Source organism: Cryptomeria japonica, chromosome 3 (assembly GCF_030272615.1).
Source record: "Cryptomeria japonica chromosome 3, Sugi_1.0, whole genome shotgun sequence".
In the NCBI taxonomy this organism is placed as follows: domain Eukaryota; kingdom Viridiplantae; phylum Streptophyta; class Pinopsida; order Cupressales; family Cupressaceae; genus Cryptomeria; species Cryptomeria japonica.
Genome location: NC_081407.1, coordinates 772,691,300 through 772,763,388, shown reverse-complemented (window position 1 = coordinate 772,763,388; position 72,089 = coordinate 772,691,300). Strand labels below are relative to the sequence as shown.

Here is a 72,089-nt window from a genome sequence, read left to right as displayed (position 1 = left end):
GGCAAAAATGGGTCTCTGACGAACACGTACAATGATATATAAAACTAATGCAAGTTGGAAATGCATAGTTGGGTTGATGTTGACAAATTGTAGCATCGTACCATATTAAATGTTATTTTTTTCTACCATATGTATTAAATATATAAATAATTGTTTTTTGTTTTGAGAAAATTGAATTTTATACTTACTTGAGCCAATGAAAATAGAGAAAAATGATAGTTTTATATTTATGTAAAATATGGACTATAATTTTTTAGCTAAAAATATTTAATTCTCAATGATGATTGGTTAAATTAATTAAGAATTGAAACTCAATGAATGCAATAGTAACATGTCTGTAGCAGGAACTAAAAATGTATGTAAAAAATTGCACATATTAATATTATATTTTTTTTTTCAATTTTTTCAAATTTTAATATCATTTTTTAATTATCATACATTAATAATATTGATTTGGTGCATACAATATATTTAAATAGAACATACATTAGTATCACTACACAAAGTATTTTAGGTTTGTTGTGGAGTCTGATTGTTCATAGACTTCATCCCATGCTTTATGTTTCTTGATTGTGAATGAAAGGCGATGTTTATGACAGTGTCTAGTTATGTGTGTGGCATCCACGACAAAAAAATATTATTCTTGAAACAAAACTTACCAGTCAAAATATAAATTAATATTAGCACTTACACCAAAAGAAAGTGCAATGGTTACATCAATAGTAAAATATATGTTATCTAATATACGAGAGAATGCAAATTTAAGAATGATATAATGGAGAGTACAAATTAAGAAATGTGAAAATGACTTTAATAGTGAATCAATATATGATCTTTAACTTGGAAAAAAATACACATGATTTACATTCAACTATTTAAAAATGTATGATCATTAACTTGCTAAAAAAAAAGTATGCTCATTAACTTCAAGAAAGCACACTTACGTATGTCAGCAATGTAAATGCATAAAAAACATATTAATATTGTATCTTATAACTATAAATATTTTTATAATAATTTCTTAAATATTTCTTTAAATATATGAAAATATTTATTAAGTAAATAAAATGTCTTCAACAAAATTAATTTTATTAATACATAATTTAACATTTTATTAATATTTATATCAATTGTTATTTATTATTTTATTAATATATTAATTTCATTAAAACAGTTTTTTGGAAAAAGGAAATCATAATAATAATTCTTTAGAAATAAATATTAATATGATAAAATATTTAGACAAATAAGAAATAATATATTTTTAACTATCACCTCATTTTATAATAAATTATGAAAAATAGATAATCTCTAGTATTTTATAGGAATTAGTTAATATTATGTCTTTTTCTAATGGCACGTAGTTTAAACTTCAAATAACTCATTACTAAAATCTTTTTTATATTTTTTACCAAATTTATATTTATGAGTAATTTCTAATCATCAATGATAAAAAATTTAGAGTTATAATACAATACTAAAATACATTTTTATTTATGAATGTATAGAACTATCTTTTTTTTGTCAAAATAATATATCTTTATATGATGAACTATATATTTTTTAAAAAATAATAACATCTATTAAACTTAAAATTAAAATTTCTTACATAATAACGAAAACTAAAAGAAAACAAAAAAATTAAAAAATATACTAAGAAAAAACTTTTATATTGCGAAGATGTGAAAAATCTCCCCAATTCTTTCATTCAATTTCCCTTCCACATCTTTCATATTTCATTGAATAGAAAAATTTCACCTATTTTTAACATACACCGATTTTTGAAAGATGAAATGGTAATAATTCTAATAGATTGGAACTCCCATGTGAATGATTTTTTTCACATTTATTTTTTTGAATGTTTATTTTTAAGTAACATTTGCCACACAATTTGAAAAAAATGATTTCAAGCTCAAACATGAATAAAGTTCAATAAAATTTATTAGAACTTCATCATAGAACAGGAGAAGCAAAGTGCCAAGTTCTTGCCATTAGTATGGTTAGTTTAGAGTGATGAAAGTAGAGACCAAGATAGATGGGGAGAGAAAGATGAGATAAATAGATAGAGAGATAGAGAGAGATAGAGGGAGAGATAAAATGAGAAAGACAAGAGCAATAGATATAGAGATAGAGAGAGATAGAGGGAGAGATAAAATAGAGAAATAGAGATAAGGAGATTGATAAATAGAGAGGAAGAGGGAGAGGGAAAGATAAAGGTAGTGAGAGATAGAAAGAAAGAGATAAAAAGATATATATATATATATATATATATATATATATAGAGAGAGAGAGAGAGAGAGAGAGAGAGAGAGAGAGAGAGAGAGAGAGAGAGAGAGAGAGAGAGAGAGAGAGAGAGAGAGAGAGAAGAGAGAGAGAGAGAGAGAGAGAGAGAGAGAGAGAGAGAGAGAGATGTGGCATTATGATAGAGGAATAAAGAAATAGAGATAAGTATATATATGTTTCTTTCTTTTATTTTAACAATAGTGTGTGGAGGAAGTACATTGGCAAACACATTTTTATACGAGTTACAATTTTTCAATAAGTAGAATTTATATTTTCTATTAAGTATATGAAAAGTGGTTAGATATGATGAGTTGTGCAATATGCATGAGAAATTATATTTATGTTTAACATTTTAAAAAATTAATTGTATATTTAAAAAAAATATTTTATGGCTCCTAAGATCATTAGCTAGTTTATTATAAGAAAAAAAGTTATTTCTATAAATCTAGATTAAACAAATTAAAAAAAAATTATCTAATAATTGAGCTAGGATAGATAATTGAAATTGAAGAATGTATTATAATTTTAAATAAAGGGATAGGTGTACGTAGTTTTAGAATCAATGATGGATAAATAATGTAGGTATTAATTGGAATATTTTTTCATTGTTGAAATATTAGCTATTTTAGTTTGAGAAATGTTTCAAACTCTAAATTGAAACGATGAACCAATTTTAACAAAAAATATACTTCTTATCCATATTAAAACCAATCCTAAATAGGAATTGGCATAAATAATCTTTAAACCAAACTTTCTATGAGTTGCATGTATCTCAAAATACATTCTTCAATAACTTACACATGCTTTATCTTTACCTAGAATTATACATGGATATAAAATTATGCACAAATTATCTATAAATAGACACTATTTATGACAGAAATTTAGAGAATTACATTCTCAATCTTTAAAAACTAAAAATAAATAATATTTCACAATACTTAATATAAACTAATATAATAGAATGTATGCACATTAACATAAATCAATTTAAATTAATCTAATAAAAATTAAATAATAATTATCAAATTAAAAAATTACATAAATAAAAACTAAGATACCTTAAAACTAATGTGAAATGAAACACTAATAAGAAACTAGAATTTAAATATCTCAACAATCTATAATTCTATTATATGTCTACTATATGTCAATTCTCAATGTGTAAGAATATGTCTACTATGTTAATTCTCCATGTGTGTAAGAAGTGATTTCAAACATAGTAGACATTTAAAACCTTCATCTCCAACCTCATAATTTATTAAATCTTCCATGTGAAATTATTTGCCCACACTAGGCTAGCAATTTTCACTTGGAAAAAGTGAAGCATATAATGGAGGCATGCTATGGTTTGTACATATGAAATGATAGGGAAGTAATATAGTGATGTTTTTGACAGTAGTATTTTTTATTTTTTTATTTTTTATTTTTTTTATTTTTTATTTTTATTTTTGACGGAGGTCTAGATCTGCGAGCATGACAACCTAGCAAGGGCATGAAGCCTGTGAGCTTCCAGTCCAACAAGGGCCTTCACAAAGTATTTTTTGCCACCCGATACGAGGGCACGAGCCAATAGGTTGAACCTCTTCGGCTAAGAACCAAGGACTGAGGGGTATCCATTCCACCAAATTCACTTGGGGCACGATCCGCACCTCATCCCTTATGATGTCGGAGCCTTGCACTTAGCAAGACTTGATCCCTGGTGGGCTCATTTGGAGCCATTCAACTTCACCACTAGACCAAGGGCCCATTGACGACAATAGTATTTTATTTAGTAAGTAACAATTAATATTTATTATTTTTGTAGTCGGTTTGTTACATCAGTACTCACTAATAATGTCATATTTGAATTAATGCATAAAGTTGTGAATTTTTTAAGGAAAAAAATGAATTTTCTACTTATTGCAACCAATAGGAACATAAATAATTAGAGTTTTTAAATCATTTTTAAAAAAAAAATAGACTATAATTTTTGTCCAAATTTTTTAATTCTTGTAATGATTGGTTAAATTAATTAATTGTTAAAATTGAATGAATGCAATGGTATCCTGCCTTGGAAAGAACTAACAAGTGAAAAAAATTCAGCAATCATCCTACATGAAGAAATTAAAGTTCTCGACAACACCATTTACTTAATTCAACATGAGAAAACATCATTTACTTAAAAAAAAAAAAGCATACAAAATCCTGACAACGCGAAAGAATTCTCAAAATGAGATATTTATTTGCAAACATTGGTATAATTGTGGGTTTGCAACTTAATCAATTTCTTTTATCGACATTTCCTTGGATTTCAAATGCTATTAAATACATATTTTCCGGTCAACAATTCAGGTGAGAGAACTCTTAATTTTGGTGGCAAAGCCCACCATATAATCTTTAACTTTCAAACAAAATAAAGAGCCTATTGACTTATTGAAACAATCCTTAACTTTCAAGCAAAATAAAGAACCTATCGGCTTATTAAAACAATCCTTAACTTTCCAGCAAAATAAGGAGCCTGACTATTTATTAAAACAATCCTTAACTTTCTGACAAAATAAAGAACATATTAGCTTATTAAAACAATCCTTAACTTCTGGACAAAACAAAGAGCCTATCGACTTACTAAAACAATTCTTTAACTTTCCCAAAAAATATCTTATCTCCGCAATCTATAGAGGCAACGTCTATGTCATAATGTAAACCACACACTCATATCAAGAAGGGACTTATAAAAAAAATTAACATCTTCTTTATGGAAAGTACGGTTTACATTGTTGCATAAACGTTGCCTTCTATAGATAGTACTGGCTATGCAGGGGAAAATTTGCACCCTTGCATCTATGTCATCTGTAGTCCTTTTTGAACATATTCCCATACCATAACCATCTTTAGTCCCTTCAATCCTACGAGAGCCATGCCGAAATTTGCTTCCCCACTCCTGTAGCATTTTTTCATTTTTTTGGCTAAGTCAGTGTGGGGTGCAGGAAAGTTTTTTTTTTAGTGTTTGATTATATTTTTAAACTGAAATAATTTATTTTAATGTTGGTTAATAATTTTTTATTTTTTTTATTGATAATAGAGAGTAAACTGATACAAAACAGTTAAAGCTTTATCAACAGATCATGGCAGCCTTCTATGTAAGTAGTCACATCAAAGAGTATGTAAAGGTTAGGATATTGACATATGGGTTTAAACAAAATACCCGTCAACATGTACACAAAGCCTATACAGTCCTAAACCAAGATATATGAAAAAACATGTACATGCCTATACAACTAAAGAGACATATACAAAAGTTGTCCAGCTATATACATCCATCATGAGATAATTTTGTGCTAGATCCAAGCAATCCATCCTAAGTGGCCTTCCATCCAGACCAACCTCTGATCATCCAACATTCTGGCAGAGTGTATCATTTGCTAGCAAACCAACTGTCCATTTCCTTTGATTTTCTTCCATGAGAGCATCTAGGGCATTGACAAAGGGTGTTGTTTCAACATTCATTCTCCCCCAGGTATAGCCATGAGAGAGTTCGAATATAAAAATTCTTGTATGCCCGTCGGTAAGGAATCTACAAAATTTTTCCTTATTGAACCTGATAACCATAGTAACCTGTGAGAAGATAAAATGAAAGGTGAGTCTACGAAAAGACTTAGTAAGGGCCCTTTCTTCCCCTTGAAATCTTTCTAAATTCCTAATTTTCCATAGATACCAAAGGATTTCACAAGATAACAGATTCTAGAAAAGATTAGTGTCTTTCTTAATACCTTTAATAAATCCAGTAACAACATCAAGTATGTTAATATGCACCGGTAAAATCAAACCAAACATAAGCCACACTTCCTTAGCAATAATACAGTCAAAGAAAATATGTCTAGTGGAGTCCTTAACTTTACACATAGTACAAAGTTCTTCTTTACTATAATCAAATCTGATAGGAAACTTATCAAGCATTAGCAACCATCTAAAATTTTTCTTTGTAGGAGCCAGAGGAGAGCTCCAAAGAGCCTTAAACATTTTACCCCATTGAGAATGTGATAGATCTGAGTACCAGTTAGTATTAACATGATTAAGAATATTATCATTATATGATAGAGTTTTATAGATAGAAATTGATTTCACATTACAAAGTGGGCTGCGATCAAACCATGAGAGGGATACAAACCTGTCTTCCTTCACATCGCATTCTTTAGGAAGATGCAAGAGATCATAAGAATTGCACATTATGTTATAAGTTCTTTTATTAGATATAGGAAGCTGATACTTGCTGGAAAGATCATCCCATGAGATGAGAGCACCATTAATAATAATATCTTTAAGACAACAAATACCTTTGTTGGCCCATTTCTTGGTCGAGCAACCTTGAGTGAGGGCAAGAGGTTTATCATTGTGGGTTAAGTTCCACAGGATTGATCTTTCCCCACAGATTTGGTTACCTCAGCTAATCCAATTATTTCCAATACTAAATCTAACACTTTCCCATGCTTTCCATATAGACTTAAAGATAGCAGAGCCTACGATAGAGATTGAGAAGGATCTAGCTAATAGGTCACTAATAGGAAGGGATTTCCAGGATTTAGTCTTCTTAGGAATACCCAGTCTGATGTTCTGAATGAGCACTTTCCAAGGCTCATTACCTTCCAATGCATGGAAGATCAATTTAGCAGCAAGTGTAATCCCTTGCACTTTAAGATCCTTAAGTCCTAGACCTCCAATAAACTTGTCCATACAACATCACTCCCATTTGACTAAGTGTTCTTTTCTATGACCTCTACTATCCGACCACAAAAAATCTCTGATGATCTTTTGCAACTCATTGATTTGGTAATTACTAAACATCCATATAGAGGCATAGTAGATACTGTACGATGACAAAATCTTCTGACAAACTTGCACTCTCCCTACCAATGAGAGGTAGTGTTTTTTCCATTTGGTAAGCTTGGTGTCAATCTTACCCTTAATTCATACCCACATATCTTTGAGGCAAGGAGAGATTGCAAAAGGAATCCCCAAGTATCTAACAATTGTGTTAGGTCCTCCCCATTGAAACCCATAGGTGGAAAGCCAATCTGGTGGCCGCTCAACCCAACTGAGCATAGTAGATTTAGTTTGATAAAACTTTGCCCCTAAAGTGCCACAGAACAGGGTGAGCTTGGCAAATAAAGCACTCATGTTCTCATTGGACAGTCCAAAGAAAAGTGCAGTGTCATCTGCAAACTAGATGTTAAGAAATTCAGATTTATCCAGTAGGGAGATTCCTCTAACCTTAGGGGAGAGAAAATTATCCCTAAGCGGGTAAAATAGAGCATCAGAGGCTATTACAAAGAGAGCAGGGGCTAGAGGGCACCCTTGCTGAATAGATATACTAAGCTTGAAGGGTTGCGAGATCAACCCATTAACTTCCACCTGGGCATGAACATCCCTAAGAAGAACTTGAACATAATGATAGAAGACCTCAACGAAACCAAAAGCTTTAAGCATTATGGAAATAAAGTTCCATTCAATCCTATCGTAGGCCTTTTCAAAGTCCAGCAGAAACATGACCACCTTTTGATTCGAAAGTCTAGCCCAATCCATAGCCTCCCAGCTGGTAATAAGGTTCTCCAAGATGTATCTGCCTTTACTAAATCCGGTCTAAGTGGTATAGATAAACTTGGGCAGGATATTCTCAAGTCTAATAGCAAGCATCTTCACAAGGATCTTATGGGATACATTAAGTAGTGTAATAGGATGCCAGCTTTTTGTAAGAGCCTTGTCCCCTTCTTTAGGAATAAGTTTGATAAGGCCTTTATTAATGTCAACACCCAGATACGTTGTCTTAGCCACTTCCTTATAGACCTCAAGTAAGTCATCTACAATCCACCTAATATTATCCCTATAGAATTCAATGGTAAGTCCATCTGGCCCAAGGGCTTTATCATTGTGCAAAGAGTTGATGGCTCCTTTAACCTCCTCAATCGAGAAGGGTCTACTAAGAGCCCTACCTTCTTCAAGAGATAGAATCTTGGGTACAAGAGCTCGACATTTGTCTCTAGAAAGCATGGATGTAGGAGAATCCTCTAAGGAGAACAACATCTTGTAAAAATTAAGGAATTCATCCATGATCTCTTCTTCTACAGATACTTCCCTTCCATCCACCCATAACTTGTCTATTGTTTCCTTGAATTGTTTCTGCTTTAGAAGGTTGAAGAAGAATTTTGACACTTTATCTCCTTGAGACAACCACAACATCCTAGCTCTAGTCCTGACTCCCATGGCTCTACCATGCTGAAATTTCTCGAGCTTATCTCTAGACACCACCACCAAGTGGGTAAGGTGTGAGTTGTTAGGGTCATTTTGAATGTCTGGCTCTGCCTTATGTAGGTTAGAGGATAGGATAAGCTCTACTTGTCTAGCATCCTTGGCCTTTTTCTTGCCAATGGTACAAAGAATCTTGTGCCAGCTAGACACTGAGGTATTCCACCTAGTAATATTAGAGATAACTTGAGAATCCCATTTATTGAACAACCTCACAATATGAATAGCAACCAAAACATCATGATCTTGCAATATTTTATTGTTAAGGATGAATTTGCCACCACTTTTGTTATCAGTCTTGTTAGAACTTCTAAAGACAATATGGGCAAAAATGGGATGATGGTCAGAAAGGGAAGAGGGCCTCACAATCACCGGGAACCCTTGTTGATCTGGAACAAAGGAGAAGGCATCCTTGTTGGTGTAGAATCTGTCCAATCTAGAGAAGATCTTGTTTCCATCTTTTTGATAATTGCACCAGGTAAACCATATGCCCTTATAGGCTTGTTTTAAATCATCCAAGGTGTCAAAGAGTCTCTTAATCCTTTTCAATCTTTCTCAATGTAGCTTCTCTCCCCCTTTCCATTCAAAAATGGGTCCCCTAGCTTATCTTCCTTATATTCAATCATGTTGAAATCTCCCCCCAGGATCCAGGGTATATCTGGAAGGGATGCAAGCCATTGTCAGGGGTCAGATCTATCCCTATAGTCATTGGAAGTGTATACAATGTAGAGCCCAAAGGAGGAGTCACCATGCTCAAAGGTGATCCATACAGCTCTATTGCAGGGGGATACTCTTGAGAAAAGGATAGAGTTTCTCCATTTAGGGTTAATAAGAATAGCAACCCCCCATTTGTCTTTCTCATGTTTAGTGCAAAATTTGAGGGCATCCCTCCACACAAAATTAAGATTGACTCCCTATGAAAAACTAATGGATTTAAATTCTTGTAGCAGGGCAAAATTCAAATCCTTATGTTGATTAAACATTCTTCTCACCACATATTTTCTATTGGGGGATTCCAACCCATGGATATCCAGGATAGGCACTTCATGGTAACCAGATAGTTAATTATCATTCTTGTCAACTTTAAAGCTACTAAAACACTTGGGGAAGCTATCCTTCTGGTTATATTTTTTGTGCAAGGGAGAGAGCTTATTTTTAGATCCTAGTGGCCTACCTCTTTTCCTCCTAGTGAGTGCTTCAGACTCAAAAATCTTCTCATTCGGATTATCATTGTCCTTAATCCCTTCACAACTAATAACTGAGAAGTTGGATCTCAACTCAGTCTCAAACTCAGACTCATGAATGTCTACCGAGGAGGCTTCCTTAGGGGTATCACCCTTAGATAGACCTACCTCAGAAGGGCAAATAGGTTTAGGATTGACAACCATTGGAGCAGCCGGGATAACCCCATAGAAGACTTTTTCATCATCAACCAGGGAGTTAGATTTCATAGGAGTGGAGCCCGAAGAGGCAATGACATGAGAGGGAGGGGGGAAATCTCCATCCCCTTGGGGATCCTCAGTGCCAGTTTGTATTATGGTCGAATTGGATAAGTCACCCAAGGTCTAGAATTGATTAGAGTTAGAAGTAGAATAAGGATCACAACGGGTAGGGGAGGTTGCGTCCCTTCTTCTATTATCACAGCTTCCTCGATCAATCCCTTCAAAAGTCTTAATAATAGATTTAACATGGGAGTCCTTTTTTGAATCATTCATTGATACAGTCTCAGGCAGGGGCCTACTAGCACCATCTTCCAATGGTTGCCTACATAAAGCATGGCTTATGTTGCCCTCTAGCCCTGATTTTTTCCAATGCCAATTATTGGGCATTTTTTTCTTTTTGTCATCTTATTCTTTCTAGAGACCACCTGGAAGCTAGAGCCCTTGACTCCTTCCATTTGGGAGATGGCAGTAGATACAGCCAATTGGGGGGGGGTCGACATTAAAGGAGCTAAAGGCGGTAACTTTTTCAATAACAGGGGGTTTAAATGTTATTCTTTTGGGACACTAGCCACAACATTATTAATGGCCTTTTTGAGAGAGTCCAATTTATCTAGGATAGGCGGGGATCCTTCAGTCTTAGTGGTTGAGTTGGGGGGAGCAACGACACCTGGCTTAGCGATAGCTCCAAGAGGGTTACCACCATTTTTTTCTTGGCCGAAAGGATAGGGCATGACCTTCTGATGTGTCCTTCCCGTTTACACAGAAAACAAGAATTCATCCCTAGGGTTTCGACAACACATGTGAATGTGTCGTCTTGGAGTTTAATTTCAATAAATCTAGGAATATCAATGCCAGGGTTAATGGAAACTAGGACTCTGGCATCCAGGTGGGGGACAAGATTCAAGGAGTGATCAACCCTAATCACTCTACCGATGGATTCTAGAATATGAGGGATGAAATTCCAAAAAATGGGAGGCAAATTCTTAATCAAAAGCTAGCGAGGGCAAGAGAGAGCCAAATTATCTTCATTAATCGCATCAAAGGACCATTTGAGGGATCTGAAGGTGGTTTGACCAACAACCCGGAATTATTTTTGGAGAACCTCTACGTGTGACTTATTATCTTTGAAGAAAATAACGAATAAACCTTTCTGAATCATTCTATAGAAAGAGAATTTAAACCCTAGCTTTTTAATCCATACATTTTTCATCCAGTCATCTAGAAATTTTCTAGTTGGACATCTATCTAAATCAATAACAACAAAGAATATGGTGATGTCTTGAAGCCTAAGATTTTCCAATTCAAGAGATTTGGTCATAGAATCATTAGGTGAAATAGAAAAGGTATAGAGAGGCGAGGAAGGGCCCTTACCTCGTCCTCCATCTCCACCATCACACCCAAACAATGAAGCACTTACCAGGTCAAACTTGGCTTCACGGGGGACCTACACAGTGTCTCTAACAATGACATCTCTAAAGGACTTGTCGATAAGTTCTTCTTCCACCGCTTTTGAGGATATCGGTTGGGTCGAGTTAATTCCCAACACACTTGATTCCTCTTCCATCGGGCATTGATTGTGGCCGCCTCCTTCACACACCTACAATAAATTCTACCAAACGAAGAGAGACAGGCAAAGAATGAAGCATAAAGAATGGGTCAGAAAGGAAAACAAGAGAGACTAATTTACCACCGTGGAGGAGGCCTTACCACATTCTCCACACATAGGAGCGAGAACCCCAACGTCGAGTGCAGCCATAAGGTCCAGGTGCAGAGCCCGCCTTCTTCCCCCTCTAAGAAAAATCAATAAATTTTTATTTATTAATTATTTTTTTGTTTTTAAAGTTATATTTGTAAAATATTAAATATAATAAATTAATAATTAATAATTTATTTAAATTTTTTAAATAATAAGTTATGTGTTTTCTTTTATGTTTGATTTTATTTTTTAAATAGAAATAAATTTATTTAAATATTTTTAATAATTTTTTATTTATTGTATTTTTTTCTATTTTTTAAGCTATATTTGTAAAATAATAAATATAATTAATTAATAATTAATTATATATTTATTTTTTAAAAATAATAAGTTATATGTTTAATTTTTTAATTATTTTTATTGCTAATAATAATAGGAAGTTTTTAATAATTATATTTATCTTTCAATTTATGTATTCAAAAAGTTTAAATTATATGTTTAATTTTTTAAATACCCTTATTTATTTTAATAATAATTAGACGTTATAGCCACAATAATAATTATTAAAATAAATAAGAATACAAGTAAAAATTAAACATATAACTATGGATGGTTTGACATAAAATATAAGTAAAAAAAAACACATAAAATCAAACATAAAAGAAAACACATAACTTATTATATATAAAAAATAAATTTATTATTAATTATAAATTTATTATATTTAATATTTTACAAATATAAGTTAAAAGAAACCAAAAAAATTAATAAATAAAAATTATAAAATATTAAAATAAATTATTTCAATTTAATAAATATAATCAAACATTAAAAAAACATCCAAATGAAACATATAACTTATTATTTAAAAAAATGAAAAATATAATTAATTATTAATTTATTATATTTATTATTTTACAAATATAGCTTAAAAAATAGGAAAAATATAATAAATAAAAAATATTAAAAATATATTAAATAAATTATTTCAATTTAAAAAATATAATCAAACATAAAAGAAAACACATAACATATTATTTAAAAAATTTAAATGCATTATTAATTATTAATTTATTATTTTACAAATATAACAAAAAGACAAAAAAAAATAAATAAATAAAAAATTATAAAAAATATGTCTATTTAAGTTAATAAAAAATGGCTCTAGGATATCCTTCGCAAAAACATCTACACATCGAACGACAGAAATGGTTTTTCGAGCGAACGAAATATGCGATTTCGGCCTGTAATTCGGGGAACTGGGCTCCCCTGCCTCGAGCAAAATCGGAATGGCAGATGGTGAAACCTAGGAGATATCAGAGGGCTTCTATGAAAGGTTTGTCATTCTTTAGAAATGGAGGTCATGGCAAATAGAATACCCTTCATCGGGAAGGCTCTATCAGGCCGACTATCTCCAACAGGTTTACCCATTTGCAGAATCTTGAGGAAGGTTTTTTAAAACTGGTTCCCAGGATCAAGCCAAATAAAAATAAATATAATGGGAATTTGGATAATTGGAGGTCGGGTGGTAATTATGCTAGACCTAAGATTTCTGTGGAGGAAGGCAAGAATCTCAAATCTTTGCCTCCTCCCAAACCCACGACGGTTAAGCTGAACATGAGGGCGAACCCTAAATCAGAAGAGAAAAATGTGTTGGAAATCAATGACAGTTTGGTTGAAAGGATTCAACAATCTTGCAAAACATTTGGGGTTTTTGCTAGATGGTGCGAACTTGGAGTCCCGTCAATGATTATTGTAGATTGGTTCAAGTCTTCCTTCAATTGGATAGTGAGTATTGCTATTTTGTCTGAGGGTTTTCTTTATATTGACTGTGGAAATGCCAAGCATAAGAATGAATCCTTAACAGGTAAATCTCCAATTTTTAAAGGCTTTGATTTTAAATTTTTAGAATGGCAACCCGCTTTCAATCCAAAAAAAATAGTCTTTTAAAGTAGAATTAATGGATAATAGACCGGTTTTGATCCCCAACTTACTAGTAGAATTAATGGATAAAGAAATTATTAGGAAAATAGGAAATCATTTAGGAAAATTCGTAGAGATTAGTGACAAAGATAGGAAGTATTCAGACTGTGTATTGATAATTAATATGGATATCAGTGTGAATTCACTCAGCCCTATTGAAATTAGAACTAGGGAATTGTCTTTCCTGATTTACCCTGAATTTAATAAAGGGATTCTAGATCTAGACTCAACACCCAAATCGATTTTAGAAGTTTGTCCTTCTCAATAAAACCCTAGTGCAATCCTTAAGCTAGATATTTGTTTCAATTTGGATAAGGGAGGGTTTATGATTAAGGATAACCCTCTGGCGACAAGGCAGGATGATGGGGTAGAAGAAGGGGAAATTATAGGAGACCAGAGTATGGATGAGGGGACGAATGCCTCTCCCTTGCTATCCCATGAGGATATTTTGAAGAATTTGCAGGGGAGGGTTTCAGACTCTAAGAAAGTGAAGAATTGTTGTGCCCTTGAAGTGGTCGTAAGGGAGGAATTTAAAAACTTATCTTAGGATAGTAAGGGTGAAATCAATCTTGATACTGATTATCGGGCAGCTGGGGAGGAGGAAGATATGACTCTTATCCCTAAATATGATGATGGTTCAAAAGTCAGGAGCAATTTGGGAGTTAATGGTTCCTCCCAATCATTGGAAGCTCCCAATAGTCTGGATAAGGCTGAACAAGAGGTGGATGTGGCTCATAAAGAGGAAGAGGTAAACTACATTATGAATTATTTATGCGATTCAGTCACCGAGGACATCCTGGAGAATTTATTGGATGAATTAGTAGACAAAGATGAGCTAAAACTACAGAAAAGGTTGTTGAGGAAAGGCATTATGAATTTTACCCATCCCCCTAAGGTCACGGATATGGAAGCCCTCATAATAGAGTTAGATGACAAAGAAAATGATGCAACTTTTGAAGCATTAGGAATTGAACAATGGAATGGGGTAAAGGCCACTCCAGATTGTGCCAAACTTTGTAAAAAGAGAGGCAGAAAATCTCTATCGGAGCTGAGAACTAATGATGGCATAGCTGAAGGCCAGGTTAAACTCACGGATATATTTCCTGCAGGGAAGGGGAAGGACCTTCCAACAAAACCATGAAAGTATTATCATGGAATGTTAGAGGTTTAAATGCTCCTAATAAGCAGTGGATATTTAAATGCTGCCTATATAACTATAGTCCTTATCTAGTTATGTTACAAGAAACCAAATTAGAGAAAATTGACTTAACCTCCTTTGGTAAACAACTAGGCTTTAGACATATTATAGGTGTTCCAGCTACTAGTGCCTCTAGAGGTCTAGCCATTATTTGGGACCCACGTAGTATTGAGTTATCATTACTAGAGTCTCATGACAATTGGTTCAGTGGCAGAGTTACCAGTTTTAAACACAAACTAGAATTTATCATTATTAATGTGTATGGGCCAACCCTAAATGAGGACAAAAAGAAGAGTTTGGAAGGAAATCGAGGAATTTACAAACTCCCAGGATCAGTTTTGCATTTTAGGAGGTGACTTCAATGCTATCATGAATCAATGTGAGAAACGAGGAGGCATAGGCAAAATCTCTAGAGCTACTTTAGACTTTGTAGATTGGGTCCATCGTAGTGGCTTGATAGAGATTAACATGGTTAAGGATGCCTTTACCTGGAACAATAGAAGGTTAGGTTTTAGTAATATAGCAGAAAAACTAGATAGGTTCTTTGTATCGGGTAGTCTCACCAACTTTTTGTATACCTTAGAAGCCTCAATTTTACCTTTCTCGAGCTCGGATCATTTTTCGATCCAGCTTAGCATTCTGGGTGACTCAGGACCAAGAAGGTGTCCTTTTAAATTCGAACAAATGTGACTAAGAGATGATAATATTCTTAGGCTTTTAGAGGAATGGTGGAAAGAGGCAGAGGTCTTTGGGTTTAGGATCTATAAGGTAGTTAATAAGCTTAAGATAATTAAGCAGAAGCTCATTATGTGGAATAAGGAGAATTTTGGTAATATTTTTAATAAGAAGGCTCAGGTGGAAGCAGAGTTAGTGGAAGTAAATGAAGCGGTGATGAGGAAAGGGATGGATGAAGCTCTGTTTCTCGGAGAAAAGAAACTCCTTCTTGAACAAGAAGATATTCTTGCAAAAGAGGAGGTCTTTTGGAAACAAAAATCCAGTGAGACGTGGTTGGATGAAGGAGATAAGAACACTAAATTCTTTCACAATAGTGTGAAACTTAGAAGAGTCATTAACCGAATTTCTAAGGTAAAGATAGGTAATGGCTCTGAGGTGGAAGATCCTAAGATCATCTCGAGGGAGGCAATAGACATTTTTTCCAATATTCTCAACTCTAATTTGAGTCCTCTATGCACAAACCAAGACAAGTTTCTAAAATGTATTCCAAAACTACTCAGTAAGGATCAAACTCATAATCTGATTGCAAAATTCTCTTTAGCGGAAGTAGAAGCAGCTCTAATGTAGATGAACCCGGATAAATCCCCCAGTCCGGATGGCTTCCTGACAATTTTTTTTCAGAAATGTTGGTCCTTCATAGGGGCGGAGGTGACGGGTTCTCTTGAGGGCATGAGGAACTCCGGTAATATCCTCAAAGAAATTAATAATACTTTTTTGGCCCTCATCCCGAAGAAGGAAAATCCTGAGTATTTTGATGAGTTTAGACCCATTGCTTTGTGTAACACCATTTATAAGCTTTTTCCTAAAACTTTAGCTAATGGGCTTCAGAAACTCCTTCCTTTTTACTTAGTGAAGAACAAACGGGTTTTGTTCTCAAGAGGTCTATTTATGATGGGGTTATTATAGCTTAGGAGGCCATTTACTCTGTTCAGAAGAATGGAACCCTTAGCATGCTCTTAAAACTAGACATTAGGAAAGCCTACGACAAGGTGGACTGGAGATTCTTGTGCAAATGCCTAGAAGCCTTTGGATTCCCCTCTTCATGGGTTAAATTGATATTTGAATGCATCTCAACTCCAAAATTCTCAGTGCTAGTCAATGGAACTCCTGAAGGATTTTTTAGCTCTTCTAGGGGTCTAAGACAAGGAGATCCATTATCCCCTTTTCTCTTCATCATTATGGCAAAATCATTGGGTAGAGCAATCTCTAGAGCAAGGGAAAGTAGTCAAATTTTAGGTATTCAAATTACTACCAACCTAGATCCTACTACGCATCAACAATTTGTGCATGATACTATGGTATATGGGTTCAACAATTTAGGAGAAGCGAAGGTGTTTAAGCAGATCCTAGACTCTTACTCTAAGGCTTCTGGACAAGAAATTAATCCATCTAAATCTGAAGTCTTCTTTTTTAATACTAAGGTCTTCTTACAAAATGACATCTGCAAAGTTTTAAATTTTAATATGGGTAGGCTTCCCTGCAAGTATCTAGGTCTGCCCCTAGATAAGGGCAATGGTTCGTCAAATTTGTGGGATTCTGTAATAGATAGGATTAGGAATAAGGTAGAAACCTAGAAAGGCAAGTGGCTATCCTCTGCTGGGAGAGTTACCATGGTCAAATCGGTTTTGGCAGTGATGCCAATCTATCAGCTATCATGTATTAACCTCCCTTAGTCCAAAAAGAAAGTATTGAATAGACATCTTAGGTCTTTTTTCTGGCAGCGTGCTGAGGAGGAGAAGTAGAAGATCTCTCTTATGGCTTGGGATAAGATTTGTAGACTAAAGTCAGAAGGGGGTATTGGGATTAAGAATATTAAGGTCCAGAGTAGAGAGCTAGGAGCTAAATTAGTTTGGAGAATGTTCAAATCTCCCCACCTCAAGTGGGCTCAAATCATTTACCACAAATATCTTAGAGGAGAGATAATTCTAGGCTCTTTAGGGAATTTTCTCCCCTGAAAGGCTCTCAGATTTGGAATTTTATGGTGGATTGCAAGAAAATAATTTTAGACAAATTATCTTGGAATTTGGGAAATGGCGAAGAAGCCCTTTTTTGGACAGATTCTTGGGGAGGCTTCAAGGCCCTTCATAAGAGTGCAAATTTGGAAGCGTCTAGAGCAGTGCTGGAATCCACATGGGGCAGGTATGTCAAGGATTACATTTCGCCAATTGACAAGGACCTAGTTAAGGGTTGGAAATGGAAATCTCTAGATCATACGGATATCCCAGTATTGGAAAAACAGATGCTCCAAGACATCCTTAAAAAGAGAATGGTCACCTTCAACATGGGGTCTGATGCTCTTGTCTGGGATGGATCGAAATAGGGAGAGTACACCTCAAAAGATGGTTTATAATCTTCTCCTTAGTTAGCAGCTTTCCTCAAGCACTTTTGTCCCCTCAGTCCTATGTTGGGATAAGATGTGTTTGCCAAAGGTAGGGCTATTTTCATGGTTTTCTTTGCATAATAAGATTCTAACGGCAGACAGATTTAGGAAAATGGGCTTTGAGGGACCCAGTGGATACCCTTTATGTGAAAAGGCAGAAGAGGATAAGGATCATATCCTCCTCAATTGCAATTATGCCTCCAATTGTTGGCTCTGGTTATGTAACAAGTTAGGATGGAGCCCAACTCTCCCTAACTCCATTCTGGGAATGTTTCACGCATGGCCTATTCTTCATCAATGCTCCCTCTTTGGAGGACTATAGAAATTGGCCCCATCTTTGGTTATTTGGGAACTTTGGAAGGAAAACAATAGGAGACTCTTTAAGGATAATAAAATGGATTGGCTCCAACTTGTGAATAAAATTGAAGCCTAAGTAGTAGAGACCCTTAATAGTAGGACTTCTATATTTCCTAGCAAACTCTCTGAGATGACTTACTGGGATGAGAAAATGAGAGGCAGATGGTTAGGTTTGAAGATCCCTCCCTTTGTAGGAGTAAGTAGTTATAATAAAAAGGAGTTAAGAGAAGCCTGCAAATGGAAGGTCCCAAAAAAAGGGTGGGCTAAGCTTAACTTCGATGGTGCTTCTCGTGGGAACCTAGGTCCTGCAGGGATCGGATGTTGTTTGCATGATGATGTTGGAAGGGAATTAGCTATGATGGCCAAACCTATAGGGATTGAAACCAATAATAAAGCAGAAATTTTAGCCTTAGTTGAAGGGCTCCTCTTATGTCAAAATAGGGGCATTAGAAAGCTCGCCATTGAAGGAGAATCGACTATTATTATCAATGGCCTTAGAAAAGGTTTTCTTCCAAACTGGAAGCTTAATGTGATCCTGTCAAGAGCTCTAAGCCTCCTCGAGGATTTCAAGAAAACAACCTTCAATCGCATTTATAGAGAAGGTAACTCCAGGGTGGATGAATTAGCCAATGCAGGGGTTGATGATCAATTCATTAGTTAAGATAGAGCCCTTCCTCTTGTCCTAAGAATTTGCTACAAGGTTTAGACTCTTAGGCTTTTGTTCTCTATAAGTTAGGCTATGGTATCCCCCAGCCTCCCCTTTAAGTGGGAGAAGGTTTCGTCAGTGACAGATGGTTAAGGCTAGGTAAAAGGATGTAAAGTAATTTTATCTTGCATTTCCTAAATCCTGAATATACTAAGACATGCTGAATATCAGAGCACGATCCTCTTCTTTATCTCACTGATTATGAATATTAGAGGTATTCGGGATAAACACTCAGTGAAACATTTGTATATGTGCTTATATACATTTATATACATATATATACACTCTTATATATTGAAATATTTATATATATACACATATATTTACATATTCAATTTTTAATATACTCGGAGCCATCTATTGCAAGAATTTATGTATATAGGTATATATATGTATATCCATATATATATGCATGGATGTATATATATTAATATACATATATAAATATTATATACAAATATGCATAAATGATATTGTTGATGTTAGATCCGTATATATATTAATAGGTGTATATGTAAATATATGGATGTATTTATATAGTATTTCATATATAGGGTTATACATATGGTATCAATCATCTATAGACATATTAACGAGTTTAAAAGGGCAGTTAAATGCCTTTAGACATATTATTATGTCATCATCTTGTTAGCACATTATCTCGAGTATTGCCTTCTCTGGAGGCACACTTAGAATTGATGAAGTGACTTCCCTTGCCGTATGAGCCAGCTAATACTAAGGAGCTCGCTCAACTAACGGTGGTGGTATTTATTACCTTGATCTTGGAGATTGTCTAACTTGCATCGTGGCCCTTCATCCTTGCTCCTCTGACACTCTTTAGCGATCAAATCGGTCTTTTACCGAGATAGATAAGTTGTATTTTTTGGTGCCTGTTAAAACTCAATTAATATAAGTAAAGGCTTTGTTTTGAGCAGAAGGTTATTTGAGAAACTTGAAGCTCATTATGGATACTCCACTAAGGCTTATAGGGCTCAAGCGTCAAATGGCTTTTACAAGCGAAATTACAGAAGAAAGACTCAAAGACATACTAGTCTTACCAAAGGTCCTGGTTATCAGGGCGGTCATGAAAATTCTTGGGGAGGAATATATCAAGAATGAAGATCGCACTAGGGCTAATTCTAATATTGTTGCTATGTTCTTAGCACTGGCTAGGCATTATGACAAGGACATGGATGTGGTGATAAAATTTTGCAGAAGTGTCTTCAAGAAAGACTTGATGGGCGGACTTGAGAGGGTGGTTGTCAGTATTGATGAGGCATTAACTGTACCAAAGCCTCGCAATTATGATATACTCATACAGATGAATAACTCAGTGCCTAGATTTCCAATCCTAGAAATTGAAGATATGGCTGCCTTTGTGGCCTATAATCCGACTAGGAAAAGGAATTTTTTCTTTCTTATGTGGCTTTTGCATGTTAGAAAATCGTCATGTAACAGGTGGTTGGTCAACTATCTTGAAGCTAAAAACATTGAAGTTGTCACGGATGACACGAACATCCTTTCTGTCCCTGCCATTAGCCCAGATTAATCTCTTGCTAGCTCAGGGTAGAAGGAAAGAGAGGTACGAGCGAGAAGGTGTCGGGCAGGATAGTCGGTTTGTTGTCCTGGGTTTATCTTAACATTACTTTTTTTATTCTTAAGGGTTTACAGTAATAGTTTTACTTTATTTCAAACTTTCTTTCAAGGACTTATGGATGGTAAGGTCAATATTTTCTCTAGCTTTAGATATGCTTTTTCTTCCTTTAGTTTGATGGCTTTCCTCTTGCATTCTGCCATAAAATGAATCTTTTGAATTTTTGTGTGATTTTGTGGGTCTTGCTTGTGGGTTAAGCAGATTATGTCTGAAAACTAAGCTTCCTATAGTATTTTTCAATTCTTGACACTATGGGGTGAACCAATGCTCTCATCTTTTACACAGATATATATATATATATATATATATATATATATATATATATATATATATATATATAGACAGGCATATATATTCAATGACATATAGATGATATATTCATATGTAGTGTTATGTTTTGGCAGAGGTGTGGAGGTTGACCGCTTCTATCTTTATTTTTTGAAAGTGAACTAAGAAGCATGGAAAGGATATGGAAAGTCTAGTTTCCCCCCATACTTTTCCTTCCTGCTCTCGGTTATGCTTGGTTCTAGTATAAAGGTGGATAATTGTTTTTAAAAATTCTCTTTGGGGACTCGAATGAGTTGATTTTCTGAAAGGAATAGGTTTCTGAAAATCAAATATGATTAAGACTTTTTGAGAGAATTAGGTTTCTGCATTTCAAATATGATTAAGGCTTTTTGATAGGAGTGATGTGACTTTAAAATATTTTTGGACAACATATTTCCTTTCTCCCATATCCATGTTATGTTATTTCTCTGCCTAACTTAATTATGATCTAGATGAATACTAAATTTTGATGGGTGTAGTAGCTGTTGGAGAATATGCTTGGCAACCTGGATATGGGATTATACATTGGCTAACAATTCATGAAGTGGTCTGCTGTAGGGCAGGTTTGAAGGTTTTTTTGCAGGTATATGAGATTTCATTTAGTCTGAGTGTCCTGATAGCAGTGGAAAGGCATTTACAATCTGTTGATAAGAAATGGTCCCTCGTAGGCAGACCTTGGCTAAAATTTGAGAGAAGGGATAGCAAATCTTCAGGGCATGTAGGTGAAGGCTTAGTTCAGGATAACAGATTGTATTGATTATGATGTAATCATTACTAGTCTTTTTGTATATGGACTTAATGTCTCGAGCTAGGCCGAAGGTTTTCTCCTCTCTGCTCTTTCCTACCGGCGCCAACACTGAGTGGAGATTGTAATGCAATGTAATGAATTTTTAATCTAATAAATTTTTTGACTACAGCCTTTTATCGATAAAAAAAAAATATATTATAAAAAATATTAAAATAGATTATTTCAACGTAAAAAATATAATCAAACATTTTTAAAAAAACACTTTCCTAAACCCCGGACTTGGCCAAAAAAAAATTAAAAAAATTGCCACGACAGTGGGGAAGCAAATTTTGGCACGATTCCCGTAGGATTGAAGGGACGGCTCTGACAGAAGACGGTTATGGCATGGGAATCCATCCAGAAAGGACTGCAGATGGCACGGATGCAAATTTTCCCCTGCATAGCCAGTGTCTCTATGCCCATGTCTTATGTAATTTCTTCCTGCACTGATTCAATAAAAATTATATATCTACTTCCTCCTGTTCACAACTTTAATAATAACTGGGCATTTTTCTTTACAGCTCAATGTAAAACATAATAATTCAATACAAACAGCTCGAACCTCCGTACAATATTTCTGACACATTCTGAGCTGCTTTAGGCGATTCTTAATAGAATGCTAGCGTACAAGTAATATAAGAATAAAATATATCCTCATTAACTTTAAATCGTCTTTCAGTACAGTGGAACAAATGGTTGCTTCATTCCTAAGTAAAGCTTTTATTCCTCATCAAGGACACTCTACTTTTTTTAAGCGTAGCCTTAATAGTTTTTCATATACCTAGCAGTATGCTAGGAGTATATTATTACCATTCTCTTTCTGGGTTATGAACAAGAGTTTCTTGGATTTCTTGCAGTTGTGGGCATCGAGTCATTGCCGGAAAATCTCCATGTCTGGTTCACAGTCACAGTCCAGGTACCAGCCATTCAAGGGCAACAGACAGCGGAACAGGAATGATTTAAACAGCAGAAACGCTAACTGGAAATCCGCGCCCAGGAGCAATAATCGCTTCCACACATCTCACCTACAATCTGCAGGTCAAATTGAGAGATGGCTAAATGACCAAGATGCGATCCCCACAACCCATCTCATCTCTTATCTCAGTTCAGATGAAGGCCGCCATGCTCTCACACAGATTGTGGACAACCGCAGTCTACCATTCGACATTGTTCTCAAATTAGCTAAGCTCGTGACTAGAGATGACATCCGGGGCAGTTTGCAGAAACACGATACAAATAGAATATATGGGGTGTTTGTGGGGTCTGCGTTTCTTACGCAGATTCAAGCCCATGTTGCAAACATGGTCCGACCCAAGGCAAAGGATATATGGCCGTTCCTTCATTTGTATCATGAGTTGCAGAGCCGAACTGAAGATGGGTGGAAGTTTGTTGCAGTGGAGGCTCTTAAAGAAGCATTGGATGGGCTACGTGAAGATGATGAGAAGCGTGAAATCTATGCAGAGTTTTTGAAGCTTGTGGAGTATCGAGATAAATTGAAACGGCTTCAATTTCTTGCAAAGTCGGAAGAGGCTTCTCAGGTAAGATTTTTTTGTTTCATAACAACTCCAAGCATGTAACAGAATTTTATATTAACAAGTTTCTTTCAATAAGTAGCAGATAGATTTAGAGAAAAAGTAGTGTCGACCAGTTCTTAAATTAGGCGTTTAGAGCATTAACAACACGGATCATAAATGAAAATCAGAGTTAAAAGTATAGCAGTATTAGACCGACATGCGTTATTAGTCTAATTAAAATAAAATAAAATTATATATATCTTTTAAAGAAAAGTATTGTCAGATTATTTTAATAAAAATTATATAGGAAACCATGCTAAATTTATAATATGAAACCAAAAAGTGTTGAGACTCCACAAAATACTAAACAAAGACATTTACATAAATTATCTTTTACATTAATAAGTAATCAATTGATTTAAATAATTAAAGTTACTTTTTATTTAATTAATGATCTATCTCTACTTTTTTATCTTTTACTTTATAAAACTTTATTTGCAATTCATTCTCTTTTTACTCCATCATCACTGGGTGCGATTGGAACTGCAATGAGAAAATACATATAATTTAATCCGTAAACTTTTGGCATTTAACATTCATATATCATGGAAAGCTAATTCCATTTAATTAATAAAATATATTTTATTTATTGAAGAATTATTTTATTTTATCATAGATTTATTTAATAGTGATTTTATTTTATTTATGTTATTTTTTATTTTTTTATGTATAGAATTATTTTATTTTAATTGTTTTATTAATTTTTAAGAAATAGATTTTTTTTAATTAAGAGATATTTTATTTACTAAAATTTATTTTATTTTATAGTTTTAGTAAAATATTAGAAATAAATGCATTCTTAATTTTGATATTTTGAAGGATTTGTTATTTTGATTATAGTTTAAAAATATTATTTTATATAAATTGGAAGTAGAAATTCAAATTGTGTTACTTTAAAATTTGATAGATTAATTTTAAGCATCACAAAATTGAGCCCAAGTCAACCTATTAATAATAGATTGATGCAATGCATGTTTTGCATGTTTTGTTGTGATCTCTCATCTTCATTGATTGGTAAAGCTTAGTAATATTTTCAAATACATTGGGAAAATCATTGGATCTCAATGGCCAAGTTCATCTAAGACGACCCCCTTGATCAAACTAGCCATATGGTTATAGAAATGATTGAAAACGACGCTCATTCAAATATTCTAGGATGACTGAGGTAAAATTTAGGTTTCTTTTAGTGCTCCAGATTGATATATTTTTGGAATGACCTCTTAGATATACAAATAATAATCAAAGATAAATGAGTGGACATTGAATGTCTTTAAATACCAATACATGAGAAATAAATCACATAAAACATGTGCCAAGTTGAATCAAGGTAAAAATGAAATGGCTAGGAGTTAAAAATGAGTTTAAATTTCAAAATTTGAGGGTAGACTTCAAGCAGTATAGGATTGACTTCTCATGTCCCAAGATTAACAAAAAATAAAATTATTTTAATTTAACAATAAAGATTATTGTATTGAAGTAAGTAAAAATATAGATATAATAAATGACAAATCTCTCTATGTTATAGGATGGCCTCTATATAAGTCCATGAATACTAGGTCCGCCACTAACCAAAACTATGTTCGATAAGGTCTCCATGTCATGTCCCCTGGCTATGGCTCATTAATAGCACACCTATAGAAGTGACATCTTTGATTTGGCCCTACCCACCTTACACTATCATTTAGCCATAAATTATGGGATCATCTTGTTCATGCATTACATGTACTTACTCTAGCTTACCAATGACAATGTTCTCCCAAGTCCATAATCATAGTTGGATTGATGCAACCAATACTCCTTCCACCCCTATATACAAATGCGTACAAATACTTGTATAAGTGCACTAACATGCATGACCTCCATACAAATTCCACCTCAAACTCTAGCATGTCTACTACCCTATCCATGGATTGCATTATAAAGAACCTACTTGTTTTGTTAGACAACAACTGTTGTCATGACTAGGGGCAATCACTATTAAATCCTGACATGCATTTAGATCTAAGCACAAATCTCATATAGGTGCCCATATAATTGAAACTGCCTATGCATGGATTAGAATGTACCATTTCTCATATTTAAAAATTAAAATAAATTAGAATACTATTTTTTATTTAATAAAATAAAAAAATATGATCAACAGTACATTTTGATGCCATATAAATGTTGCCCTTTATCATCCCTCACTATCAACAAACACCATACATATCCAATATACTCTCTACAAATCAAAATCCACACAATCCTCCATTCTTCAACATGTTGATCATCTCCCATTTTGAAAGATGGAAGGTAAAATTCTCTAAATGATATCTCTCAAAATGCATGGTAAGCATCATTCTGTCTTCGTGGATCTTCAGCATCTATTTTGCATAGTATAATCTATTAGAAATCTAAGTTACGTTCTCATTGATGTCAAACTTGTTTATTTAGATGAAGTTTGGTCTAGATATGATCTTGTTCAATTGCAAGTTTCTCTTTTTGTTGTTGTTGTTGAGTTTGATGCAAGTTTCTTTGTCTGGTGTTGTTGTTGAATTTGTGTTGATGAAGTATCTCTAGAAAGTTATAGTTGTGGCAAGTTCACTATGCAAGAAAGAGTATTTAATGCTCTAGTGGTAAAAATATTTGCATTCCTTTGGATGGTGAAGGCTATGTTTTGTGGTTTTGAATATATTGTCTATGATCTACGAATGTTGCATCATCTAGCTTTCTAGTTCACAGATTGTAGAAGTTTGTTCTTGCTATTTTTTTATAGTAAGGGCATCTATTAGAGTGGTCCAAAAAGTGCTTGGTGGCCTTCGGGTATGTGGAATATTGTGTTGCGATTTGGTGGACATGTTTATTTGGTTCATGCAGTATTTTAGTTCAATTCTATAGTGGTGTTTTTGTTTCGCAAGTGAGTTATGTTGGTCTATTTTGGTATGTTTAGTTATGTTATGTTTTTCAGTGTGCTCAATTAGATTATCTCGATTGGATCATACTTTTTAGTTTGAATATGCATTGGAGGTTGAGTTAGAATATTGTTATAGGTGTTACCATAGTGTGTGAAGGTTCGTATTTGTAATTTGTATTAGAAAATTTCTTGGCCAATTGGTTACTAAGTTTTTATTGCTTATCTACATGTTATGTTTGGTGTCAAATTCAGAGGATGTGTTACTGCACATGCGATACATTGGATTTGACTTAGAAGGATGTTTTTTGAAGGATTTCACTCCCCTCTTTCTCCTAGAGTGGACCACATTGGGTATTTTTGGTCTGGGTAGCTTCTTTTATGTAATATTGTATACTTTGTTTATGGTCAATCCTCAACTAGGTTTTTGATGATTTAACTTGTATTTAAGAAGCACAGATATATGAGTTATGTAGGGATGGAGTGTGAATTCCTGTGTAGTGAAAATGAATGATGTAAAAGCAGATTTGATATTATGGATGTGCAAAAGGCAGTTTGTGAAGAAGTTTGATGGTGATATATTCAGTTTGACAGTGTTCTAAGATAGTGGTTGATGTATGATACGGATCCATGATATTGGTCACTTGACACAAAGGTTCACGGATAATTTCATAGTTAGGGGATTCATATCAGTTTGTTTTTTTTTGTTGCTGGAAGACAACATGTCTCTTGGCAGCTCTTTGTATCTTGCCCTAAAGTGGTGAGCTTTATTTGTGCAAATCCATGTATCTTGCCCTAAATTAGTGTCGCTTAGTCTTTTAAGTCCATCAGGTGCATGGTGTTCCTTGTTAGTGAGCTTAAAACATTGTAATAAATTTTATTCATATTGTGAGTATGATTCTCACAGTGGTTTTTCCTTGTTGGGTTTTCAATGTAAATATGGTGTTCATGTGTTGATGGTTGATATTTTTTAGTATTGTATTATAATGGTTAAATATTGCTTAAAATTTGATAGATCAGTTTTGTAGAGATCCACCGATTCATCCCCCCTCTCAATCTTGTCATAGGTTCAACATAATCATACCACCTTTAGCACATCCCACTTAGCATCATCAAATTGTTCGATATGGAACACAACTATCATCATAACTTTTCCCTCTAATAATTTATCCTCTCAAATTCTATTTGAAAGCTTATTAAAATTTGATATGAATCTAATTTCTAAATTCGATTGTGTAAAAGTTTTATACAATCAAATCCAAAAATTAGATTTACATCAAATTATGGATTGTGGAAATCTGATATCATTAATTATTTAAATTTGTAAGGATAATTTAATTCATTAAGTAATTGGAGAGTTGAAGCTTGTAACTGTATATAAGAATAAACTAAGATATTAATACAAATATTTCCCCTACTTTGAAAGTGGATATAGCCTTTATGGTGAACCACTACAGATTCTATCTTGCATGTTTATGATTGTATGTTTTTGTTCCTTATTTCTGATTCTGCATTAGAATTTATTAGTAATTCATAATCAACAATTGGTATCTAAGCTTGATGGAGAAGCTATTTGGAAATTAGCGAAGAATTTTCTAAAAAAATGGAGGAAGTGGATAAATGGAGAATGGATAAATTCTTAGGGTGGAACTTCAAAATATGGGAGGTGTAGATGGAATCATTGTTTATCAAACAAGATCTCTCATTCAGGCTGGAAGGGAATTCCAAGAAGCCAACTATGATGGCTGATGAGGAATGAGAGAGATTGGATAAGAAAGAGAGAGAAACAATATTCCTTTTGTTATCCAGCAATGTTCTTTTTGATGTTTCAATTGAAAAGACATCGAAGGAATTATGGGACAAAATCTCTAGAATGTATGAGATGGCTTTGGCTTCTAATACAATTTTCATAATGAAGAAATTGTACAATTTAAAAATGAAGGAAGGAGGGATTATGTCGAATCACCTCAATGAATTTAATACTCAGATTAGCTAATTGATTTTGGTGAGCATAAATTTGGATAACGTTATCAAAGCCATATTGCTATTGGGTTCTCTACTAGATAGTTGGGAATGTGTAGTGATGGTGATCAACACTTTGGTATCCATCAAAGGAATACACATTTTTTGATGATGCAGTTGGCAATCTTCTGAGGGAAGATATGAGGAGAAAAAATCAAGGGTCCTCATATGGTGACTCCTTATTTTTTGGCAATAGGGGAAGGCCTCAAGATAGATGCATAACTAATAATAGGAGAAGGTCCAAATCTACAAGAGGATCAAATTCAAGAGGCAGAAAAGGGGGTGGTTGATTTTTTGATAAATCCAGACATACTAACAAGAATTGTTGGTCATACATGTTGAGACATGGACCAGCTAGGACTCAAACCTAGGACCTTCCATACGCTGTTGGAGTGCTCTACCATTGAGCTACTAGCCCCTCTTGGACCAGTCCATCGTCGGTCCAGGTGTGGCTTATTTCCAACACCAACACCAACACCGCCCCCCTCCCCCCTTAAGCCACACCTCTCGTGTGCTTGGGGCTCCTAGCCTGGACCTAGCTCTAATACCATGTTGAGACATGGACCAGCTAGGACTCGAACCTAGGACCTTCCATACACTGCTGGAGTACTCTACCACTGAGCTACTGGCCCCTCTTGGACCAGTCCATCATCGGTCCAGGTGTGGCTTATTTCCAACACCAACAATACAAAAAGGCACAAGAACAAATAAAGGAGAACAAAGCCAACACCGCATATAAAAAGGATGGAGGTGTTCTGATCTTGTCATTAAGTGACACTACAAAATATTCGTGGGAGTTGGATTCCAGTGCTTCCTTCAATGCAAATCCATGTCTGGAAGCCCTCCAAAACTATCAAGAAGGTTAGCTTGGGGTTAAGTACACCAAGATGGTGAAAAAAAGGGGGGGTATAAGTGGCCACTTTTTTTTTCTAAAATCAGCTAAACTTGAACTTGGAGGAAACATTTGAGACTAGTCCACTCAAAATTTGAAGATACCAAAAGAACAAGAATTGTAGCTCTTTGAATCTAGTTTTCGAACTACTAGAGTTTTTCAAAAACTGGATAAGATTATGGGGTTCAAATCTTTCATTCACACAAAAGCGTTCTCTTTTTTTTTTTCAACAAAACATAACATAGTGTTTCGTGTGTGTGTCAAAAACATTATAATTGCATTTAGTATTTTAAAAAATTCTTTGGTAGAAAGATAGTTAAGAGTAAGTACAAGAAGTTGTGTTTTTTTTTTTAATTTTTTGTTGAGTTTTTTTTTATTTGATTTTTTGAAGTGGATGCATTCTGAAAATCAGTTACCTATTTGTGCACGTCACATAACTTGCACCAAAAATAATTGAATTTTTTTATTTGTTCTTTAGGTGTAAAGAATAAAGTGTAGAACAATAATATATAATTTGTTTCAAATTTTAACAAGTAGTTCAAAAGTTATTAAAAAAATAGTAAATATATGTCTTAGAGAACTCTGGATACATTGGTAAAAGAAATTATAAATTAATATGTTAATGTAACTATTCAAATCTAAAAAAAAAATATATGGTTAGATAGCTAAGACAACATGTGAAATTATGGTGGTAATTTTATAAATGTCCACTTGATAATGTGTAAACCTAATGATGATGAAGTGGAGAAACTAGATTGGAAGAAGAAAACATGTAAAACGAAGGGAAAGGAAGCTCTTAAGCCTAAGGCTTGTCATCCAAGGCTAATTAAAAGGAAAAACATGTATGTGTTATTTTAATTAAGAATGCATATGCATTATTTAAAATATGCATACGCACTTTTATGAGAAAAAAACATCACACATTATAACATGTATGTGTTATGGTTATTGAGCAAAACATGTACGTGCGTTTTTCTTACATTAAGATAGAAAAGGAACATGGCCTTAGATACTAATTCCTTTGGCCTTCCCTTAGTTTTTTTTTGTCGGGATATATACATAAAGTATAAGTTATATTTTCTCTATCTTTTATTTTTCCTATTTACCTTTTAGCTTTCTTATACTTTAAGTTATATTTTATGTATATATTAGTAGGATGTTTGAGAATGGTTTCAAATCTCTAAGAGTCATAATACAGATTCTATATTTTAGGAGATCATATAATTTTTCAGACTCAGTCAAATTTCAATAATAAGTAGGCTCCTATCATCATTCTCTTGCTATCTCTCTATCGCACACTCTTTGTATCACCAAGCTCTGAACCTATCTATTTCCCTATGTCTCTCTTTTTTCTCCATCTCTTCCTCTCTATCTCACTCTCTCCTCTCTCCCCGAGCTCTAGATCTTATAATTTCTTAGACATACAAATTGGAATAATTACTAAGATCTCTCTCTCTCTCTCTCTCTCTCTCTCTCTAGACCTATCTCTCTTCCTATCACTCTCCCCCTCTCTCCCCCGTCTCTCTATATCATTCTCTCCTCTCTCCCCAATCTCTAAATCTATCTCTCACTGTTTTACTTTGTATCTTCACTCTCTTCTCTACCTACCTCACTCGCATTCTCTTCTCTCTCTCTCTCTCTCTCTCTCTCTCTCTCTCTCTCTCTTATGTTGTCTCTCCAGTTATCTCACTCTCAACCTTTCCCTCTGTACTAATATCTATCTCGGACCCTCTCCCTCTCTTTACATCCCTCCTTCCCTACCTCTATAAATCTACATAAATCGCTCTCTCTCACTCCCTCCCTCTCTATTTATCTTTATCTCAATCTCTTTGTCTCCCATGAGCTTTATACCTATATCTCTCCCTATCACTCTCTCTCTCCCCTCTACCTCTCTCTATCTCACTCTCCTCTGCACCCAAAGATCTAGAAATATATTTCTACCTCTCTCACCCTTCTTTCTCTCTACATACCTCCCTCTCACTCCTTCCTCTATTTTTCTACATAGATCTCTTTCCCTCCTCTTTCTCCCCTTCTATCTCTACTTATATCTATCTCGCCTATCCCTCTCTTTATATATACCTCTCCTTGCTTCCCTACCTACCTCTATTTCTCAAAAAAAATCTCCCTCTCACCTCTATCTTTATGGACTACATCCCTCCCTTCTTCCCTCTCTCTGCCTCTCTATTTATCCATCTACCCATACTCTCTATCTCCCCTCTCCCTTTCTCTATTTATCTCCTCTCTCTCTGTCCATTTATCTTCCATCCTAATACTTTATCTCCCCTCTCCCTCTCTCTACCTACCTCTCTTTCCATCTCTCTCTACTTTTATCTCTCCTAACTCTCTCTCCTTCCCTCCATACTACTATTTATCCTCTCTCTCTCTCTCTCTCTCTCTCTCTCTCTCTCTCTCTCTCTCTCTCTCTCTCTCTCTCTCTCTCTAACTACTTATCTCTATCTATCCTCCCTCTCTTGAAATACCTCTCCTTCCCTCTCTCGCTCCAACTCACCCATCCACTTCTGTCTATCTCACCTCTCTCTATCCCTCTCCTTCCCTCTCCACCTCTCTCTCTCTCTCTCTCTCTCTCTCTCACACACACACACACACACACACACACACACCTCCCTACAAGACCTCTATTTCTATCTTTTCCTCCATCTCCTAAACCTTCCCTTGCCACTTCTATCAATATCATATCTCTCTCTTTCACCTCTTTTTCAACCTACACATCTCTCCCTCCCTACCTATTTCTCTACCTCCCTCTTTAATTTTATCTCTACTTATCTATACCTACCTACCTCTCTTACACTCCCCTTGTACTCTATTTATTTAAATACCTAGATATATAGAGAGGTAGGGAGGGACAGAGAGAGGTAGAAAGAGGTGAAATAGTCAAAAGTGGAGGGGAGATTTGGAGTGAGGGAGGGAAGGAGAGGTATTAAAAGAGAGGGAGGGTATATAGAAATAAGTAGTTGGAGAGAAAGTATGGAGAGGGAAGGAGGGAGGAAGGGAGACAAAGGGATGGAGAGATAGAGAGAGAGAGAGAGAGTAGTATGGAGAGAAGGAGGGAGAGAGTTAGGGAAGATAAAAATAGAGAGGGATGGAAAGAGAGGTAGATAAAAAAGAGAGGGGAGATGAAAAGAGTAAGATAAAGAAACATAGAGAGAGGGGGACAAAGAGAGTGAGAGAGAGGGAGAGAGTAAGATTTATGTAGATGAATAGAGGTAGGGAGGGAGGGTGGTAGAGGTATGTGGAGTGAGGGAGAGGGGAGATAGATGTAAGTAAAGAGGGAAAGGGTGAGATTGTGATAAGTAGAGAGGGAGAATGGGAGAGTGGGAGAAATACAAAGGGAGAGAGAGAGAGAGAGAGAGAGAGAGAGAGAGGGGGGGGGGTATGTATAGAAGTAGAGGTAGGATGTGAGTGAGGGGATGTATGTATGAAGAGGGAGACAAGTGATATAGATAAGTAGAGAGAGTGAAGGAGAGAGAGAGAGATCTAGGGAGGGGGGAGAGAGAATTAAGAAAGATAGGAGAGAATGTGTGAGTATAAAGGTGGAAAATATAAGGGTTTCACCCAATCATGTAGTAAAATCACTAATATTTTTTCTTAGGGACTGTTACATTAAAGAGCTTGGGTGAATCCAATAGATCTAGCCTCAATCCAACTAAGTTAGGGTTGAGAATTTTGATTAGATTCCCTGGTTAGAGTTTGATTCCCTCTTTTTAAGTTGAATTATGAAAATGTTGAAACTAGGGTAAAGGTGCTCAAATTGAAGCAATTATGCATAAGCAGTGAGCTACAATCGTCAAACAAAGCCACAAACCTGGATTTGAGCAATATGTGAGTGTTCAAATTTGTTCCCAGAAGGTTGTCTTGAATTGTCGGGACCAGAATGCCTATCACTTTGGTCCTTCAAAATTTTCCCCGTCCAAAGGGAAACCTATTTGTCTCTGTGAATAATGTCAATCTTGAAAATTGCAGCTTTGCACCTGTTCCTGCACATAGTAGAGAAGGGAAATTATTTTGGAATAGGTGTTTGCCTTAGGTCAAACCCTGATTTTGGAATGAACCTTGAAATACAATCGAAATGTAACAGAATTCTTGTCATGGAAATGATTTCTTTTTTAGGGAAATGTTAAAAATGTTTTAAACACCAATGATATACCTTTTGTGAAGTTTTATTTGTCTTCACAAGGAATTAGGGTTTCATGTAGTCTTCATAAAACATAGAACATGAATGTCATCTCCAATGCTTGAATCTTGACTTTACTTCTACTCCAATGCTTGTAAAAAGATTGATTGTTTGCTCACTTGAACTTGAATTTTCATGCTTGATTGCTTGATTGAATTTGTTAAGTGTGGATAGATATCAAATGAGAGGGGTGGACCTCCTTTTATACATGCTTGATTGAAAAACAAATTAAGTTTTTGACATGAGCCGACACGAGATCCAGGTTCCCGCTCATTTCAAGTTTCCATTGAGAGGCCACAAAATGGCCCTTGATTAGGAGGACTAGAGTGAGGGCACTCTGGTCAGTGAGGACCAAGGCACCAATGCTCTGGTCCTGACCAATCAAGGACTCAAATTTTAGGGGGAGAAAGTGTAGGTGTTGAAAATATTGAGTTTGGTGCATGGTGTGAGTAGAATCAAGGCTCTAATCAGGCCTCGGGAGATGAATGCCAAGGTGAGGGCCCAAATAAGGACAAACTTATAAGGGAGTACCATTTAGTATTCTACATTTAGCCCCCACTTTAGCGGGAGTATGAGACTAAGCATACTCTCGATAAAGTACAAAGGTTTGAATTGAAAATATTACATCAAGTCATCAAAGAGGCAAGATACACCAAGCCCCCAAGAGAATTTAGGATCTTACTACTTCAATATCAAGATAAAAGGGACATCATGAGAGAGAGAGAGAGAATAGTGATTGCTAGCCTAGTAAGGTTTACTTACTATGGGTCATGTAAAAGAAAACTATCAAATTACAAAGCAAAAGGCTTAGTTTGTAAAGTACCTTGAGTATCGAGACATGTGATAGTGTGTGCATAAAGGGTAAAAGCACAAAACTGTGTCATGTTTCAGTCCAACTTATCAGCACAAGTGAATTTAAGTAATTTTGACTAAAATTAATTATAGTCCAACATATGGTCTATAGAGATTCATTATAGCTATGTAATAAATGGGCAACAACTTTTCCAATTGGAACTGTCTACTAAATGTGTATTTTATACCACTTTGGGTCTAATTACCAATTTTATTTTATATTTTGAAAAACTCGATGTTTCAAGAACTCTCACTCTTAGAAATAATATTTTTTTTTGAAATGTAAAAATACCCTTTTGTAGATCTATAAGTGAATTTTCCAAAGTATATATCTTTTAATATTTTAATTATTTTTTATATTTTATTTTTATTGAAAGTAGGTTATCAACACTAAAATATAAGGTTGATTATCTTGTGAAGGAAAAATACTAAAATTTATTTAAGAATTTTTGAAAACAATAAAAGCACTAGAGAAAAGAGTCCATGTCAAGATGATATAATTCTTTTCTAATTTGGATAAATAATTAAGAAAATAGGTGACGCCAAATAGAAAGAGTTATATTTCAGTACATGCGACTTTTCAAATTTATTGAAAAATATATAAACATAAAAAATAGTTAAAAATATATTTTTGCACTAAAGTTTCAAGTTATCAATATACACAAAAAAATTGAAGAAAAAAGGTAAAATTTACTATAAAAAGTGTGACGCCTCATGTAACTTCAATTTCAACATTTTATCAACAACTAAATTGTAGTGTTTACTTTATAAGAAAGTATATTCAAATATTTTTTAATTTTTTAAAAAAATTACTAACATAAAATGCATAAAAAAATATGCATTTGATTAGTTTACATCATTTTAAAATTCAAAGTATATATATCACATTCTATTGATTCAATTTAAAAAGTTGAATCAACTTTGGCCAGTTCCTTTACAAAAGTGTGACACAACATTGTGCTTTTACCCTAAAGTGAAATATTGACCAGAGTGTATGCCCCCACATTAAATCAATTGCATACGCCTTATCAGGAGAAATTGCTTTAAGTTAGCATGCATCCAAAAGACAAGCATGTTGCCACAATGACATGCCCCCAAGAAAGGACAAACCAAAGGGTAATGGTCACAAAACATAGAACACATAAGGGATCCACTAACTCTGGGGTCAATATGCTCTTATGATAAATATGTATATCATGAATATATTTGCATTGAATTGACCTCATCCCCCAAAGGTAGTGGAACCACAAGCACAATGGAAGAAGGGGACATGTGTCTTTTGAGTCAACATGGAAGAGACCAAAAGAGATCTCAATGCTTTGCATCATCCCCAGGTAGACAACACAAGGAACAACAAATAGAAAAAGTGAGATACAAAGAGAAGAATGTCACAACAGAATGAGAAAGAGAGGAGAGAGAGAATCTATAGCATGAATGAAGCTAATCAAGGAAATCATCCTCCTCCCAATCTCGTTGAACATTATTTTGGGAAGGTGGACAAGATTCAAGAGGAGAAACTTCGGGTACAGTAGATGGAGCTACTGCAAGTTCCATTTATGTAGTGAGTGAGTCCTTTTTCCATTAACTTGCTCCATGCTTTAATTTTCCATGAGGCATAATGATGTGGAGTTAAAACTAGAAATTTAAGAGAACCCTAGCAATAAAATGAAAGAGCACAAGATATAGAGATGTAAAATCACACAAGACAACCCCCCAAATTCACTCAATCAAAGAACCCCCCCCCCCCCCAAAAAAAAATAAAAATAAAAATAAAAAATAAAAAAAATAAAAAAATATATAAAATGATGATTTGGCACTTTATACTTAGTGTGATTACAATGGCCACTTGCAAAACAAAGCAAGGTGGACTTCTAATTTCAATGTTTACAAATTTCCAAAATAGATATCAAACTCAAAATACTAATGCAAAAGAGCTGACTGAGATCTAAGCATTACATATGCCAAAATGGGCAAAAAATGACCATATATTGAAAATAAAAGTTATACTCACAATCACTGCAAAATGATAGCATAAGATTGAATTAGACAAAAAATCACGCACTTAAAAAAAAAAACACCTAAAAAGGAGGTAAAAAGGAGGTCGTATGACCCTGAACAGAGCCTAAGAAGTTGCAGAAACGAGGACCGGACAAGTACAGTTGTGAAAAACTAAAATTTCTGAATTCTATCCATCAAAATTAGAAAATAACCACACCACTACAAACAACACGAAAATTTAGCCCAAATAAAAAAAAATGCACTAAAAAAGGCTTCAAATGACCAAGATATGAGCCTCCGAAGTTGGACTGCAGAATGAAAAGCCTCATTGGAGAGGGGTTAACAAAAATTCAAATAATGTGTTGACGCAATGCTCATTTCAATATTTTACAAGATTAAATTTGATGGTCATATGGTCGTCATAGCCAAAAATCACCCTATTGCGTGGTTGTACGGATAATGATGTCATCCATGCAGAAGCTGACGTCAGCAGTCGACTGTGCACTATATGTACAAATCGGTACGAACCACACGTCAGTACAAAATCCAATGTTGCCAATGACATGGTTGTACGGTAGACCGACATGCCCGTTTGGATGGTTTATTGTACCGTACAAAAAAAATGACATGGTACTGTGACTGGCATCTGTATGATGACTGGGTGCTTACGTGTCAGTGTGATGTGGCATCTATACGCCTATGTGGTCTAGTACAAGCTGATGTTGTGTCAAGCTGATGTGGCACACAATATAGTGACTTGGTAGGGTCCGCTGCCTAGGCCTCCCATGAATGGGCACATGGTATAGTGATTGGGCTGATGTGGCAAGGAAGAGGGCCTAGGCGATGAACCAAGCTCGGTTGGTATTGAGCTTAGAAATTGTGGCTAGGGGCATTGCGAGTATAGGCGATGGTTGTCGAAAGAACCACAGAGGATACCAGAAGTGTGGGAGAGGTTACTGACAAGATGAAACAACAGGTGGCGGGAAAAGTATGGCCCAAAAATACACAAACAAGACACGATACGGGGTGGGGTCATGGGACCCCCGTATAATTGACTTTTTTTTTTTTTTTTGAAAAAAAATTATAAAAAAATTTACAATAATAATAATAATAACTATGAAATTAAATAGATATGAATTGAATAAATTTTGCAAAAAAATAATTTTTTTTGAAAAATCATACCGTACGACCCAAATAGGGGAAACTTTTCCTCCAAAGCCTCGAAAACGACTTTCACCAAAAATAGGCAAATTTACATTCAAAAGTTGTGGAAACAACCTCCCGGACTCAATGATGAGGTCAAAATTGATGTCGGATGCCCCAAAATGCACTGTTCTCCAAATCCAAAAAATGAATACTCCAAGATCTCTCCAAATAGACTACTCAATGAAGCCCCATTGGCTTTGATACCATATAAGAATTTGTCAAAAATAGCCAAGATAAAGAGAACAATGAATAGCACAAAAGAGATACAAAATATTGATAAGAATAAACTGTATTCTAATCAAGATGCATTTACCATCAATTGGATCAACCAATGCAATGAAAATAAGCTTGCTTATAAAGACAAGGCCATATGGATACATGAGCACACAATCATGACATGTGTCCCAATGAGAAACAAGGGTAGGTAGGAGAAATAATAAAGTATTTCACAAGAAGCGGATCACCCACCGAAGGTGGAATGTAAAAACAAAATAAACCACAAAAGGTGGAATTTCTCCTACAAGCAACTTCCCTATGTGCACACTTCCCTAAGTGTTTCATATCCAAACTACTATGAAATGTATTTCGCTAAGTCAACTTAAGTAAAGTGTAATTATGAGACATAATTTACACCAACAAGATGTTAAGATGACAAGGTTCAATCTTAGATTCAATTGAACCGTATGGGTTGAAGTCTAAAGAGTTCCAACCTTCATCAAGATTTTTTTTATAAGAAGAAGTTGGAATGGATTTAGAAGTAGCTTGAACAAATGAGAAGCAAGGTTCCTTAAATGATGCTTTGGATTTGAATTTGGCGACTTCATATTTTTTACAAAAGGTGGGTGTAAAGTCCAATGAACCCCAACCATCCTATAAGAAAGAATTATTGATAGGAGATGATGTGCCTTCTTTAGTTATAGATAGAATTAAATCATTAAAGGAAGATGTAGATCTTAATTTTTGGACACCACTATATAAATTTTATTAACTTCTAGTGTGTACAACTTGTCACCATGTATAAATTTATCGTGCGATGAAGAGTATAAGGGAAATAATAGCCCTCAACTCATCCCTAAACCATTGGAGGAATGGTTTCATTGGATTAAAAGTCTTTTTGAATGCTATAGTAATAAATAAGCTAGTAATTTTATTTAGGTTGTGTGAATCCAACTCCTACTCAAGACTTTTTTTGTAAGGTAGACCAAAAGAGATGAAATGTTTAAAGATAATTTTCTAAGCCTCTTTTCCCTATGATGGGATTTAAAAATATATATGGTGTAAAGTGAAATATTGTATCTATGAACATCAATGATATACTCGTTACCCATGTTACCCATGTATCTTGCAAAAGGCAATAAATTTCCCAAGCATTTATGTGAAATTCTCAAGTTCACTTGGTATTAACCCAAGGAAATTATGAAGTAACTTAGAAATTTTTTCATAGTCTACTATATAGGGATCACAACATGAGGAGTAATAAATAAGGTAGATCAAGAACTTTAGTATAAACATAAAAATTATCAACCAAGAAAAGAGGCTTTGTGATTTAACAAGCAACTTTTTCTTAGGATGTTGCAATATATATAATTAATGGGTCAAATAAGAGATTTGAAAAGATACGAGAAATCAAAGGAACTTAATCATTTCCTCTTTTCCCTTTCTATTTATAAATATGATCTTTGAAGCTCAAATGTCAAAAATGAAGCATGCTTTGTTGTTAACATGAACTCTTATTCCATACTAGGTTAGATCTCAAAACTTTGTTGAAAGTGTCAAGATAAGACATGGCTTTGGAAAGGGAATTTTTGTTCTCAATGAACGTGAGAATGGATTATCTACAAAGTGTTGAATAAAAGGATGACTATTTAAGATGGGTAGATGATTCTCTTGAATAAGTCTTATTTTGTAAAATAGGAGGCATTTTTCACAATGTGCCAAATTATGACTTTTTATTAGGACTCAATATTGTATTTTTTTAGTCAAACTTTTTAACCAATATTTCATGAGTAGTGGTTCACATGAAACCATATCTCATAAAAATGAATGGTCCACTTAACATTAATTACATTTACGTGATGCTCCCAAGGGTAAAACATTAAGACTTTTTAGGAGGTCACTCATCTACATATTACTCTAACTCAAACATGTTGAACCATGTATCGTCCCCCAAGATTGAACCCACTTACCTTTTCACCCTATTTTGAAAACCACTAGTGAGTGTTATCCCATATGGACTATTTGTTAAGAGCCTCTTTATCTCATCAATTAAAAGTAGGATAAATATTTCAGTGTGTCAAACTAGGATTAAAAAAAAAAGATTCAATCATGTATTTTTTATGTCAAAACGATTGACCCATATTTCATGAATACTAGCTCACATGAACCCATCTATCATAAACATAAATGGTGAACTTAACACTCATTGCATCTATGTGACACTCACTGAGGTAAAGAATTAGAATTTCCAGGAGGTCACCCATCCTAGTACTACTTTGACTTGAGTGTGTTTAACCATAGAATTTGACTAAGATTCAACTAACTTAGCTTACTAGGAATTACCAAGGGGTCATCCATCCTAATTATACTTCGACTCAAACAAGCTTTTAATTGTAGATTTTTCCCCAAGTTCAATTCCACTTTTCTTGCTACCACATTTATAAAATCTTTAGGGATTGTTGTGTTTTATTGTACATTTAAGGAGATAACCAAAAGATTATTATAGCTAGAATACAAAGAGAATAAGCAAGTGAACAACCTTTTTTGATAGAGGACATAAAATCTAACAACATTCACATTTGTATTTATTGATGAAGAAATAAATGGTTGAATCAACAAAGAGGGTTTGATTTGAGGAGAGAAAGAAATTTCCAAAGTCTAATGTCGCGAGTATGGGAAAATGTAATATTGCTTAATTCATAATCATAATTATTCTCAAAGTAATGCTTAAGGATTAAAATCCATTTTCAAGAGGTTGAGCTCATTTCAATTCTTTGTAGAAAGTAACAATATTATCTACCATATATCTACACTTAATGAACCATGATTTATTTAATCTAACAATTAAATTTAGGAGTACATGAAAATAAAGTGCATGCCATTTAGCAAATATCTAATGGGTGACATTTAACAAAGTGATGGACTTATCACACTTGTAATGAGCCTTATGTTACTAGACTTGGAAATAACATTGGTATTACCTTTGTTAGTGGTATTTTTCAAAATACTATTGTATAGAGCCTCTTTATAGACTTGAAACAAATTAGGTCCAACAAACCATTAATTGACTTCACAAAATATACAATCAAATCCATCAAGGTCTGATGCTTTATCACTAGACATTTTTTACATATCTCCTTAGAATTATGCAATGCATCACAAATATTTTGAGACGATGACAAACACAATGAAAACCATATGTTCATGTAGTCTTGGGCCCATCTTTTAGACACTTGTTTGATTTAATGAGTTTAAATAATGGTTTAAAATAGACATTGATATGTTAACTAGCTAATAGAGACAACTATGTGAGTTTTTAATGGATTTGATAAGCTCATTCACATGCTTAACTAAAGAGGGATTGAATAGGTCCTTTGGGAGTTAACTATGATCTTGAGCTAATGTAGGTAAACTCAAATTTGACACTTATCTTCATGGATTTCAATGAGATTGATTTTTTTCTTAAGATTAGTGGCCAAAAATTTAAGTTGTGCTAAAAGGGATGTCCTCAAGTTGAGGAGAGAGGAGAGATGTGTTGGAATTTATTTGTCACACTATTGTTGAGATTTTTTAATTTCTTGTCCTTTGCTTGTCATGTTGTCTAAGGAAGGAACTTGTGGACACAATGTACTTGTTCAACCACTTAATTCAATTGGAGTGGTAAGGAAAATGTAGCACACGCTTCCATGCCCTAGAGACAAGTCAGACTATACCTTAATGAGCTAAAAGAGAGATTTTTTGTGAAAATTGTGTGTATGATTTTTTTAAAGTCTATAGTCACACATCAATCAGAATGAAATGGACCAGTGACTAGAAAATATTATAATTAGAATTAAATTAATTAAAACAATCTAAAGATGTTATTTCTTTAAAAATAGAAAAAAAATTCTCTTTAAAAATGAAATATTATTCCTCAAATGTCAAACACAATTAAATTGTTTAAAAGATTAATTGATACCTCAACCATTATTAAATTACATAAATAAAATTATACACTATTAAACTAAGACTCACAAAGCAACTCATCCATATTAAAATCCTATACATATCAACTAGTCAAAAGGGACAATGTTAAGGGTATCTATTGGGATCACATCATTTATTAGGAACCTAAAAAAGGTGGAGGCCCCTAATTATGTGTAACCTACCCAACACAATGATTAGATCTTCTTTCTCATAACAACACAAAACTTAGGGAAACTAAAATAGTCACAATCTACTTAAGGTGGGGTCCTATGGAGGGCTTGTTGAACTATTTTTATGAAGTAGGGGTGACATGACACAAAAATAAATTGTTATATTATTAATTAGAATATTTTCTTAATGATATTTTCTTCGTAAATAGGAAACCCTAATTTTTAACTTGTGATTTTAAGGAGATGCATTTGGGGTGGGGCTAGGAATTTCTCTCACTCGATTATAATTTTTTATGTCACTTGTCAATCATCGAAAGTTTTTCATCCCCTATCAATTAATGCTTTTTAATTACTATGAATATACAAAATATAAAATCTATAAGACTACAAATTTTGAAGCTTAAACTTAACTTAAATTGTACCATAAAATTCATGAGATCAAAAGACTTAACTTAAGCTTAAGCTTAAAATATTCTTATATAAATGTCAAACAACACCATTAATGTTTTCCATGGGACTTCGACCTTACAAATTTTAGAGGAGTCAAAAGACTTTCAATTGTTGCATGTTTTCCATGGGAGTCTGGCCTTACAAATTTAATTTTAGAGGATTCAAAAGACTTTCAATTGTTACATTTGAATTTCATTGTGTGATCCTTTTATCCTTTTGCTCTCTAATATCCTAATGATAGACCATGTAGGGGAAAGGACCCAGTAGTTGAGCGCGTTCCAATTCTTGTGATAGAAATTGTTGGTTTAATACCCCAATACTTGCTGATTTAATGTCCAACCTTTGTATAACATTGCGCCAATAGTTGTATGATAAGTAACAATAATTGAATGAAATTTACCATTTGTTGTGAAAAGTAACCAATCATGTGATGCCACATCAGGTGCACAAGATTTGGGGCCCTTTTGCACACCTATTGGTCTCACTTTTTTTTGGGTTGTTTTGGACACCTTGGCAAAAAACATGTTGATGTGGCCCTAAAACCTTAGTTACAAGCAGGGGACAAAAATCGGAGTGATTTGAAATTTCCACGTAAGATTTTGAGAAGTGCGAAATTAAGGTGCACAACTATTAGATCCTTTCCCCTAGTACCTATTCCATGATGAAATGTTGATGCAAAAACTTTCACACAATCAAATCAAAAAATAACAAAATCTCATCAAATATGAAAATCTACTAAAATGAATAGAAAAGACTTCCAGTACAACAACTATTTGAACCCCTCTATACAAAATCTCATAAGATATGAAAATCTACTAAAATGAATGGAAAAGACTTTGGAGTGCGTGCGCACCATCCCGTACAACATCTATTTGAGCCTCTCTATACAAGATTATCTGGGTGCCTTGGCACATTAATACAATTTACGTTCCACACGCATGAAATATTACAGTAATGGAGTAAAATGCAAAAGAGTATTTATTGTAGTAATTTCACCCGTCCTGTAATAGAGCAAAGAGTTACGAACGACAATGCACCGTATGCCACATAGTCTTTTGCCGTACACACTTGAATGCTTAATTAATCTCAGGTGCTCACAAACAAAAGATTTCTCAATCTTAACTGCTTATACGAGACCCGCACACCTTTAATTCAAATAACTTTTACCCATTTTGTATCTTTTTTTTATATTCACTATCGTGGAATCTGGAGGTGTCCTTGCCGAAGCAAGACTAATCCCCCAGTGTGTACGACCCACTCACAAGGTAGAAACACACACAGAGTTAACACAGCCGGGGACTCGAACTCAAGACCATGGGGAGCATACCCACGCCTTAAGTTGCGATCCACGACCGGGTGAGCTAGGGCCGAAGCCCCCCATTTTGTATCTTGTTGTGTAACGCTGAAAGATATAACTAGAACGATTCTTTGTTTCTTCTCTGACCAAGAAAGACACTCAAAAGCTCACATTCAGCTTTAGAAAATATGTGAACGGGGTCACTAGCTGCAGAGGAGGTGAAATGGCTCCTTAAAGATTCCAAAAGCAACTTCTCAGAAAACTCTTGCTCAGCACAAATATTTCACATAGCCCTGAATTTCACAAAACACTTGATAAAGACAGTGACATAAACAGAGTGAAGAATTTTACAAGCTACAACACACAGTCCTGCCCCCTCTGAATCCTTCAGCTCTGAATCTTCCTGCTCTCCAAGATCTTTTGATCATGTACCATTGGCTCTGATACCATGATAAAAAACAGCATAAATACAGAGGAGAAACAAACACAGAAATAGAGAGGAGAAGAGACGCAGGAGACAGAAGAAACCATTTATTAAATGGGCTCTACTAAACACAAGCCCTTACAATTGAATTTATAAGAAGATACATAGAAGACTCTAGATAAGAGCTAGTTACAAACTTAATGATGGGTAGTTGAAACAGTGACGTCTGAAGTCTCTACCGGTTAAAAACTCAAAAGTTATTGTAAAAGTGAAGTTTGTAGCGAATCAATTAAGGGTAAACTGTGAAAACCCAAAGTGATTAGGGGAAACAAAATTCGTTGTAAATGGGTACCCAAAAAGGCTCGAGTCTAGGATGGACCTATCCTAATTCAATTATGAGGGGATATCAAAAAACAATTCGATAATTAATTTATGGAGGGATGTTGGAGATAAATTATCCTCTAGACATTTCTAGGAACTTCTGTGTTCCAGAAAATTCCTGCACACAGTGACTTCTAGAGACTTCAGTCACTGTTTCAACTGCCCATCATTAAGTTTGTAACTAGCTCTTATCTAGAGTCTTCTATGTATCTTCCGAATTCAATTGTAAGGGCCTGTGTTTAGTAGAGCCCCTTTATGGGTTTCTCCTCTGTCTCTCCTCCAATCCTCTGTTTGTTTTCATTGTGTATCTTGTCTCCTGTGTAATTCTGTGTGTATTACTGCTGTTCTTTATCAGGCTTGTGCTATCGGCAGAAGACGTCCATGTCTGGTTCAAAGAATCGACGAAGGCGGAGGCCGTCAAGGGATAAAAGAGAGCAGAATAGAAATGACTGCAAACAGTCATTTAGGAGTAATAATCGCTTCCACACATCTCACCTACAATCTGCAGGTCAAATTGAGAGATGGCTAAATGACCAAGATGCGATCCCCACAACCCATCTCATCTCTTATCTTAGTTCAGATGAAGGCCGCCATGCTCTCACACAGATTGTGGACAACCGTAGTCTACCATTCGACATTGCTCTCAAATTAGCTAAGCTCGTGACTAGAGATGATATCAGGGGTAGGTTGCAGAAACACGATACAAATAGAATATATGGGGTCTTTGTGGGTTCTGCGTTTCTTGCGCAGATTCAAGCACATGTTGCAAACATGGTCCGACCGAAGGCAAATGATATATGGCCTTTCCTTCATCTTTACCATGAATTGCAGAGCCGAACTGAAGATGGGTGGAAGTTTGTTGCAGTGGAGACTCTTAAAGAAGCATTGGATGGGCTACGTGAAGATGATGAGAAGTGTGAAATCTATGCAGAGTTTTTGAAGCTTGTGGAGTATCGAGATAAATTGAAACGGCTTCAATTTCTTGCAAAGTCGGAAGGGACTTCTCAGGTGAGATTCATACGGAACATCATTAAGAAAGATATAATAAATCGGTCACCTTTCCTTTTTTTCTTTTCTTTTACCAGAATAGAACGAAAGCTTTAGTGTCTCAAAAAATTGCAACCAATGCAATCTTAAGGAACGAAAAAGAAAATAGTATCAATATTATCATAATCTTTCTTAATGAATGATGTATCTATTGATTGTAGTTGCCGGAATCTGTGCTTCTTCAAACGTACTTCAAATCATTCTTGTAATTAGGGTACTGAATCTGTCCTTGTTGTTATAGTTAACTTTGTGTTTTTACATATTTTAAAGGGTAAATTAGCTTTCTTTGCATATAGTTATTGTTCTGCATATCATTATGCATATCATTATGCAAGTAAGGATCAAAAAGTTCACATTTCAAACTGTTGTCAAATTCTTGTTTAAAGATGTTCAATAACTATAACTGTACACTTAAAATTATCAATACTTATGCACAAATGACCTTGTAGTTATCCACAAATGACCTAGTAAAAGCCATGCTCAAATAGATCAATTATGAAAAAAAAAGAGTTAAAATGTGAATGGCTAGGGGAAGAGCACCAATAGATAACATAGTTCCAATAACATCTGAAATTTATCAATGACATTTTAGTTATTATTTTTTTTAGTTTCTTTAAGATTAGTATCTAGGGGTGGGTGCCAAGGAGTGATGGTTATTGGAACATGGACCTGGTGCTCTTCCTTAAAAACTCTTTTAAACAATGATTTTATAAATTACGTTGTTTTTCTTATGAGTGTCTTTTTTACTTTTTTGATTGGTTTTTGATATTTTCTTATACAAAAATCTGAATCCTTTCAAAAAAAGCATGGGCAATGTAACACACAGAATGAACTTTTGACTAATTTATTAATTAATTAAAAAATTTTAAAAAAAATGCTGTTATATTCTAATTTTCTTTTAATTTTTAAATAATAAATATAATCAGGAACACTGTCTGTATGCTACATAAACAAATCAAAACATATCATAATAACTATATAACTTTTTCCAAAATTAAAAGAACTTTTACAAACTATATATAAATTCTTAATTTTATAGAATGTTTTTCAAAACCTCATTAAAAGAACTAGCCAAAGATCCATCCCCCGACTTCATCTTTTCAATTCTACGGAATTATCCTCGAAATAAAAACAGAAACTCAAACATGGTATTCGTCTGAATGATTTACGAAAACCTATCACTAACCAAATAAAGAAGCAATAGTGCCTCCAATGCCACTCTCCTGCACACAGATACTATTAATGAGTTTATTCTTTCTTTAAATTTTGGTTTAATAGTTCATGGCCAGTTTCTAAAATATAATATAAACAATCTGTAAAATTGTGCATCAACCTTAATACACAATTAAAATAACGTAAAGAACAGAGATGATAATGCTCTAGAGCCAAATTCCTTATAGCTCATGTCCACAGCTTGTTTAATGTCGCCTATCTATCTATTATTGTATTCAAATGTGTCTGTTAAATTATGTTCCAGTTATCCATGTAAAAATATGATAATGATACAACCCTCTGTTCCATGTTATTTCCGAGACTTAAACTTCAAAGCCGTTTCATTTATTAACACTCTATCCTCTCACCTGTCACCTTCATTATAGATTCATTTGAAATTCCAGTGCTTTTGTCATGTCATTGCAATGCAGAGGAAGCCCCAATCTTAACAATGGCTGAGGGTTGAACCTTATTCTTATTGTATGTTACAATTCATTGTATCCAAGCCATTTTAGGGTTTTAAAACATCAAATCTCGAATTATAGATTGCAATGTTTGTAGGTTATGTTTATTTATCTTATATTCTTTTTATTTAATGATTGTTTGGATTGAGTAAATAAATTTTTGTTTTTATTAATAGTATAATGTGTATTATTATATTATATGAGCTTACATTTAGATAATCAAATTTTAAATTTTGTAAGAATATTTGTATAAATCTTAAATATGAACATTGAACAATAATACCTCAATAAAATTTAAACCTTAATAACAAAAATCACAATCCACTGAACAATAATACGAAATACCTCAATAAAATTTAAACCTTAATGACAAAAATCACAATCCACTGACAATTTAAAATTATACTATTATATTTTCTGTTATAATATAATAATTATAATTCTATTAAACTTATAAAAAATGCTCAGACAATCAAATGCCAGATTTCGTGTTTTTTGCTCAAAGATTCTACTAAGAGTTCAGGGTTCTTTTAATTTATTTCTATAATGGAATGTTATCCAATGATACTAAAAAACTTCTACAACATATTTATATTTTTCTACATATATTCATATTTTATATTTTCTTTTGTATCTATCTATCCTCCTAATAATGAATGAGGAAAACATTGATATGAAAACTTACAGTAATCAAAATAATAGAAGATTAAAACAAAAAGTGATCAAGACAGAAGATTAAAACTAGTCCCTGGATCCATATTTTCCAAAAGAAAAAAAACACCGGTACTTATTTATTTTAATTAAATGACAGAAGATTAAATGCAGAGCAGTGATCTAGGTCATCCAAAAATCCTGAGATATCATAAATACAGTTGAGAAGAGAGAAATCCCCAACTTCTATTTGCTGATTTTAAAATGATCTCACTGTAGCCAAATATTATACTTAATGATGATACCACTGTAAAACTTATTTTACTGGGAAGGGTTATTAAGCCTGTAGTTCCCTAACTGAAAAGAATGTGAATAAAAAAACTATCTGGTAGGCGTTGTGAATGACGCAGCATGTACTATACTTCATGAAGATAAATTCATACACACTTTAAAAAGGTGAGATTTGCTTAAAATCCAATTTTAGTGTTTCAATCCCCCTTGTTGAGTGTGTGTAAGAATGCTGAAGGAAAAGTAGTTGTACAAATTTCTTCTGCAAAAAATGGAAAATGTACATTGATCACTGTATAATGAGGTACATTTTTGAAGCACTACCAACACTAGTTCTTTACAACTTATTAAAGTTTATCTACTTTGTCCCTGCTCACACCATTGTTGCAGTGGATGCATTTCTTTGATGAGCCTTTGCATCGCTCCACTGGATATTTGAGTTCATTCTTCCTCATTTTCCTCAGAGCTGCTTTCCCGAGATCAACATCACAAATATCTGAAAGTCTAACTAAATAAAGTAGAACGTCGGACAACTCTTCCCCAGCACTTCCAAAATAATGCTTTCAAAACAAAACAAAAGAAAACATTTGTCCTGTTTGACTATGAAGCAGTAAACTGTAAACTTCAGCTGCTTAGAGAATTCTGTATGCAACACAGATACAATGAACTATTTCTGATTAGTTTTGTCATTGTAAATAAGGTGAAAAAGTGCTCCTCCTATTGAATATCCAGAGATTTAGTCACAGGCTTGATTGTTCTGATTAAAGTGTGAATAGGATATGGTGTGCTTTGTTAAACTAATGCATACATGATTCCCATTATAATCCAAATTAGAAGGCGAAGAAGAACGCAATGGTTTTCTTCAATTTAGGCAAGATTTAAATGGTTTTAAGATGTGTAAAGAAACTTCTGCAGGGTGGGTTTAACTCCCTACACAAATATACGAGGTTGAGCCCAAACAATGGTGCTCACACCATGTTGCACCCTCTGGTGGGTAAGCTGCTCTAGCAAAGAGCAAGTTATCTCTAAGGTTGTGGATTGATATACTCAAGCGCAGATAGAAGGAACCCAGCTTAGATCTATCGTAGAAACTCCAATCCAGATAAAACCCAATATCAGGGCTTTCACAAAATGAAAGCCAAAGAAAAATAGCATGTAAATCATCCTTTTCCTTCTACTACCCTTGTTTTTCATCTTAATCAGCCTTAAATCTTGCTTTTACTTAAAAGAACTTGCACATGTGAACCGAATAGACATCCAATATTCCTCTTATGCTATAGGGATATCCAAGGACAAGCCCTGAATGTGGGATCAAACCCCAGCCAGAGGCCAAAATAAGTTTCAATAGTTTGAATACCGCACTCAAGAAAGAAGGCCTTTCGATCTCTGCAAATCTTTTTGGGTAAAAGTTCATTGGCTTAGGTAAAAGGGATGTCATAAACAGCCCCTACCCTGAAATAAGAGCGGTCATAAACAACCTCTGCCTTGACATTTAATGAAAACCCAAACCAATATAGTTAATGCTAAACTAAAACAGGAGCCCAAAATAGCAAAAGCGACAAGTAAAACGCCTGCATAGATATGACTGTGACAAAGAAGAATCCCAAAATAGACAGGACAACAACCAAAAAGGAGTCCATAAAAACAGAAACACAAACATGGTATCTGCCTGACTGATTTACGAAAACCTATCACCGGACAGGGAAAACCAAATAAAGCAGCAATAGTTCCTCCAATGCCACTCTCATGCATACAGATACTGTTTTTTTGTTGAACAGTTCATGGCCGGTTTCTAAAATATAATATAAACAATCTTTACAGCTATGCAACAACTTTAATGCACAATTAGAATACCTTAAAAGAACAGAGATGATGATGCTCTGAGAAACAAATTTCTTATAGCTCATGTGCACAGCTTCTTTCTAACGCCGCCTATCTACCTAACATTGTACTCAAATGTGCCGTAACAACTAACAGTTAAACGATGTTTTAGTTATGATCATCTCTGTTCTAAAATTATACAAATACAACCCAGTTATAATTTCTTAGCTATTAAATTATACATTGAAGTAAAACTATTGTGGCCTGTGTTGTTATGGTATTTCTTGAGTAGAATTTTATCACTGGTTGGATATGGACAGGAATCTATTAGAACGTGTGCTATAATACCCAGTGAGGAGGAAATAGCTTGCCCTCGTCCCAGGGAAGCACCGATTAATCGAGTATGCGAGAGTTACAATAGCGTGGATGAATATCTGTCAATACAGTTTTATTTGATCCGTGAAGATTGCTTTGCATCACTAAGGCGAGCTATTCAGGATTTCCGCAAGAATTTAATCCCAAGCAACATAAGAAGATATACAAAAGTAAAATTCTTGCGATTACAGGTGGGGAATGAGGGAGTGGAGCATTGCATTTCATTTGAAGTCTCTAAGAAGAAAGCGGTTAACTGGAGTTTATCACGAAGTCTTTTGTTTGGTTCATTGCTCTGCATTTCCTGTGATGGATTCCGAACCTATTTATGGGGAATCGTCAAGGAACGACAAGAAAAGGGAATTCTTGTCTTGAAGCTCATCCCAAGCAGCGATGGGGGGCCTGTCGATTTACAAATTGACAAAACATATGAAATGATTGAGTCCACTTCAGCTTATTTTGAAGCATATCACCATGTTTTGAAATGTCTTCAAAGGTTTGAAATGGAAGAGCTTCCTTTCTCGGAGCATTTGTTGTCATTGCAACCTCATGTCTTGGAACCTTCTTATGTGCAACAGAGGAAACAGAAGGATGCTTATGATTTCCAGAGTGCATTTCCAAACATCAGTAGATGCTTGGGAACGGGCATAGTTCGGATCTTGAGAGAAGTATGGCCTCGATGGGATTGTAGCCTCGATGAAAGCCAGATGGAAGCTGTAAAACAGGGTATCACAAAAAGGTTGGTTCTTATTCAGGGCCCTCCTGGTACTGGGAAAACCTACGTTGGCTTGAAGATTGCTACGATTCTGCTTTCTAATGTGAAGCGGGGCCCTATACTGGTGATCTGTTATACAAACCATGCACTGGATCAGTTCCTGGAATCCATTTACTCCATTGAACCCAACGTGATTCGACTTGGAAGTAGGTCTTCTAACGAAATTATGCAGAAACGAACCTTGAAGGAGCTCAGACGTGGAATTACCATTCCCCCCTCGCTTCGCATAAGGTACAGAGAACTTATGCAGACTAAAACCAATTTGCAGCAGCAGATTCAACGCTGCATGGGCCTTATGAATCAACAGCATGTTTCCAAGAAAATGCTAAGGAAGATGTCCTTAGAGCAGTGCATTCAATCCCTTGATCCTAATGATGAAATATCTCACCACCTACAAAAAATGTGGTTAGAAGAGATTGCAGAACAAGCTGAGCAAAGGAAACGCCAAAGTAAAGGGAAGCAAAAGGTTGTGGAAACCATGGCTCTAGACACATGCAATACATTTTCTTCACTTGTAGACCAGCCCGATGAGACCACTGAATCTGCGGAACCTGATAGTGATAAATCCAGTATTGATGAAGAATCTAGAGATTATGCAACTGGTGAGGAGGGGTTAATACCAAGAGATGAAGATGCTACTGCTAGTACCATGAGGGTAATGCCCTCAGATGAAGATGCTAATGCAGAGGAGGCATTGCTGGCAGATGAAGATGCTACTGCTAGTGCTATGAGGTTAATGACAGAAGATGAAGATGCTACTGCTAGTACTCGGGGGGTAATGTCAGCAGATGAAGATGCTACTGCTGAGGAGGCATTGTCAGCAGATGGAGATGCTACTGCTAATGCTATGAGGGTAATGCCAGCAGATGAAGATGCTAGTTTTAGTGCTTTGGGGGTAATGCCAGCTGATGAATGTTCCACAGATGTTCTCTCCGATGAAATTTTATGTTCTAAGGATGACTGGATTTTAGCTGAAAATTCAAGAATGAAGCTTCTTCAATACTGGTTGGACCAAATTAGAGAAAGAAACAAAGTCGAATTTCAGCGCATAACGGAAGCTTATAAGAATGTATGTAGCCAGCTTCAACAGCTAGATGATGAGATCTCTCTCCATATTTTAAGAAAAGCCAATGTAATAGGCATGACAACCACTGCAGCCGCGAAAAATTATGACATTCTTCAGGGCCTGAGAGCAGAAATAGTTATAATAGAAGAGGCTGCTGAAGTTTTAGAGGCAAGCATTTTGCCATGTATTGGATCTTTCACCAAACATCTCATTCTGTTGGGAGATCACTTGCAATTACGTCCTTCTGTTGCAGAGTATGAATTAGCTACCAAGCACAAGCTGGAGATATCTCTCTTTGAGCGATTGATAAAGGGTGGGGTGGAGCATGTGGCTCTTCGGTGTCAAAGAAGAATGAGGCCTTCAATCTCTGAATTGATATCAGATATCTATCCCTCCTTGAAAGATCATGACAGCGTTCAAAATTTTGAGAATATTAAAGGTATTCAAAACAATGTCTTTTTCTTGGACCACAAAGCTATGGAGTCTGAGACAAGTGAGGCTAGCAGCAAGGTAAATGTGAAGGAAGCTTGGCTGATTGTGGAATTTTGCCTTTATCTCCTAAGACAAGGTTATGAAAACAGCGACATAACAATTCTGACTATGTATAAAGGTCAGATGAGTGAGATTCAGAAAAATCTCAAGGACCGAATTCTTAGTCGGACTAAAATAGAGAGGATGGACCCTGAAACATTGAAGACTCCTCGAGTTTGTTCTGTGGATAATTATCAGGGAGAGGAATGCAAAATTATCATATTATCTCTGGTAAGGAGCAATAAAATGTATGGGGTGGGAGGGTCCAAAGGAAATATTGGGTTTCTGAAAGTATCAAACAGAGTGTGTGTAGCGTTGTCAAGAGCCAAAATGGGGCTGTATATCTTTGGGAACGCAGAGCTCCTAGCCTCTAAAAGTGATCTATGGGAATCAGTTATTCAGAAGTTGGGGAGTGCCAAATCCATTGGACCTGCTCTTTCACTGGCTTGTCAAAACCATCCCCAAACAGAAACAAAAGTTTCACAAGCTGAAGATTTCAGGTTAGTAGAAGATGGAGGTTGTAGCAGGCCCTGTGAATATCAGTTGGAGTGTGGCCATGCTTGCCCAAGGAGGTGTCACCCCTCAAATCACGATAGAATAATTTGCCCCAAGCCTTGTCCTAACAAATTTGACAACGCATGCGGTCATCAGTGTACAGTGATTTGTCACTTCCCTGAAGATTGCCCTCCATGTAGGGTGCCAATACCCAAAGTTCTTCCTAATTGTGGCCATCAATTAGTCCTCCATTGCTCTAGTCCTGTGGAGGATGCCCTCTGCATCGAGCCATGTGATGTTATATTTGATTGTGGTCATCCATGCCGGTCAAAATGCGGACGCCCCTGTCCACCGTGTAGGAAATTAGTTATGAAGGATTTGCCTTGTGGCCACAAGGCAAGTTTGCCTTGCTGTGATGACCCTGCTAATTTCTCTTGTAAAGAGCCTTGTGGTAAGGTTCGAAGTCCCGGTTGTGAGCATATATGCCGAGGGACTTGTGCGTCATGTAAACAAGGCACTTCTCACATTCCCTGCAAGGAAAGATGCTCCAGGGACCTGCCCTGTGGTCACCAATGCATGGCTGGTTGTTCAGAAACATGTCCGCCGTGCATGCATCGTTGTGAGAAAAGGTGCTTGCACAGTCGTTGTACTCGTCTATGTGGAGCACTGTGCATTCCCTGCAAGGAAAATTGCGAATGGAATTGCCAGCATCATACTTGTGATCGTCTTTGCCATGAAATATGCTCAAGAAATTCGTGTGATGAGCCATGCCAAGAAATTCTGAGCTGTGGGCATACATGTATAGGCCTTTGTGGGGAGCCCTGTCCCAAGTTTTGCAGGACCTGCCATCCTAACCATCTTGATGTCATTACACAGATGACTTTGGAGGAATACGAATCCACAGATAGGTTCGTTCAGCTTATAGACTGTGAGCATGTTTTTGAAGTAAGCGGACTTGATACATGGATGAATATGGACGAGAAAGTCCTTGAAGCTGAGCCTGGCGCAGTTGCTGTTAAGCTTAAACAATGGTGAGTTTAAACTTTCCGTAGTTCCCATTTCTCTAGTCAAAACTTGAGTTTTGGTTCATTTTGGTTTGCAACTTGTGTAAATTGTTAAAGGCAATTAACATTCATATTGTTTGCGAAATGGTTTACACTTTGCAGTCCTGAATGTAGAACACCCATACGAAAATCATTGCGGTACTCAAACATTGTTAAGGAGAGGCTCCAGCAGATTGAAGAAGTCAAGAAGTTAATTCTAGGGTTTGAATATCTGAACAAGGGGAACAAAATGTTAAAGGAAAAATCTTATGACAAAGCAATTCAGGAATTCAGTGAAGCATTCCGGCACGATCCAGGGTCTCTTGAAGCCCATTTGGGCATGGCTAAAGCTCTCTGTGGATTAAAGGATTATGAGCGGACCACAGAGCATCTGTTCTTCATTTTAGAACGGAGTTCATATAAAGCTCGAATCCAAGAAAAGCTTCCAGAACTAATCTCGAAATTTGCTTCAAGCATCACAAATGTGAATTTCGGCACCAGCAATGATCGAAATATTAAAGCTGAAAACGAGTTGGCAATTGAGACACTGTTGCAGTGGGTGTCAGTTCCAATTTGCCAAGACCTTAAAACAGGGTTGACAATTTGCGAAATTATTCTGGAGCAAACCCCTGGCCATGTAAAAACTGAAGAAATCAAAAGAAACCTGGAGAGTGGACAACGAGCTCTAGAAGAGGTAGTGAATGTAATAACGAGGGAAGTGGGAGGAAAAGGGCACTGGTATAAATGCCCAAATGGCCATTTCTATGTTGTGGGGGAGTGCGGAGGTCCAATGCAAAAATCAAAATGCCCAGATTGCAATGCTGTGGTAGGAGGAGAATCTCACCAACCTGCTGAAGGGAACAGTCATGCTGATATCGATGGCAGTTCTCATCCTGCCTGGGGCAACGCCACTGGTCTTGCTGGTCTTAATAATCTTCTTTAGTACTGAAATAGTTAGGTTTTAAAACCAGATATGCATCTAAGGAACAGTTTGCCATGGGGTTCTTTGTGGTGTGATTTCATTGAGCTTTAATTAAATGGTGTCGTGAATGAAATGGCACGTATTCTCTTGGGAAACGTGGTCATTACAAACAAGTCGTTTATTCTAGAGTTTTTTTAAAGTTTATTTTAGGGTTTCTTTTTGGGATGAAAGGAGAAATCAGAATTACAATTAGTTTGTGGTCTAAGTGTAAAATTCAAGAATTTAATGGTTTAATGGATAAATATAGTATACCACCTTTTTTTTTTCCTCTCTGTATAACTCAGATGTCTAATGATTACTAGTAGCGTTCCCAACATAGTGTTAAAACAAATTATCATTTTAATTAAGTCTATTAATTATAAGATATCTTTAGTTCAATAAATTTAAGTAATTCTCATTTTATTAAAGATCTATTAATTAAATGTCAGTTTAGTTTTAATAAATTTAAAAGAATTACCATTTTTGTGATACAATTCGTTTGAAGAGTTGAAGCACAATACATGCAGTTATGTGTGGATTAGAATGGGAACATACTTTCATCATGGGTTCCAAGATATAATGGCTCGCAATTATAAAAGTCAATCAAATCACATTTTAAAGCTTGGGATCAAACATAATATTGAATTTGTATTTTTTTTTTTTTTTGCAAAGTGATATGGTGGCAAACTAAAATGAAGGACTCTTATTTAATTGAGCTTTAGTGGAAGAGGAGAATCAATCATGTTTGTTTGTGGACAAGTTCATTTTTAAATAGTGGTTTAGAGAAAATCAAAGTTCTAAAATATTTAAATGATTTTAATAAAATGTAAGTCATATTGATGTGTCTTTCATTTTTTAATGAAGACACAACTTTCAAAGGTGGGGGATAACCTTTGTAGGCGATTTTAGACATATTTGATAATATAAATACAGTCTATTATGTGAAAGGGATATTTTAAGACTTTATACTACGTATTAATCTTATATAAGAATAATTTGATTTGTGGAAATTATGGTTTGGGTGAAGTTTCTTTTATAATGATATATTGTAATTTTGTTTTTTGTAGAAATATCTTATAATATTCATTTCAATTTTTAGGATTGTTTTCGATTTATTAAGGTAAATGTTTATAATTTGTTGTTTTAGTTTGATCAAAAGTATTCTTGATTAAGGTACCTTTGATAGTCTCTTGAACTTGATTGTATTAATTGATAATAGAGATAGTTTATATCTTATAGGTATAGGTTGAGGAGAATGAAATGTGAAATTTTTCTTCACTAGCAAAAGGTAGGTAGAGAACAAGGAAGTTAGATTATTAGTGAAAGGTAACATCTTTCAACAGAGAGTTGGTTAAGAAAATATGACCTAAAGAGGATTTATTATTGATGAGAACAAGTGAGGTAGAAATAGACAAATGTAATATCCAAATAAAGAACATTGGAAACAAGGTAGAAATAGACAAATTTCATATCCAAATTGAGGAACATTGGAAACAAGTGAGGTAGAAATAGACAAATGTGATATCCAAATTAGTAGTGAAAGGTACCATCTTTCAACAGAGTTGGTTAAGAAAAGATGACCTAAAGAGGATTTATTATAGATGAGAACAATTGAGGTAGAAATAGCCAAATGTAATATCCAAATGAAGAAACATTGGAAACAAGGAAGGTAGAAATAGACAAATGTCATATCCAAATTGAGAAACATTGGAAACAAGTGAGGTAGAAATAGACAAATATGATACCCAAATGAAGAAACATTGGGAACACATGAGGTTGAAATAGACAAATGTGATATCTAAGTGAAGTAACATGTAGAAAAATTTGATAGTTGAATGGAGTTTAAGGAGTAAGTTGTCTCAAGAAAGATAGGTAAACTAGTCCATAAGGATGGTAGCCTCAATTTTTTTAATTCAACAAGAGATGACATAGAGATGGTATGTGCATAAGTCAAGCTATGCACAAACCACAAGGAATTTGATGACATTCTATGATTTCTAGGCATATATATTGGTAGAGATGACATGTGCATAAGTCAAGGTATTCACAAAACCGTAAAGAATTTGATGAAATTCTAAGATTTCTAAACAATATCATTCTAGGATTGTTAGACATATATTCAAAATCATCATTTGGTTTTAGATACATGCATAATGAATATTAGTGCCAATTGAAAATGAAATACTTATTTAGGTTTGTAATAATTCATGGTAAACCACTACAAAATGTTATCGACATATTTACTAATGTAACCAAAATCTTCAACATACTTGATCCTTGTTGATCTCCATACCAATAATGTATTTTGTAGTCTCCAAATTATTAATATCAAATGTGCCAAAAAATTAATGTTTGAGATCCTCAAGCATCACCTTATTGTTACTATTACATATAATGTATCATTCACATATAAGACAGTGAATAGAATTCAATATCACCAATAATTAAAACATGAACACTATGTTCCTCCTCACTGTTAAAAAAACCTAAAATCAATGCAAAGGCATAAAAAATTGAGCACCACATCTTGGGTGATTGTTTTACATTAGATATAATGACTATTTAACTTAAAAATTAGTTTTTCTTTCTCCTTCACAATAAAATTGTTAGGTAGTTGTATATAAATTTCCTCTTTAATATCTACATGTAGAAATTAGTTCTAAACTGGGTTTAATTTATCTCATAATGATAAGTTAGAGCAATAGATAATAGTAACCTAATATAAGATTATTAAGAAATAGGAGAGAAATTTATCCTAAATTAGTTCCCTTTCTCTAGGTGTATTCCTTAAATAAATTTTTGGGCTAATGCCCCTCAAATTGTTCAATTTCTTTAAGTTTCTTCTTGTACACCCTCTTGCAAACCAATGAGTTTTATTCTCTAGAAAGAAAATCACAAGATCCAAAGTGTTACAACTATCCAAGGTCATCATCTCCTCTTACATAGCTTGCATCCAAGAATCACTTTCCTTAGAAGAGAGAGCATCTTTGATAGATCTTGGTTTATTGCTAGTACACAACTAAGAAAATGCCTAACATAAATCTAATGAGATACCTTTCAACTGGATTCTTTTGTCTCATGGGTCATCTCAAGGTAGAAGTATGGGGCCTTTCTTGTTCTTACACATGCTTATCTTGCACATGTCCAAATTGAATTTTTTATTTGAACTCTTATTTGTATCCTCTGCCTCCTTTCCATTCTCTAACCTATCATTTTGTTCTTTCGCATGTGCATCTGCCTACTTCTTAATCTCAATCTAAAAAATGTATTATCTTCTTTCCTTCTTTAAACTTTGGTTGTTTAAGACTTGAAAATACTATATACTCCTCAAGAACAATTTTTTAGGTTAGTTTATTTGGAAGCTTATAGCCTTTTAAATTATCACCATATCCTACAAAGATGCATTCTAAATTTTTTGGGTTTAGTTTAGATCAATTTTTCATAGGCACATCAACAAAAACCTCACAATCAATAACCCTTAAATGTGTAGAAAATGATTCTTATTCATTCACACTTTATTAAATGTTTTATCAATAAGTGCTAAATAGGGAGATTTATTGATTAATAACAAGTAGTTATTATAGCCTTTTCCTAAAACCACTGATCTAAATATATAGGTCTAGGTGTGTGCAAGAAGTTGAGTCCACTTTTTCGCCAAAAAGTGGAAGTATTTTCCTAATTTTTAAAAATTTGTCCCAATTGACTTGAGAATTTGAAACACTTAAAGAATGAATCTCGAAAAAAAGTCAATAATAGAAAATGTAGTGTTCAAAGTCTAGTTTCCAAATATGTAATTTATTTTAACACTTGGATGATCTAAATTAAGTTTCAATAGGCATTTCTAAAACCTATAGTTTAAAAGTCACCTTTTTAGGACCATACCATGCATGTGTAGGGAAAACATAATTTGACCTAAATGAAAGTATTTTTTTGAATATTTTTGGGAAAATATTTGTATCTCATTCACCTTTGGTCAAACCAATCCAAGTCTAAGGGTCAGCTCCCCAAGCCTTTTTCGAAAGCAAAATCCGAAGAAAAAATCAATGTTGGAATTCATTTTTTTTTTTGAAACAAGATCCTGTTCTAGAAAATGGGATCCCATTTCTTTTTGTATTATTTATTTTTTTATATTGAAAATAACACAGATACGAAAAATAACTTTTTTTTCAATATGTCTTTTTCCTTTCCTATACTTTAAGTTATATTTCATGTATATATTGACAAGATGTTTGAGAGTGGTTTCATATCGCTAGGAGTTATAATACAAATTCTAGATTTTAAAAGATCTTATAAATTTTCAAACATAGTCAAATTTCAATAATCAACAAGCTCCTATCAAGATTTTCTCACTCTCTCTATATCACTCTCTTTATCTCTCTCAAGATCTAGACCTATTTCTCTCCATATTACTCTTCCTCTATCACCTCTCTACCTCTCTCTATCTCACTCTCTCCTCTCTCTCCCAAAATTTAGCTCTCTCTCTCTCTCTCTCTCTCTCTCTCTCTCTCTCTCTCTCTATATATATATATATATATATATATATATATATATATTTCTCTACATACGTCTCTTTTCCTCCGTCTCTCTCTCCCACCCTCTTCTCTCCACTTATTTTAATCTCTCTCTCTCTCTCTCTCTCTCTCTCTATATATATATATATATATATACATATATATATCTTCATCCCTCTCTCCCACTCTCTACCTATCCATCTCTCTCAACTTCTTTCTATCTCTTCTCTCCCTCTCTCTATCCATCTAAAATTAGAGAGGGAGGAAGAGGTGGGTAGATTACGTGAGAGGGAGATAAAGAGAGTGATTGGGGACATAGATGGATAGAAAGAGAGGGATAGTGATTGGGGACATAGATGGATAGATAGGAGCTATGTAGCCCATTGTTTTAGATTTATTTTTGAAAATATCATACAACACGGGATAAATTCTATAGGAGTTGAGAAAATACAACACCACAGGAGCCTGAAGATCTTCTGCAAGCCGAATAACCTGTTACAAGGAGAAGCAATGAAGCAAAATCTAAAGAACATACAAAACACAGAGAATATGCTCAAAAAGAGAGAGCTCAATATTCACAAAAATATGTAATGTGATTCTTACAATGAAAAGAAAGAACTCAACCTTTAATAGGTCAAGAAACCCTAAAAAGGGAAAACCTAGGTTTGCACATAATAATTAATTAAAACAATTAATTATATGCACCTAAAGTTAGCTTAAATGTAAAAGAGATAAAGGGAACTTAAATAATTAAACAAAGAATGTTTAATTAATCAAGTAAATACCCGAATACTCTAACACCCCCCCTTAAGCTAGACTTAGGGAGAAGCTAAAACCTAGAACAGCTACTAAAAGCAATAAAGATGGGTCCCGGCAACAAGGCCTGATCAGGTACCCAAATACAATGAAATCTCTATGAACTGGAGAAATAGAGAAAACCACATGGGAACAAAACTCTACTCCAAAAAGAGATGGAAAAGAATATCACTGAAGCATGAAGACCCTGCAAACTCTGTCGAAGAATAACTGCTGATCTGAAGAACATCCACTGAACTAGAACATGACCAGGTAGAGAAGACTGTAATCTGCATGAGTGCCCTCAAATGACACTACTCGAATCAGGAGGCAAACAAGGCAAAACAACTGAAATCGAAGATACAGATGGCATGAGAAACCAAAGCCTGAAGAGCTGATCAATCGAACCATGGAAGCATTAGAACCAACATGATAAACCTCCCCATAATGCAGAAGTGGGAGAGGGACAGGAACACTGAAAAGGACAGCCAAAAACAACTGCATGACGAAGAACAAGAACATCAAAGGTGCTGAGACACATCATCATGAGGCGAATGTCATGGAAGGAACACTCACTTGACAAAGGAAGATGGCAAACAAAGGCAAACATCAACCCCCTCATGGCACTTGATCAACAGTGTGTGTACAACAAGACACAAGATATGCAAGATTCCAAGTAAACAATGCATGATGGCACTTTATCTCAGTGCGTTTGCATAATTACAAGCTACAATGATAAGAAGACTAGAAATAGAAACGAGAATCAAAACAGAGACACCCTACTCAGAAAAGAGATCCCAGGACCTGAAACAACCACGATATCCACTAGAGTGCTGAAAAGCAAAAAATTGAATAAAATATGCATGGACCAGAATCTGGAAAAAAAACTCATATTTCTGGAAAGTACACAGAACACATTTTCCGAAAATATAAAGTTTTCGAAAAACGGAGGTCGGATGCTCATTCTACGTCTCCCGGAGTGCAAAAAAGAGACCTCACTTTGACTGTAAAAAAACATAGTCAAACAGAAAAATTGGAATAAATTACCAACACCATGAGGTCGGCCTCGGAACCAGCTTTCCGACGCCTATTCGTTCTCGAAAAAACGACTTCGTTTGCCCATTCTAGGGCCCTGGAAGTGCAAAAAAGAAGCCTGACTTTGACTGGTAAAAAACACAGTCAAACAGTAGATCCAGGAAAAAAATCTACCACCACAAGGTCCGGCTCGGAATCACCTTTCCAACGCCTATTCGTTCGCCAAAATCAGACTCTGGAGGCACGATCTAGGCCCAAAAAACCAATCCCCTCTAAAAAAGACTAGAGAGGAGGGGTTGGTGGTGCTCCGGGTGGAGGTGGGGCTTGGGCCAGGCGGAGGTGTTGCTGGGGCGGAGCGGCGCAACGGCCGGGCGGAGGTGGTGCAGCCTGGTGGAGCGGAGCGCAGTTGGGCAGAGGTGGCTCGCCGGAGCGGTGGCAGGGTCTTGCCGGAGCGTCGCCGGAGCGAACAACGACTGGCGGAAACGGACAACGGCCGGCGGAAAAAGAAAGCCGGGGACCTGCAGCGGCCGGTGGGGACCGGAGACCGGGCCGGCAGCGGCCGGAGAAGGATGGAGGGGCCGCTGGCAGGGGCCGGACTGACAGGTCTGACAGGCCTGTCAGTCCGGTACCCAACGGTACCCACAAAAAATGTGCCCCCAAAAAATTTTTTTTTCTTAAAAAGAAACAAACCTCCCCTTTTTTTTTTTTCACCTTTTTTTTTTTTTCAAAAGAAAATTTCGGCCTGCATGCCGTAAAAAGGCAAATTTTTTATTTTTTTTAAAAAAAATTTCTCGATCTGCATGCCAGGGCCGTACGGCTTAGATCTGAGAAAAAAATTGCTCCCAGAGGCTCAGGAACCAAAATAGGTCAAATTTTATATGACCATAGGGGTTTTCGGGCCTTCTGAGCACGATGGTGAGGTCCGTTTAGGCCCAAAGTGCTCAGAAAAAAAGATTAAACCCTAGGTACACAAAAAAATTCCTGAAACCCCAGATCTACTTCCAAAGCCAAAAATCTCAAAACAAGAACAGGCAGCTGTAGATCCACGCTCTGATACCATATAGGAGTTGAGAAAATACAACACCACAGGAGCCTGAAGATCTTCTGCAAGCCGAATAACCTGTTACAAGGAGAAGCAATGAAGCAAAATCTGAAGAACATACAAAACACAGAGAATATGCTCAAAAAGAGAGAGCTCAATATTCACAAAAATATGTAATGTGATTCTTACAATGAAAAGAAAGAACTCAACCTTTAATAGGTCAAGAAACCCTAAAAAGGGAAAACCTAGGTTTGCACATAATAATTAATTAAAACAATTAATTATATGCACCTAAAGTTAGCTTAAATGTAAAAGAGATAAAGGGAACTTAAATAATTAAACAAAGAATGTTTAATTAATCAAGTAAATACCCGAATACTCTAACAAATTCTTCACAACACTGGATTTTGTTTGATGGATGTGCTGGTAAGTGTACAAATTGATTTCAATTTTCATAGTCTTTTAATTAACCAGTATAATTAATTTTTTTGAAAGTTAATATTTTGGATTTGATTGTAACTTCATAGGACAATGTAAGTCTGCAAAATTATTCAATTGGTTATCACAACAACATGCTAAATGTAATAAAGTTTTTGTGGAACTTTTTTGAGAGTGGACATGGAAAAGGAGAGCATGATGGAGAATGAGCATGTGTGAAGCGTGCACTTTGCCAACATGAACTCGTAGGTACATGTTAAACATTTATGTGTGTACTTCATTCTAGAAATCTCAATTTACAAGTATATATCTTATGGGTCCACTAAATTGCTAAAATGATTTTTTGCAGGTAACACCATACAAAATTCAAATGAAATAGTTGAATGGTGCAAAAGTCATTTTAGTGCTCCTGACACAACATACAACACAAAGTATTTTTGGGAAGTTAAAGATATTGATCGATCCTATCCGTATAATTGTCAAATAATTAATGGGCTAAAAACACAAAGTTGTGTCACACTTTTATAAAGGAAATGACCAATGCTGATTTAATTTTTTAAATTGAATCAATAGAAAGTGAAACATATGTTTTGAATTTTGAAATGATGTAAACTAATAAAATGTATATTTTTGTGTATTTTATGTTTGTAATTTTTTAAAATATTTAAAAAATTATTTGAATATACTTTCTTATAAAGTGAACAGTATAATTTAGTTGTTGATAAAATGTTGAAATTGAAGTTACACAAGGTATCACACTTTATATAGTAAATTTTACCTTTTTTTCTTCAATTTTTTTTGTGTATATTGATAACTTGAAACTTAAGTGCAAAAATTTATTTTTAACTTTTTTTATTTATATATATTTTTCAATAAATTTGAAAAGTTGTGTAACTGAAATATAACTCTTTCCATTTGGCATCACCTTTTTTCTTAATTATTTATCCAGATTAAAAAATAATTATATCATCTTGACATAGACTCTATTCTCTGGTGCATTTATTTTTTTCAGAAAATTTAAAATAAATTTTACTTTTTTCCTTTATAAGATAATCAACATTATATTTTAGTGTTGATGACCTACTTTCAATAAAAATAAAAATAAAAATAAAATATTAAAAACTAATTAAAATATTAAAATATATATATTTTGGAAAATTCACTTATAGATCTATAAAAAGGTATTTTTACATTTCGAAAAAAATGTTATTTATAAGAGTAGGAGTTGTTGAAACATTGATTTTTTCAAAAAAAAAAAAACAAACCTTATTAGACCCAAAGTGGTATAAAATATACATTTAGTATACAATTCCAATTGGAAAAGTTGTGTCCCATATATAAGATAGCTATAATTGTTGGTGTAATTAATTATTCATCATGGATATTATTACACCTTACTTAAGTTTACTTAGGATAATACATTTCATAGTAGTTAGGGTATGAGACACTTGGGTGTTTGTGCCACATTGGGATAGTATTTGTAGGAGAATTTCCACCTTTTATGGTGTGATCTTGTTGTTACTTATCATATCCACTTATTGTGGAGTGATAATTCCACCTTCGGTGGGTGATCCACCTCATGTGGAATACTTTATTGTTTCTCCTACCAACCACACCTATTTCCTACCTACCCTTATTTCTTATTGAGCCACATGTCATGATTGTGTGCTCACATATCCATATAGCCTTGCCTATATATGCAGGCTCATATTCATTGTATGCAATGATTTGATCATTTATCTATTGATGAGAATACAATTTATTCTTGTCCTAAATTTTTTATTTTTCATTGAGCTCTTGATCTTGGCAAAATCTCACATGGTATCAGAGCCATTAGAGAGTCATTGATTCGTCTTTGAGAGGCATTCTTGCTACTTTAAGAGGCAGATCTGAGGATCAACATCTTTTGGAGGTGTCCTAGACCAGATCCAACCTCGCCATTGCATCCGGGTGGCCATTTCCATGAATTTTGAGTATAAATTTGACCTATTTTGGTGAAAGTCAAATTTCGGGCTTGGAGGAAATTTTTTGCCCAATTTAGACGGTACGGTACAAATTTTTGAAAAAAATAAAAAATAAAAAAGGCATAAGTGATTTTTTTTTCAATTTTTTATTTTAATTTTCTGCAAAATCATTTTCCGCAGAAATTTTTATTGAAAAAGTTATTTTGAAAAAAAAAAAAATCAATTATTTGGGGGGCAGTGCGCAGACCAACCCCACGGTACTTTGTACCTACAATTGTCGTGGTCCTCGCCATCTGCTGCATTCTTGCCGACTGCTATACCTTCTGACATCTCCCGCTGCATGTCATATGATCACCAGACCTTGCCGGCCTCCTTCCTGAGTTCCGGCCCTGACACCCCGCTGTAGCTCTGGCCCCATGGCTCCTGCCGCCCGAGCCACCTTCCGTAGCCTGCAATCGTTGTGCTGGTCTTCGACTTTTGGCAGCTCCACCCTGCCGACGACCTACTCCTGGCAGCTCCGTTGGACCTCTGCCCCGCCAGCGGCCACTCCGTTCGCCATCTCCCGATGGCCACTCCAACAGCTTCTATCGAGCCCCACCGCCACGTAGGCATCCACGCAAGCATCACAGTCACCCTGCACTATCAACACTGCATGAATCCTAATCACCTAACACATCATCACGCCACATTAGATTTCCGTACCTTGCCAAGTCACTCGACCGTATTGCCACGTCATTTTTTCGATCTACCATAGTTTGCCACATCATCAGTCCGTACAATATGGATGCCTAATCAATAGGGGAGGTGAATTTTTCACGCCAGCTAGATGATCGTCAAATTTAGGGTCATGACTTGCTTACGCCATCATTTTTAAAAATTAGCAAGCCCCCTCTATTGAGCTTTTTGATTTTGCAGTTCAACTTCAAATGGCCATATCTTGCTCATTTTTGCTCTTTTTTTGGTGCAATATTTTTTCATATGGGCCATAAATTCATGTACTTTCTAGTGGTGGCATTATTTTCTAATTTTGATGGACATATTTTTTAGAAATCTCAGTTTGTGGTGACTGTACCTGTCCAATCCCCATTTCTGCAACTTCTGGGACTCCGTTTGGGCTCATACGAACTCCTTTTCAGGTGTCATTTTTTTGAAAGTGCATAATTTTTCGTCTAATCTCATAAATAGCTATTATTTTGTAGCAATTTTTGGTACAAATTGTACTTTTAACATATAGTCCTTTTTGGCCAATTTGGCACTTGTATTGCATAGATCTATCTTGTTGGTCTTTTTCTTTGTAGTTCTCAACCTATTGGGGCAGTTGTAAAACAAAATCAAAATTCCACCTTGCTATTATTTTTAAGTGGCCTATTGTACACGCACTACATATAAAGTGCCAAAATCATCATTTTTTTTTTTTTTTGGGGGGGGGGGGTACTTTGATTGATTGAATTTGGCAGGGTGTCTCTTGTGCTTTTGTGCTCTTGTGTTCCTTCCTTTTTGCTGCTATGGGTTCTTCTAAGTTTCCTCTCTTAACTCCTCATAATTATGCTACTTGGAAAATTGATGCAAAGAGTAAACTTATGGAAAAATGACTAACTCATTATGTTGATGGAACTATTGTTGCTCCCGCTAATCTTAAGGCTGATCATGTTGGTCACTTGGATTGGCTCACTAAAAATATCATGGCAATTGGTACCTTAAGAAAGTATGTATCAAAGGATCTCATTTTTCATATTGAGAAATGTACTCTAATCAAGGATGCTTGGCAAAAGTTTCAAGACTTGTATGGTCAAGTTGATGAGATTTGGGGATATCAAATTGATAGCGATCTCACCGTGTTAGATCCCAAGAAATGTGATACTATACAATATTATGTCACTAAGGCAAAAGAGTTGAGGGGACAACTCAAGGATTGTGACATTGATAAGAAGGATACTCAATTGATCTTCAATTTGATGGGCAAGCTTCCACAAGAATATGCAACATTTTTTTCTACTTTCCAAACCTAAAGGATGACAATGGGTTCAAGCTACACAATGCCTACATTTGATGCTTTCACCGAAATTTTGATGATGGAACAAACTAAGTTGATAAGCATGGGAATTCTTAAGACTTCTAAGTCTCAAGCATTAGTGGAAAATCAAGGGAACAAAGGAAATCAAGGAAAGGACAACTCAAACAAGAAGAAATGGAAATCAAAGTCTAAGGACAAAGCACCACCTTCTCCATAACAATGAGATTCATCCTCTTCCAAGAGGGATAATTCACCAAAGAGAGAGAGACCTACTTGTGCCTATTGTAAAAAATTTGGTCATGAGGAGCGTCGTTGCCATTATAAGAAGATTGATAAGCTCTCACATATCTTCAAAAAGCACAACATTGATTTGCCTAATGCCTACAAGAAGGAGGATTCTTCACCTTTCACTTCCTCACATCCAAAAGGGAAAGGGAAAGAATTCATGGCTTCAACAAGTGAGAAGACTCACTCTTTTGGAACAAGAAAAGGAAAATCTCTTTGTGCTACTACAAGTCATGATTCAGGGAGATGGCTTCTAGATTCAGGGGCTTCTCATCATATGGCATCTTCGTAGTCTATGTTCTCTACATTTGAGCCTTGCACCATGCCGCAAATTTTGATGGGCAATCATAAATACATGGATGTGATTGGGAAAGGAACCATTTCCATTGGGGATAACTCCTTCAATAATGTGTTGTGTGTACCCCATTTGACAAACAATCTCATTTCCATCTATCAAATCACACATGGGGTAGCTAAGAGAATTGTGGAGTTCACACCTGAGTCAGTTTTCATTAGAGACTTGGAGACTAGAGCTATCATTGCGACTGGGGTGGTTGATCATACATCTCGGTTATATTCCTTTTTAGATTTTGTTGATGATGATGATTTCACATATGATGATTCTACACATGATGATCACACTTCTTGTGATGATTCAGATTTTGAGGAGAACTTTGGGTACTTGAACTTGGGGATTCTCACATGTGACCATGTTCTTGAGCCTTGTGTTTCATCTCCTCCTATTGATATCACATCACCTATTGCACTTGATGATGCAGATAGTGTGATAGTTTTGTCTGCTTGTGATTCAGTGCAGTAGGATATATCTTGTCTTCCAGCTTCAGTTTCATGGTATGATTACTTGACAAACGTTGCAGGTTTGTTTGTGGAATCCCACATTGAAGATTTGGGAGACATCATTGATGATAATCATCTTCTCTTTGATGAAGATGATCCTTCTTCGATTGTTGCGAGGGAACACTCTGACCTTCTTGTTCATTCTCTACATGATCATTCTTTCGAGGTTGATATGATTGTGGATTCTTATGTACAACAGTTGGAGGAGGTCTCTTTATCCTTTGAGGAGACATGTGAGTCTTTAGGACTTGTTCTACATTCATCTCCACTAGACCTTGGAGTTCCTTTTTTAGTAGTGTGGAGCAGTTTACCACCTTTGGAGGGGGTATCTTTCAACATCGACATGGGGACACTTGAGCAGTTTTCAGAGACTTCATTCATCATGATTTTTTTTCACACATATTCCCTTCATGATTGGGGAGACTTCATGGATACACCTTTGGTGTTGTTTCTTCCTAAGGGGAGGAATGTTGTTTGATGTTCATGGAGCAGTTTCTTCATACATCATCGAGCTTCTATCATTGGTGTGGATTCTACATTGAGGGGGGGCTTCCTATCTTCTCTTCTTCTCTCATATGGGGGGAGTTTTTCCTCACATGGGTTTTGTTCCTTACATACTTCTATGAGATTTCTCTTGTATAGCTTTCATCTCTCTTTTGGGGGAGGGTTTTTCCCCATTGGGTTCTAAAAATTCAAAAATGTGCTAGGCTTGGTAACACCAAGCCTAGAGAAAAAACAATTTAAAAAACCAAAAGTTCCTCAAAACCCGTACATTTTTTTTTTAATAAAAAATTAAAAATTTCTCAAAACACATACGGGTTTTGAGAAACATATTTCTTTTGTGTAGGCCATGGGTTTTGGCCATTTTCAACACCAAAACCCGTGGAACAACAACAAGGAGAAGCAAAAAAGACATAGAACCCGCATGGGTTTGCAACTATTTTGAGTTTTCCCAACATCGAGAGCAATTTTCAACAATGGCACCCTATCGAACAGGTAAGATTTGATTTGTTTGATTGTTTTTGTTTGCATTTTAATTAAAATAGGGTTTTTGAATTGATTTAAGTTTTGTTTTTATTAATTTGATGTTTGATTCTTCAAGCAATCCCCAAAAACAAAATAGACAACAAAGACCTCCTCTTGCACAAGCAACACAAGAAAACCCTGTTAACATTGCACAAGAGCAACAAGAAAACCCTCAAAATCCTGAAAATGTTGCTCCTCAACAACCACCACCACCCCAAAACCCTCCACATCCTCCATTAGATCATGTAGATTCCACACAAGAGGATCTCATCAATCGCCTTACACAAAATAGTGCCCAAATTTCTATATTGGTGAATAGGTTGAGGACCTCTAGGCTTGAGCACCACTCAACCCTCGCCAGAACACTAGAAACAATGGCTACTAGTGCAAATGAGGTATCTAGGGAGGTTAGGAAATGGGGTTCATGGAGGGATAGATGTTGAACATTTTATGAGGATGGGTTGTCATATGATCAAGTGAAGAAAAAAGGCATCGGTGAAGCTGATATATGTGCTCTTTTCACCGATCCTGTTACCAGTAACAACCTAGAACTAAATACGACTCAGTTTCATATACATTGGTGTGTTCATGCTAGGTTGAAATAATCTTTTTGGGATAGGTGGTATATGGTCTTTGACCAACCACCTTGTAATAATTGGGAGGTGCCTCTATATTTTTTGAGAAAGTTGTATTGTGAGTTTATCCTCGGAGAGAAGCTGAATTACTTTGACATCTGACAATCTCAGGGTAGAGGGAGAGGCTTTGCATAAGATAGACTTGGGGGCCCATAGGGTGGTAGACCCACAACATAGGAGGCATACAACTCCTAAACCCATGGTTCATGTCACTGTCCCTGTATCCTTGAAGGAGTCTATGGAATTACAGACTCTTTAGGTAGCTGCATCATTGACAGATGTCATTGTTCAGCATGACACACAGTTGGTCGGAGCAGAGGATGTACCATCACCTACAACACCTCCTTCATCAGCAACACCTCCCTCCTCAACGACACCTCATGCATCATTTGGCACGAGCCAACCCATTCAACATACGTGCTCCACCTGCCAGGGTGTATGTTCTGGTGTAGACATTGACACAGATGAGGATGGTTTGACATCTCATTCGTGTACATGTTGTGGGAGTAGATGCCATGCTTCCACTGCAGAGGATGCGGCCCTCACCGACGAACTGCTCAATATGTTGTACCATCTCTATCAGACACAGGTGCGTTTAATTTTGTTTATAACATGTTATCAATTAAGTGACCAAATCTTATAAAAAGAAATAAATTTTTATTTTTAAAACAATTTAAAGTGACATATAAATAAAATGCATTGTAGGGTGCAACAGGTGGTGGGAGTACACCACATATTGTTCAGTCGACTCCACGGTCACAAGTAGTTTCACCACCATAGGTAAAAATTTGTAAATTTTTTTAAAATATAATAATACATTGGTTTCAAAATATCTTTTGTTAATTATATGTATCATTACTTGGTATTTTGTAGGGCTTATCAATGGCTGAGATGTCCCAACTTGATGATTAAGCGCTTTTGGCCATTGACTTTGGCCAAGATAGCTATGTGGTACCATTTAGATTTATATATTTTTGACTTAAGTGATATATTAAATACATGCTCTTTTCCCTTATGTTAATTTTTTTCCGTTAGTTTACCCCATCTGCCTCGAGGACATCTCGTGTGAGAAAGCCATCCTCTAGCACTCCGAGGCAGAAAAAGATATCCTCTTGGACACCCAAACGACATAAGGTAATTCACTACAATTTAAATTCAATCATTGAAATGTGTTATGATTAAACATGTGTATGTAGATATTGATAAATGCACTTAATTTATTTGTTCTATATATAGAAACATATGGGGTTTATGAAATTAATGAGTGCACCTGATGTCGATGAGGTTCAGGAGAGGGAAGAGGTGATATCTTCATATTCACTTTGGATTGCACTCTTGCTTGTTCGAAATAACTAAATCCTTTTATGTTTATTTCATATGTTATCATTTTTTATAGAGGAAATGGTAATAGTTGCATCGGATTTGACTAGGCCTCTTGAGGTTACAGGAGAACTATACGAGGCTTTGGTGTGCATTTTTTCTACATCTATTTTGTCAACAACTTTGGGTTATTAACTTGTATGATTGTCTTTAAACTATTACAGGCCCCTTCCAAACTTCCTACTGTTATTCCACCATTCCATTTCAGTAGAAGTCCTACACGTATATTATGGGATCCAACACGACGAAGGGAAAAGGTATGTCTGTCTTAGACCAACTCCTTTACACTAAGTGCACAACGGAGTTGAAATCGTCTAGTTAACTCCTTTTGGATCACTTACCATGGATATAGGAAATGGTCGTAATTGATTCATCTGTGACTTTGCCTCCTACGACCATATCACATCCATCTGAGGCTCCGATATGCTTTAGTTTTTTAGTCTATTCATTTTTTAGTTATTATGTTTTATTTGACATATATGTTATTAACATGTATTAATGTTGTTTTACTAGTTACAGCCTCCTTCAGGACAACCCACAGATCCTCAGCCTCACCCAATTGTAGAAGACAGAGATGAGGTAATCAACATTTCAATTTCAAACAATTTAGAGTTCAGTATTTAGTTATTTTGATGTTATATTGAGAAAATATATCTGATTCGACATTTGAATTGTCCTTGTGCAGCCACCTGTAGAGCCACGTATTTCTTTGAAGAGGCTTGATTTTGATGATCCACCACAGTCATAGATACCGATAGAGACATATAGTTATAGTTGTGGTCATTGAAGGACCAACTTTTTTATATATTCGACATTTGTATATGTATATATCGACTTTGATAGACATGGCACATGCCACATTTTTGTAACTATAATTGATTTGGCATCTATGCCATTTTTTGATATGTACATGATTATTGCTCATTTTGATATATATGAAACTTGATATTCGATCCAATTTGTTCATTGATATATGAAACATGATATTCTTGAAACTTAGTTATTTGATGTTGAAATGTG

General features: G+C 35.2%; 2 protein-coding genes across 3 annotated transcripts; one reads left to right on the top strand and one right to left on the bottom strand.

The window, feature by feature from the left end:
* Nucleotides 1–22,626: 22,626 nt before the first annotated feature.
* On the top strand, nucleotides 22,627–55,373 carry LOC131075241 (uncharacterized). Of its 2 annotated transcripts, none has more exons than XM_058012072.2 (3): nucleotides 22,627–23,368; nucleotides 50,164–54,113; nucleotides 54,249–55,373. In XM_058012072.2, the coding sequence occupies exons 1-3, from the start codon at nucleotides 22,658–22,660 to the stop codon at nucleotides 55,066–55,068; spliced, it is 5,481 nt and encodes a 1,826-aa protein (XP_057868055.2). In that variant the 5' UTR covers nucleotides 22,627–22,657; the 3' UTR covers nucleotides 55,069–55,373. The 2 variants fall into 2 exon arrangements, with proteins under 2 accessions (XP_057868055.2, XP_057868056.2); XM_058012073.2 differs by lacking the exon at nucleotides 22,627–23,368 and adding an exon at nucleotides 44,465–45,368.
* A 6,336-nt stretch (nucleotides 55,374–61,709) lies between these two features.
* Nucleotides 61,710–65,483, bottom strand: LOC131075247 (uncharacterized). The gene is made up of 2 exons (XM_058012078.1): nucleotides 65,237–65,483; nucleotides 61,710–62,041 (listed from the first exon to the last, which is right to left on the bottom strand). Exons 1-2 carry the CDS (start codon nucleotides 65,481–65,483, stop codon nucleotides 61,710–61,712), a joined length of 579 nt encoding a protein of 192 aa, XP_057868061.1.
* Between the last annotated feature and the right edge of the window lie 6,606 nt (nucleotides 65,484–72,089).

Excerpts from the sequence above, each read along its gene's own strand:
- LOC131075247 (XM_058012078.1), bottom strand. The coding sequence starts at position 65,483 with ATGCCTACGTGGCGGTGGGGCTCGATAGAAGCTGTTGGAGTGGCCATC. Across the intron at positions 62,042-65,236 it reads GGAACTCAGGAAGGAGGCCG|GCCTGTCAGACCTGTCAGTC; the intron begins GCAAGGTCTGGT and ends CCGGACTGACAG.
- LOC131075241 (XM_058012072.2), top strand. The coding sequence starts at position 22,658 with ATGAACAAGAGTTTCTTGGATTTCTTGCAGTTGTGGGCATCGAGTCAT. Across the intron at positions 23,369-50,163 it reads AGTCGGAAGAGGCTTCTCAG|GAATCTATTAGAACGTGTGC; the intron begins GTAAGATTTTTT and ends GGATATGGACAG. Across the intron at positions 54,114-54,248 it reads GCTGTTAAGCTTAAACAATG|TCCTGAATGTAGAACACCCA; the intron begins GTGAGTTTAAAC and ends TACACTTTGCAG.